General features: G+C 36.9%; 2 protein-coding genes across 3 annotated transcripts; one reads left to right on the top strand and one right to left on the bottom strand.

Moving 5' to 3' along the window:
• Positions 1-38,878: 38,878 nt before the first annotated feature.
• On the top strand, positions 38,879-39,899 carry LOC129246856 (uncharacterized). Its single transcript, XM_054885522.1, has 2 exons — positions 38,879-39,645; positions 39,791-39,899. The coding sequence occupies exons 1-2, from the start codon at positions 38,879-38,881 to the stop codon at positions 39,897-39,899; spliced, it is 876 nt and encodes a 291-aa protein (XP_054741497.1).
• Positions 39,900-49,223: 9,324 nt separating this feature from the next.
• On the bottom strand, positions 49,224-57,072 carry LOC129248471 (basic-leucine zipper transcription factor A). Of its 2 annotated transcripts, XM_054888024.1 has the most exons (4): positions 56,807-57,072; positions 56,379-56,470; positions 51,086-51,184; positions 49,224-50,956 (listed from the first exon to the last, which is right to left on the bottom strand). In XM_054888024.1, the coding sequence occupies exons 1-4, from the start codon at positions 56,822-56,824 to the stop codon at positions 50,059-50,061; spliced, it is 1,107 nt and encodes a 368-aa protein (XP_054743999.1). In that variant the 5' UTR covers positions 56,825-57,072; the 3' UTR covers positions 49,224-50,058. The 2 variants fall into 2 exon arrangements, with proteins under 2 accessions (XP_054743999.1, XP_054744000.1); XM_054888025.1 differs by lacking the exon at positions 51,086-51,184.
• Positions 57,073-72,089: the final 15,017 nt, after the last annotated feature.

A 72,089-nucleotide genomic window follows, 5' to 3' on the forward strand; every position in this document is an offset into this window, starting at 1 on the left:
CATCGCATCCTACGCATGGTTAAAATATCTTGGAGTCCACATCCACATCAAATAGCATCTAAAAATAATCAATCAAGGCAATGGGAGTGAATAAAGCACTCATGCGGATGCTATCAAGCGTTGGAATACTTCAAGAAGATAGAAGCAAGATGTTTTCAATTGTTACTAAATCTATTCTCTTACACGCCATCCCAATACGGTCAGCAGGGCGAACGAGATGTTCAAAAGAGGTACTGCAAACTAACAGACTTATCGCGCTCAAAGTAGCATGTGCATACAGAACAGTATCTGGTGATGCAATCTGCGTTATGGCGAGTAAAGTTCACTCACATGGACACAAACCGAAACCTGAAGACAAAATAACCGGGCGAGCGAACGCCAATAGCAAAGTGGGAAAATAGATGGGATCACTCCTCCAAAGGCCGATGGGCATATAAGTTGATCCCTAAACTAGATGAACGAGTAAGCAGAAAGCACAGCAATACACATTACTATCTAACCCAGATTCTCAGGGGGCATGGTGGCTTTCATGCGTACCTCCACCGTTTTAATCTAGTAGATAATTCAACCTGCCCTGAGTGCCACAGCGAAGATGAGAGTGCAGAATAAGTGACTTTTCACTGCGCCAGATTTGATGGAGCGCGCTTCGAGCTCGCAAATGTTCTCGGCGTCGTCCCCACACCAGATAACTTTGTAACTCAAATGTTGAATTCGAAAGAGGAATGAGAAGCAGTAAAAAATTTTGAGCAAGGATAGTAATAAAATTCCGAAACTAAGAGTGGTAGTGCAAAGCGAATGCGACTGATCTAAAATACTCCACAGATACGTCATCCAAAGAAGCCATCGATAGCGTATAACCCCAATACACAATTAAGAGTGGAACCTGGACGCAGGTACCTGCTGTGTCTAAAAGGCATAATCACAGATCCACCTTGATGAAATGATTTTAGCAGTCCCATGGTGGAATCAGCAGAGAGGGGAGGAATGTTGTGGGGTTAGTGGGAGCATGTTTCTGACATTTTCGATTTTAACCACCTCAGAAAAAAGGTAACCGTGGCGCGTTCCTACACTGGTGATCATATGATTAGTAGTCAAGTGATACCTTAGTGTTCTCCGGGTAAAGTATTGAACAGCATTTTGTAAGCCTTAGTAATATCTCTTGTTCTTCGTTCGTCGAATATAGGGTTAAGTGGCTTAGCTAAGTGAACGCAACACTTTTTATATTTCCATATGAATTTATCAGCTATTGATGAGTACTTGAATGACTTCAATCCTCGAAGCTGAAAATAAAATACTCTGAATTTTAAATGAATTCCTTGGCTCACGGCATGTCCAGGAACCAATGCACCCACATGGCAACCACCGTACCCTAGCCTAGTTTAACCAGGTATCTTTCACCAATATGCAAGAATTAGAGAATCACTTCTTATTTTTGTTTTTCTTTTTTACTTTTTGTAGGGTGTATAATTTTCTTGACTATACATTTGAATCACATATAAATAACTTCTAAATTTTCTACTCTTCTGCACACTGTTGTGCATCACTGTATATTTGGTATCTGTGCTAAATTTTGACAGTCTTGATTGGGCAGTGAATTTTGCTGTGATGACGAACCCAAACACCACAACTCGTAATCATACAGCTAATTAAAGCAATCATTGTTGTCAAATGTCATAATTAAATATGCACACACATACATACAAACACACCAATTTGCAACGCACCATTTTTGCTTTGTCTTTCAAAATTATATTTCCAGTTGGTGCTTTGAAACAATTTGATTGAAAGCCTTAAATTAAAACTGCTATTATCGCATAAAATATTTTGTGTCTGCAGAAAAGATGCTGGTGGATAATTTTCCGCGAATTGTGTGTGTTTGTAGTCTAGACAGAATGCGCCAGTTGGTTAATAATTGGAATTTGACACTCCTTCTTTAAAGTTTTGCGCTTCTACTTTTAAGCAACCGTTACTTGGATAATATATGTTAAGACTTTAGTAAAAATATAAAATCATGGATTGTAACTCCGCTAAGATCTATTATTTTGGGTGTGCAATTGAACTACGCGGACCATAAGACAAACACCTCTCCCCAGCTGGTTGTTATACCTGAGTAAAATCACATTACTTGCTACGTTAAGTAAGCTAATTGGCAGTCATTCGATCCTCCAAAACCCATTCACTGTTTGCTGCGAGAGCTAAAACTGTAGGTTACTCTATTTGTAGAACAACATCAAGGCGTAAACTACTAATAAGCGAAGCTAAACAAAACATAAAAAAAATAATTGGCACGTACACTTCTGTTTGGTGTTTGGCGGAGCTCCTTCTACTATTTTTGGCGTGCGTCTAGATGTAGTGCCACAAATGGAGGGACCTACAGTTTGTAAGCCGACTCCGAACGGCAGATATTTTTTATGAGGAGCTTTTTCATGGCAGAAAAACACTCGGAGGTTTGCCGAGGGCCCACAGCTATTAAAAAAATCAAACAGTGTTTTTCATGCACGGAGATTCGAATTTACGCACGCACCAACGCATCCGACTACGACGGCCGCGAAGCTCTTAAGAGTAAAAAAATCTTCTTCCGAGCGCGAATTAATTCCTGCTTGGTGCTGTAAAATAATATTTCGTTTTCCATTAATTTGCCAAATTGTACTTAAATTTTAATGCAATCCTTCTCAATTCCGTTTTCACTAAAAACCAAAATACATTTTTGACACCTTAAAATCGCCGACAGTCCAAATTACGCATAATAAGCGAACTTATCTCACCGCATACACTTGAAATGATTCTGCGGCTCTTAAAAAAATGAGCTTCACCCGCCAAGCCACTAAGTGCGGCTTTATAGTACCTCAAAGCTTTATGATAGTCTGCTTTGCTCACTTGCCGTTCAAATGAATCCACCGGTTTTATCCGCAAACGATATCAAACGCATTTACTAAGCGACGGTTGGGAGTAGCAGAAGCAAAACAAAAATCCAAAAACAAAACATAAAGAAACCAACTACGAACTGACCAACTGACTGACACATCTGCTTGTTTGCCTATATGCACAAGTATGACCAGCAGTTGGACGATCGAAGCAACCAAGCCAACAAGCGAAAAACAGTGACTCGCTTGTATGTGCAAAGGAAGGCAAACGCCATATCAACAAATCGAACTCGCTTCAAGCCTAAGCTTGAGGCCGCCAACAGCATCAGCCTTCTGTGCCACCCGCTCTACGTTCTGATGCTCCCTTCCATTCTAAATGCTACAATAATAAGTTGTGTTGCTGCGATTCGTCTTCGATTGTCGCTGCTGCCGTTGCTCCTGGAGTTTCTTATTACTGAGCGGACAGCAACTCCATCAGAGTTCCTTGTGTACTTTTGTACCTTTCATCGACTTCATTGTTGCTTCTTGTTCTACCGTTCTCGTTGTTGTTGTTGTTGTTGTTTTGTTGTATGCGCTGTTTTTGTGTGATTTATAAGGCTTTTAAGATATTTTATTAAAATGCATATTCGTTGCTCGAATGTCACTTGCCAGCGAATGTTTATGATTTTCATACGCGCATATAACAGAAGGTGTCAGTAGTCGGCCATTGTGTACGGTACTAAGGCACAGGATAAACATTTTACATACGTACATACAGTCATGTCCATATATATATGTATGGACATATACACCGATTATTTCTCAAACTCGTTTTGATTGTTGCTGTTGTAGTTTGTTGTACGTCATAAATTGTCACCGTAGCATAATTGCTTCTTGGCGCTTTTGGACTACAAATACATACATAAATGCGTGGATATTTATCTTAATACATACCATAAAAAAAAATAAAGTATGTAACAAGAAATAAAGACATATAAAAAAAATTTTAAAATATTAAAAAAATTTTAAAAATTATTTCTCATTTGTTAAAGTTCTTAAAACTATTAAGCTTACCATCGATTGAACTCAGTATTTTTGAAAGTATTCTGTGCTTTGGTTATACGCTTTTAGTCAAGTTTGTCGTTGTGCCGCTAGGCGGCGCTGGTACTTGAATGTCTTTTATACTAAGGAATGATAAATGTTGGAAAAGATTTTTATTTCCGTCTGGACCATCAAATTAAATGCAAGAAAATGCATCGGTAGACGAAATTTTAAGGGGGGAGCCTGGTTTATAAGGTCAAAAAAATCAATTTTTTTTTTCGTTTTAAGTGATTCCTAATATATTTCAGAATATTCACACAAAGTTACAGAGCCTAATTCTCAATATTTCCGTAGATACAAAGCCAAAGGTAGGCGAGCGTTAGGTAGTTACGCTGTGACCGGACAGCTATAGTACAAACTTTATCTTCTTTTCTCGACTTTTCATTTTTATGATTTCTTTGAATTGGCGTACATGAATGAAAAAAAAACTAATGAACCTTTTGAAATGAATCATAGCTTGTTCCCTTCAGTATTAAATTCTCTTCTATTTGAACTAACAAAATAGATAAAAAAAAAATTTTTCAAGATTTTTATACCAAGTTGAAGTGAATTTTTTTTTTATAGAAAGGCATTTTTTCTTCAAAACCTCCAAAAAGTTGAAATTTTGGAATTTCTCTCAGTTTTCTTAGTTCATCTAGAATAAAAAATCATGATAATTAGAAATCCATTTGAATTTTTCGCTTTATATAATAATTACGAGCTGTATCTTGTACGCCAGTTGGAAACTCCAGCGTTGCAGCGCTCTACTAATTTCTATGTTAAGCATTTTTTTCAACTTATTTTAACCAGTACAAAAATTTGTTATACTTTTTAAATGTTCATTAAAAGATAGAAAAAACTTTGCAGTGCAAAATTAATTTTTTTCTTAAAAAAAAAATCGCAAAAAGATTCAATTTTTAGACCTCATAAACCAGGCTCCCCCCTTAAGGGAGAAACTAAAGATTGACGAAATTTTACTATGGAATTCAGCAGATACATATAAGAAATGGATGAATTATAGAAAATGGATGGCAGACAAAGATGTATTCACTTCATTTTTTCGCCATTCTTTTGTCCTTTGTCAACACTAAAATCAGCAGACGATACAACAATAGGCTGTACGAGTTTTACAACGACATGGGCATATGTTGGGTGCTTGGCCGAGCTCCTCCTCCTGTGATATTTGTGGTGTGCATCTTGATGTTGTTCCACAAATAGAGATACCTACAGTTTTCAGCCGCCTCCGCAAATGTTTTTTTATAAGAGGTTTTTTATGGCAGAAATACCATCGGAGGTTTGCCATTGCTTGCCAAAGGGCGACTGCTACTAGACCGACATGGGCTTCTTTTTGATTACCGCGATAACAGTGATTAGCGCGCCAGTGGTTTCTTTCTCGTGCTAACTGGCTCCAGATGCACACACCAAGATAACCATCATGGCCATAGTGCAGCGATTAAGTATTCAACTCAGTAGATCATGGCCGTGCGAGCAGCTTCTGCTAGCGGTGTCAGTAAAAATTGGAGATACACCCTGTGCCTCGGAAAGAAGGATCCAGTTCAATGCATCATAGCCATGTGAATAAGTTTTCCTAGTGGTGGCAGTATAAAAGTGGGCTCTATTCCCAATTTTGGAAAAAAATTTAGTAGATAAGAACGTAGCTGAAGAAGAATTTCGCTGATTTTTATTAGCTTGACAACTTGAGATCAAAAGCAGTGAACTTGAGTGTCAATCAAAAATAAAATTAGATTGCGAAAGTTCACATTTTTTCCAACATTGACACAAAGTTGTAACAAAACTATCGAATTTAAAAGAAAAGGTCTATCAAAAGTGTGTCTAAAGCGAATAATTGATAGATAGGTGTCAAAGATAATAAATAATTCGCTAGGTGTCAAAAGCGAATAATTCATAGACGGTAACTTTTTTATATAGGGTGGGCCATGTAAAATTTGCTTTTTAAATCGGCTATAAAAAACAACTGATCAATATTTTTTCAAACTTTTTTTTTGTTTTGAAGATTGAACATTGTCATTTATGAATGAAAAATATTATAATATCGTTCAAATAACTGCCACGACTGGCTTTACAGTAGGCCATTCGATCAACCCATTTTTTAAGCACATTTTCGACTGTATGGGCTCCAATTTCATGAAAGGCAACTTCGATTTCGTGTTTTAAAGCATCAATCGTCTCTGGATGGTTCGCATAGCATTTGTCCTTAACGGCTCCCCACAAAAAATAGTCCAACGGGCATAAATCACAGCTCCGAGGCGGCCAATTGATATCGGAATTTCGGCTTATTATTCGGTTTTCAAAAACGGTAGCCAAAAGTTCGAGTGTAACTTTGGCAGTGTGACAAGTTGCACCGTCCTGTTGAAACCAAATGTCGTCCATGTCATCCTCTTCAATTTTTGGAAACAAAAACTCGTTGAGCATATCACGGTAATAGGTTTTGAATATTTCCCAATTTTGTTCAAGCGTATAGCGTCCCATTTCGTAAATGTCAAACGTTTAAGTAAATTATGAACACATTTGACATGTCATTTTTGTTACCATTCTCAAAAAAATAGGTGGTTCAAAAAGCAAACGCTATATGGCCCACCCTGTACCATCTTTGACATTTGTCAAGTAGACAGATGTACATTTTACACGATAAAACAACGCATTAAAAGTATTGAAATGGTCGATCTTTAAGATCAATATATCGCAAAATTCCTAATTTTTTATGAAAACAATCATCCGAAGGAGTCGACTCTTCGAAAGTTGGTGAAAAAATTTCAAGAAACTGGTTCTGTCGAAGAAAAAAAAGGACCGACTAACCAAAAACTAGACGTCCTTTGGGAATATTGCTGTTATAGCGCAAAGTGTTGATGAACAACCTTCAGTATCGATATCTCGACCTCGACGTTCTCAACAATTAGTCGTTCATGAATCGGCTATTTTACTTGTGGGCGTACTCATTCTAGACATTTAAATGATGTCATTTTTCACATGTAATTGTTAAGAACCGCATTTCGAATAAAAATAGTGAAACGGAAGGAAGTGAAATTTTTAAATGTTTTATTTCAAAACAACATCTAGGCGGGTCTTTTGGAATAACCTCTATTTTTCTTAAAATAACAAGTCTTATTAGAATTCTGTCTGTATATGGGAGCAAACCTTTTGTAAATAAATTAGTATGTTGCAATTAATTTACGTGTATTCTTCCATATACTCTAGGAAAAACATCGGAGGAAAAACATTTGGTTTGTGGCAAGCATCCTCAAAACCTCGCATTTGACAAGATAAGCTCTAAATATATATATGTACATCACACCTTGATCAAAAATTTTTCGGAACAACCGCCAGGTAACGCTGTAAGTCAACTGACTTGAGATCTGTGTTTTTTTTTTTTTGAGATTACCACATCTGTGATTCGTACCAAAATTGTATCGCCATGGTTTGGCATTTGTAAAAGTTGCGCCGTCTTGAATAAATCTACCTCTGCCCGTGTTCTCAATTTTTTACAGTTTTAAAAATGGATTTGAATTTGCAACAACGAGGCAATGAGTTTGTTTGAAATGAGTTTTGCGTTAAAAATTAATGGTGTGAAAACCTGGAAAATGTTAGGAAACTGTTTCGCTAATGAAACTCTAAAGAAAACTGTTGTTTACGAGTGGCAAGAACACTTCAGAAGAGATCGGGAGTCTATGGAGGATGACGAGGGATGACTTAGTGGCAGGCCGCTGATATCGAAAACTGATAAAAACATCAATAAAGTAAAGGAAAAGTTGATCAATAACCCCAAATTTACCATCAGAGGACTTCAACTTTCCTGTCAGATGACTTCAACTTTGCTTATGAATCCGTTCAGGATATTTTAGTTATTGATTGGAGAGTTGCACCGTGTTGCTACAAAGTTGGTCCGAAAGGGCCTGAGTAACATGCAAAAAAGGTACTGCGTTGATATCACCAAAGACATGATTTCCAAGGCTGAATCCGGCCTAACATTCATTAAACGCATCACTACCGGAGACGAGGCGTGGGCTTGTGAGTACAACACGCAATCCAGACATCTGGCGAGTGAGTTGGGAGTTCCGAATGAAACAAGACCAAAAACAACAAATCACTTTCAGTCAAAAAAGAAAGCAATCAGTGGTCACGGTTTTTATGGATTATTCCGGTATTGTACACCACGAATTTTTGCCAGAAGATCACACAGTTAATAAAGGCGTTATGAGACTTTTACGTGAAGTAATTCGCCAAAAAAGAAAATATTTTTGAGAAAAAAGGTCGAGGATTTTGTACCATAGTAACGCACCGTCGCACAATACCAGTCCCACGAATAAGAACGAATCGAATACCATTCAACAGTCACCGAATTCACCTGATATGGCTCCCTGCTATTTTTTTCTGTTTGGTCGAGTCAAAAGACCACTAAGGGAAACGCGCTTTAACAGCCGAATGGAAGTAATGGAAAAATCGAAGACGGCTCTGATTTCTATAGTGAGAAAAGGGAATGTTTTGAGAGCTGGCTCAAACGCCATCAGAAGTGCTTTGCAGTTCATGAGGAGCTCTTTAAAGGCGATAACATCACTTTTAAGGAATAAAATTGTATTTTGAATTTTGAATTGAATTCTGAATATATTCCGGGAACTTTTTGATCAAGGTGGTGCATACATAAGTAAAACTCGTATTACTTTGTCGACTCACCATCACTCCACTCAGTCGCTTAATAAGGTGTCAGTTGACCACTCCGAATGAAGTTTTAACCTGATATGAATTAGACCAGACGAAGTCTGCATATCATAAACCATAAAACCTATAGCAAAGGGGGCTAAGCGGTGGCTCGAAAGGTGCCATATTAGAAAAAAGGCAAAAAATATTATATATCGCAAATGCTGCTGCCATAAACGCTTGCGCCACTATTTACATATGTAATTGTCAACCAAAGCAAATGTGCAAACGCTAAGCGCGCACACGGATCGCTGCCCAGGCAACAATCAGTTTCTCTCTAACCACTTACACTTGCATATTAGTTGGTATATTTTTCCTGCTCCTTTGCTTACTTATTTTATCTCTACCACTTCACTCCAATCAAGGCAGCTCAAGTCAGCACACAATTTTCGCAAATAAATGCCAGACATTGAAAGCGAAAATAATGCAAGCAAAGCAAAAGAATAAACAAATAAATACAAAGTTGGTATTAAAGAGAGATGTTTGTTGTTGGGAAATCTGTGTGCTTTCGAAATCTGCCAACTTACTTTTCCTATCATTTCCACTGTCACTGCCATTGTCCTTGTTCGCAAGTGCCTCCTCGCCACTTTGTAGGATGTTTGCACTGCTGCTTCCGCCAGCCACCGCAGGATGTTGCGTATAAACAATATCAATTTTGATAAACGTAAACTCGATTTTTCTTTCATTTTATGTGAGTTTTTATGCCGCAATGAAGTTCTGTGTAAATAAATGGGTTTACGTTTTGAATATTAAACAGTTCGTTGGAGGAAGTTGTGCGGAATTTGCGGCAGAGTGCGAATGTATTAATATAGACGAGCAAACAAATGCGATTTCGAAAATTTAATAGCAAAGGAAATATTTCGAGAAGGGGTAAGGAACACTTGAACAGGAATCTCATCTCCCTACATGAAAGTAATCTCAGCTTGAACATAAAATTCTGAATTTTTGAAATACAGTAGATTCTGTTTTTATGCGGTATATACGTTCCGCAAGAAACAGCATAAAAAAGCTACCAGTTCTATAGTAAAACTATAGATACGTTCAAAAGTGCTAAGAACCGCATAAATTTGAAATAATGTAATAAAATCGCATAAAAATGGTTACTATTCCCATATTATAACTGTAGATACGTTCCATAGACCGCATGAATCTGAAATAATTAAATAAAATCGCATAAACAAAAAATTGTATTTTTGAAAATTATATCTTTATTTAAGAAACGTCAGAATCGAAAAATAAATTTACATCGTCAGAAATAGAATCAGACAATATCCGCATGTTGCGCATTCCTTTAGGATTTGGCGTAAAATCACTTTCGTCACTTGAGGAAATGTACACGTCTGATCTATTAGATGGTGATGCAGGCGGTTCAATACTTGTAGGGTTATCATTTCTGATGTAATCTGTGATGAGTTTTAGCTTAGGTGGTTTAGAATCTTGTTTATACAACTCCCGATAGGTCGACATGAATTTTTGAATTTTTTTAAAAACCGCACTATTTCAAAACCGCATAAAAACAGAATCTACTGTATACTGCATTGAATTTAGCCTAGGAAATTCAAAGCAAAAATTTTTCCGCCTAAGTATGGCAATTTTCGAACGAGATCAAATATCAAGCATCCCATGACACTAGACGAAAGTTCTTCAGATTAGGGATTAGCATCGGTATTTTGCCTATCTGGGCAGACGTCAGCCCATGTGACTACCAATAATGGGCATTGCATAGTCTTAGGCGCACAATTTCCCTCTTCCAAATAGTTTATGAGGCTTTGCGGAAATTTTAAATTCAATAATAAAGGGTGATCAATTTAGAGGCATCGGATTTTTAATTGAAATAACTTAAAGCAAATTCAAATTGATTGGACAATCTTTTGTTATTTTTGTGTAAAACCATGAGATTTATTTTTTAAAGATAATCCCTTTCAAATGTTGGCCGTAACTACGCAGTAATTCGGCCATCCGTAAACACCAATTTTGAATGACTCTCTGGAGGACTTCGGTCGGTACCTCGTGAAAAACTTTAGTAATTTTGGCTTCCAATGCCTCAATCAAGCTGGTTTATCCCCAAAGTGTTTAAACTTTACATCGCGCCACAAATAAAATTCCACAGGTGTGATACATTGTGTCACGAGCTGTTTAGCAAGTAGCGCCGTTCGCTGTCTTGTTGGACCCAAATGTTGTGGAGGGGCTTCAATTTTCGGATATCCGGCATCAAAAATTCGTTTATCATGGCATGATAACGTTCGCCATTCACTGCTAGGAGTCTATCAGCAAAGGAGTCTATCAGAAGCAATCTTATTCAGCTCGTTCCAGGTCGGCGAGGGTCTACCTCTTCGTTGGTTTTCTCGTGGATTCCAATAAATTGAAGTGCGTGCAATGTCTTTTCTAAAAATATGCCCCAGCCAGCCCGATATCCTTTATAGAAGTTCCAGTTGTATTTGAGTTTGGTTGGTGTTACTCCACAGGCTGCTGTTTGGTAGCGATTTACAAAGACTTGTATATTGGCGTTGCATGTCTGTAATTGCAAAGCTCCAAATTTCGTAGAACTGATTTGATGTTCGAATTGAAAATTTTTATCTTGGTGTTTCGTGTGATTATAGACGAGCTCCAGAAAGGAGTTTATAAGGTAGCCAAAAACCCGTTTGACCTTTTTTGTGCGATTATTCGTAGTATCTTTTTTTGAGCCACCAGTTGAGGGAGGAAGCTTGGACGATGACAGCATCCGATGAAGCGACGCTTGGAGTGTTCGAGAGAAAGTTTCTGCGCAAGATTTTTGGACCTTTGCACGTTGGCAACGGCGAATATCGCAGACGATGGAACGATGAGCTGTATGAGCTTTACGACGACATAGACATAGCGCAGCGAATAAAGATCCAGTGGCTACGTTGGCTGGGTCATGTCGTCCGAATGGATACAAACGTTCCGGCTTTGAAAGTATTCGATGCGGTACCAGCTGGTGGTAGCAGAGGAAGAGGGCGGCCTCCTCTGCGTGGGAAAGATCAGGTGTAGAAGGACTTGGCTTCACTTGGTGTGTCCAACTGGCGCCGGTTAGTACGAGAAAGAAACGACTGGCGCGCTTTGTTAAACTCGGCCAAAATCGCGTAAGCGGTTATAGCGCCAATTAAGAAGAAGAAGAGAGAAGTTGAGGGAGGATATTATGCCGCCAAGAGAACAAAATGAGTTAACTTCTTCAAGCTCAGTGCCGTCAATCTCGAATCTTTGACTTTGATTTACCGATGTTTATCTTCAGGTCTATTTTTGTAGCTGTTTCAGGCACAAACACACTTTTTTTTGGCATCCCAGTGGAGGTGCGCGTAATTAGGGATCATTTGCCTCATCTATCATTAGATGGTTCACATTTTTTTTTTGTTTGGTAGAAATGTCAGTGCCACTAGCCAGACATATGCACCGTTTGTGGGACAACATCCAGAAGCACGCAGCTTTTTGGAGGAGAAGTTTGGAACAAGGCTTAAAAAACTTGTGCCAAAAATACATTCAGTGGTTTTCCGAACTCCAATCTTTAGTAGAAACAAAGTGTTTTCCATCATTAAGTGTTTCATTTCCATAGTGAGCATCGAATTTGGGGCCAACAAAATGGTAGTCAAGGTGCCCATTGAATGCACGCTGAATTTCTTCCCTTTTTCATAACTGGTTTTTGAATGACTTTTTTGCTAAAAAACAAAAATTATTTTTGCTGTCGGAAATCTTTATTTTGACCTTTACGCGCTCCATTTCTTGTCTGTTTGTATACTGCAGCTGTTCTCTCGTTCACAAGTGTCAAATATGATTGACACGAGACGCCATTTGTAAGAATTATAAATCTTCCGAAGGGGTGATTAATTTATCGCCACGTGTAAGTTAAGCAGAAATAACTGCTGGCCACCTACATAAACGGTTGTCTATATGTAACGGCATTCTTAAAATTTCATTGGCTTGCCTTAACCTAGAAAATACTAAATTCACATGTTCCCTCTGACATTACAGTGAACTTTCTAACGGGGGCTATTCGCTCATTCATATGGTTTTGTAAGCATTCGAGTATAGCATTCCTGCAGCGCACTGCACACATTTTAATAAGAGCATGAGGACTCTAACCAAGATAATTTGATATTCCAACAATTACTGCTGTGATTTTCTTTGTGGTTTTGACTTCTTTTGAAATTCAATTTCAAAGAGAGTGCTTATGTTTTTATATACATACACACATGTGTAGGTAAACAGTGGGCCAAACAAGTATTCGTCAAACTTATTAGCAAACACAAACTTAGTTGGGCTAACTGGCAAGGAACCTTAATTTATTTTATTTTATTTATTTAACAAAGAGAAGTTTAAACATTAATTTCTGGAAATTTTGTAATTTTTTTTTTTACATAAATTCAAAACTCTTAAGTTTGCCCTAAGTTCCGGCTGTTTGTCAATAGATGCCGCCAGCAGTATGTGCTAGTCGATTCTAACATAACCTAAACGTCATAAACATATGGTAAACAAACTGCTACGACACATTAGTAATTTTGTTTTGGTATCATACACTTTTGGTTTTGTGAAAATGTCTGATTTTCCGCCGAATAATCGTCATTTGCGGGAAGTGTTGATTTTCCTCTTTCATTCGAAAAAAATGGCGGCTGAAGCGCATCGAGAGCTACGAAAAGTTTGTGGAGATGCTGCTTTAAGTGAAACAACGTACCGAGATTGGTTCCGTCGCTTCAAAGACGGTGTTTCTAATGTTGACGACCGTCCCCGGAAAGGAAGGCCAAAAACTTTCGAAGACGCTCCATTGAAGGCATTACTCAATAAGGATCCGTGTCAAACGCAAGAAGAGCTTACTTCAGTATTAGGTGTTACCTGCCAATCCATTTCCAAGCGGTTGCATGCTTTGGGAATGATTCAGAAACAGGGGACTTGTGTTCCTTATGAGTTAAAACCAAGGGATGTTGATCGTCGTTTTTTCGCCTGTGAACAACTGGCCCAGCGGCAAAAAAGGAAGGGTTTTCTTCATCGCATCGTGACGGATGATGAAAAATGAATTCCTTACAGCAATTCAAAGAAAAGAAAGTCATTGGAGACTGACCGGTCATGCTTCTACGTCATCGCCTCAGCCGAATATTCACGCTGCGAAGGTTGTGCTATATATTTTGTGGGACCAAGTTGGTGTTATTTATTATGAACTGTTAAAACCGAGCGAAACCATCACTGGGGATCGGTATCGACTTCGATTGATGCGATTAAGTCGAGCACTGCGCGAGAAGCGGCCGCAATACGCGGAGAGGCATGAACAAGTAATTCTATAGTATGACAACGTTCGGCCTCACTTTGCCAAACCCGTTAAAACCTACCTAAAAAAAAAACACTAAAATGGAAATCCTACCCCACCCGCCATATTCTCCAGATATTGCGCCGTCCGATTATCTCCTGTTCCGATCGATGGCACATGGTCCAGCTGACCAGCAGTTCCATTCATTTAAGACATCAAAAAATGATTTGATACGTGGATAGCCTCAAAAGGTGAACAGTTTTACGAGATCTACCAGAAAGATGGGAAAAAGTAGTAGCCAGCAATTACCGGGTCATCGAACCTGTGAATTTTCGAATGGTAGACACGCATCAATCCATTCGGCTACGGCGACGGAAATTTCAAAAATGAGCTTTATAGTAAATATGAAATATATAGTAAATATAATTTTTTTCTCGTTCCAACTTAGCTGAAGATTCACCATTTCAATTTCCAGCTGCCTTCTCCAGGTATGAGCTGGTCTTCTTCTACGTCTGCTGCGTTGTTGGTTCCATGTAATGGCTCTCCTAGCGGGTCGTCTGCATATCGTATGATTAATCCAATTCCACTTACGTGTTACAATTTCTGTATTGATCGGTTACTGTTGTATCAAGTGCCACAGGTTGTCAATTGTTATTGTATTGGGCGAGAAGATTTTGATCATTTGGCGAAGACACTTATTGACTTGTAGGCACTTAGCGTGAGGCGTGAGTTTCACACAGGGCGCCGAAAGATTGTCTAGCTTTTGCAAGCCGTTTAACGACATCTGCCGAAGAGCCACCACATTTGTCAAGAGTGGATCCTAAGTAACAAAAACGGTCTACATTTTCCAACACTATCTTACAGTCCCACTTTTTGTACAAAATTAACTTCATATCTGCAGCGGTGCTGTTTAAAAGGCAGATGTCATCAGAGTAGTCTAAATCATCGAGTCTTTCAGTTAGACTCCACAATTAGGATGAAGCAACTGGCATAAATAAAGAAACGAGCTGCTGAAAAAGAGCTGCCAAAAACTGCATTTGCTTCGAGACACTTAATGAGTATTAATAAGACCGCGTTCATAGAGGTAAGCATCTGTGCTTCAACTCGTTACTTGTGATGTGCTCCTTACCCCCATTTGTGTTCTCGTTCTTCTCAAAATTGTTGTTGACTTTAGACTAAAACTAAAAATTGCAAGGTGTGTGCATACGACGAGCAACACCAAAAGAGAATTCGCTATGTTGAAGTAACTAAAGCCTCCCTGTATGAACGCGGTCTAATGAAAGCTTTCTAATACCAGAAGAGACTTTTAGCAACATGAAAGTACTCGCTAGCAGAGAATCTTGCTCGTTTACTTTGTTGTAGTTGGTTTTTTCACACCACTGGATTCCAATATTCTCAAAATATCTACCCATCGCGGATTCTAGATGGAGAGATCGGACGACATGCAGTTAGCCGAACGTTATGGCCCCCCTACAACCACAAACAAACGCCCATTTTGACAAACATGAAACGAAGGCATGCCTGCGGACTCACGATGGTAATAACTGGTTTCTGGTCTATAGGTATTCACTCCAAATTTATGCTGTCATATTTGTAATCTACCGAAGGCAAAGAAAACTATCTTCCACTTTCTCTGTGTACGCCCTGCCCTCTGGAAGGCGGGTGGTTAACCCTTGTCAAACCGCTTTTTGAAAACCTCAAAGAGCTGGCCGGTATAGACGCAAACAACTTTCTAAGGTTTCTCAATCATACAGGGATATAGTCGTGAAGGAACTTGTTGGTAGCAAGGATGTGGCAACAAAATGACGCGGAAGCGCTTATTGGATTCTAGGTGAATCACCACTTCAATCAGCCAACCAACTTCATTGTAGCCTTCACAAGAAAATTTTCCGTCTTCAGAGATAGCAGAGATGGCAAGGCATTGGTTCGATCTCAGCTTCCAGAAAGTGCAACATAAAATTTGGAAACAAAAAATATCTTTTTCTAAAGCGATCTTCAACGTCAGCCAAGCGGAAAGCTTCGAGCACATTTTTGACACGAAACCTCTTTTGGTAACAACATAAAATTATTAAGTCATTAATTTGTGCGAAAATTTTCTGTAAGAAGTTCGGCCTAAACTTGTCAATGCCAAACACGACTTGCTGTATTAAATATGTGCATTCTTGCGTTCTATCATCCCGCATGTTTCAAAAAATGAAATAAAAAATAGAATTAAATAAAACGATTTGCAGAATTTTCCAGGTGGAAGCAATTTACCACAGACATATTCTGAAATGAGCAAATACTTGCGTATGTATGCACATATATGTATATATGTATACGTGCATGTGTGCATTCCGTAATGCCCTATTAAATCAAATTTACTTTTAGTGTCAGTCACGCGCAAAAGGAAGAGAAAAAAACTGCCAAGACTAAACTCGATACAACTTTTCAAATTGCTAGATGAAACTTTAAAGAAAGTGGTACAAAGCAAATATTCCGTTACAATCTAATAGTGGGCATTAACTGTCGGATAGCGGTATATGGGCAGCCACGCAGTAAACTAGCTCTTTTGGGGTTGATGCCGGTCCTCACTGCTTACTCACTGCAATTATTTTAACTGTGTTCAAATGCCTTATACTAGGTTGTTCAATAAGTTTTGCGGTTCGATAAACAAAAATTTTGAAATGCGCTGTATTTTTCAGTATAGTTTCCCTGAACATCAATACTTTCCACAAATGAAGTTATTTAGGTCTGCAAACAGAGGAAAGTAGGCAAGGGCCAAATCTGGTTAATACGTTGTATGCTCCACAAATTCGAAATTTAATTCACAGATTTTAGCCAATGCTTAAGATGGTTACACGCTGCATTGTCCTGATGAAAAATAAGAATAAGAAAGGAATTTTATATTGCTTGCAAAGTTTCCGTTATTTCCATCGCAGCTCAAAGTGCAATCAGGTTAAAGGAGATTGGGCTCTGGAGGCAATCTCTCAAGGGGCATGGTAGCATTTTCGGGCAGTTAACACCGTATTTCTCCGAACTTCGAACAGATCTCTCTATCCGCAAACTAGAGTTTGAGGGTCGTGCTAAGGCAATCTTTCCAAACAGGCAGGATTGGATACAGGGGAAAATCTGTACCGAAACTTGCACCTCTATCTTCACTGACGGTTTCAAGATGGAATCGGGAGTCGGAGCAGGGGTCTTCTCTAACTCAGCCATCCTTTAAACTGCCGAATACTGCTAGTGTTTTTCAAGCAGAAGTCTTTGCGATCCTGCAGGTATGCAAAATGCTTAGAGAACGCGGGAGCGATGGAGATATTAACATTTTCTCCGATAGTCAAGCCGCGATTAAGGCTCTGACGACGCCATGATGCAGAACGAAATTACTAAACTCCTGTAAGGAGGAGATCAAATATCTTGGTATTTCGAAAACCCTTTGGTCTCTGTACAAAGGATTCAGAAAGTCCTTTGGACTTCTCGCCATTCAATTTCCAAACTCGTAGCTGTGTTTACCGGTCACTGGACGGTCGCCACACACGCGGTAAAGCTAGGGTTACATTTAACCTACATTGCAGAAGCTGTGGAGAACTTTCAAACAAGGAGACTGTAGACCACTTTCTCTGTAAATGTCCGGGTTTGACAGCTAGGTCACTAGCGCTCCTTTCCTCGACAGCCTGGGGCAGTGCGCCAACCTAAATCCCATCAATCTTCTCCATTATATCAACAGCTGTGACTGGCTGCAGATATCTGCCTGTTGGAGGTCTCATAATGGTATCAAAACGTCGCTTTAGTGCTACTTAAGGAGTGCCAGACCGGCACTTCAACCATTTCACCTACCTACCTATGTAGCTACTTGCAAACTGGTAAAACGATAAATTCTGAATATTATTATAACCTTTTAGGTCTAAAAACTTATGTAAATATCTTCTTGGTCGATTTCTGTACACGGATTCGTTTCGGAGCCGAAGAACTACATAGGTTCGCACCACTCTTTAGCCTCTTGTTTTGGTTTAAGATCTTGGTGATAGTCCCAAGTCTCACACATTGTGATGAATCGACACAGAAAATCCACTTTATTCTTTCAAAAAACGCTCCAAATGTAGCTGAGACTGTCTCATTCGAATGTGTTTTTGTTCTATTGTTAGCTAATGCCTCACACAGCTTTCTGAAACCCAATACTTCTATCAAAATATTGCTTACACTGAAAAACATCAGCATCTTTCCATAACTCGATTCAGTAGGTTACTGCAGCTGAAACTGTAGTCAGCGACTGTCGCCACGAGGAAAATTGTCTTGTGCCAAAACGCATTAAACAAATTGCAGCAGTGGAACAACAAAAGCAATGTATTTTGGTTGTACTTTTGGCTCCTAGAATTTCAAACTCTATCAAGAAGAATTAACAGTATAGAGTAACTCCAGCAAAATTTGACAATTCAGAGACCAAATGTATATGTAGAAAAAAAATCTTGCAACCCCACTACAGGTACCTGTTTAATGTGCCTTGCCCTTTGCCCCTCATTTTTCGTCACCAAATTTTCATACCCCTGAAGAACAGTCTCGACACTTATTATACCTCTAAGTGACCTCTAACCCTTCAACTTCACCAGCTTTTCAGGCCCTTATAACAAACTCGGAAGCTCATTAAATATTTAGAATGAACCAGCTTCTTTATGAGGTTACCCTATTTTTTTACTTGAAGGAAAACCAAATATACTCGTATATCAAATTTTATTGAATTACCTGAAAATATTCCGCCATTTTATCATTTTATTATTGGGGTTGTTGATGGCTCCACCCACGCAATTCTGTCACAATTTATGAAATATGAATATTTTTATGACAACCCTCGTGTAATATTATGAATACAACAATATTTCATGTCACAAATAAGTATGTATGTATATACATAAGTACGAATATGTGGGTTATATAAACTTGACTCAGTTGGGTGGTTTCATCTTCTTCTGGGCGACCAGCGCTGTGGCGCTCTTCTGCGCATGTTTCATAATTTTTGTGGCTATTGCGGTTAATATGGGGTTGCTTAACTCACATACGAAGAACAAAAGGGTGCTTTTTAGAGGTATAGAATTTTTAAATTAAATAAATCACGTACATAAGACGTTAAAGGAATTTATAATTGATTTTTTTGAAAAGTTTATTTTATGTCTCAGGCACGTGAGCACCGCGACTCGCACGAATAAAGGGCAATTTGAAAGTTTAACTTTAGAAGATTTTTTCTAGCAGTAGTGACCATATATCAGCAATCAATAATGCGGCAATTATTTCCCTCCTGATGGTCTAACATCGGATGACACAACAAACAGCGAATTTTTGTGCTGGGATTTTTTTCAGCTTTAAATTCTACAACGTCGGGGAGCGCTGAGAACACATGAAGCAATAATTAAAGGTGTCGTAAGATGTCTAATTTTCGCCCTGTGTTAGCCATCTTGAGCTACTTAATAAATGTCCTCTTGGAAATGCTACTTTTCATTTCAAAGGAAATTCTAAAGAAAGAGTACTCAAGCGCGTAGAAATGAGACCTTTTGCTAAAAAAGTTAGCAAATCATACTTTTTTGCTTAAATTTAAGTTTATTCATGCCCCAAAAGGCAAAATGAAAAGAAAAGTTGGGTAAAATCGTGATCACTTCATTGAAACCAGACGAAAAAGTCTGAGTGTATCTCTTTTCGGCAACGGACTTCGAGTTTGGGTCAAATCGGAAGAGGGCGAAGTTGTCTAGTGTTGATCTTCCGATGCGTTTCGAAGTTTTGCATTGCTGGAATGAACCCAAGACGGAGCATCCTTCGGTTGGATTGACGCTTCAACTCAAACAGAGTAAATCCTTAAACAGAGTCAAAGGTGTAGATCTTTTTAAACGAATTTTGGCTTAGATCATAAACTGATTGCCGTGTGTTTCACCTGAAAAAATAATTGGCCCATCTTAAGGGGGGAGCATGCTTTAGAGGCTTCAAAAAAACGATTTTTTCGTGGATTTTTGAGGGAAGGAAAGAAATATTCGATTGAAACGAAACTTCCAGGTTTTATTATTATATATTTCAGCAGTCTTCTTAAATTGTTTTATTAAAATATATGTCATATTATGCCTGGTACAAGCATTTTGCCGAGGCGCCTCGAGTGTGCATGGGTCGTGCGGAGGGAAAGATGCAGGTCGCAATTTTCATCTGAAACCAAAAACCCCAAAAAAATTTTATTTTAGTATAGTATAGCTTCTAGTTAAACCAAGAAAATTAAACAAAAAGTGAGAAATTCAACAATTTTTCGCTAATTAAAAAAAAAAAATTCATATTTTTGGAAAAACAAATTCACTTTAGATCGTTAAAAAAGTGGGTTAATCATAACTTTCTTAAGGTTTTTTAGGTTCAACTAGAAAAGAATTTAGTTCCGAATACAGTCAATGTTATCTTTTTTAACAGGATGTTTAACTTTTTCCCTATCTTTCCCGCCAATTAGGAAAAATCGTAAAAATTAAAAAACCGAGAAATCGCGCGTCAAAGTTTTTGTATTGTACATAATATATACCGGCCGCTCGTATACCTGCTCGACACTTGCTCATAATTTCTTCTGTAATTCCGAAGACATTTTGAATTTGGTTCTGAAATTTTGAGGACACATTCTTAAATAGTTTCGGAAAACATTTATGCAAAAAAAAAAAAAAATCAGTCAAATATTTTCTCAGGGCAGACTAAAAAGTTGAAATACCCAACCAAAACAATTCATTGGGATGATATGGCTCGGGCAACATCTAAATATCTTGGTGGCCAATGCACTCGTTCGAGACGAGAGTAAATTACTCACCGAAACGATGACGCTGAAAATCTAATGTTTCATGGGCTGTATGGCAAATAGCGCCGTTCGCCGTCTTGTTGGAACCAAATGTTGTGTATTCGGCATTCACTGTTACATTGGCGCCAGCCTCATCTTTGAAGAAATTTGGGCCGATAATTACTTCAGCCCATAGGATGCATCAAACTGTTGCTTTCAATGGATGTAATGGCTGTTCTTGAATGGCCCAAAACAAAATTCGGATCTTAGGCAAGTTTTTCACGAGCCCAACGACTGCAATTATGATGCCTTGGAAGATCGGTTGGCTTCAAATCTTGGACTAGCTTTATTTTATATGCTTTCAAAGATCTTTGCGTAAAATCGCTCAAGTAGTGTCAAGAGATGGGTCAAGTTGTTGATGGCGTAACGAAGCCACTTGCAAAATCGCCTGACAGACGTGTCCGACTCTCAATGCTAAACGCACAGAACTTCTACTAAGAAGAGATAAGCACAGACTTAACACACTGATTTCAGTTATTACGAGGCACTGCCTAATCGGTAGGCAACCTAACCTACCCTAACCTAGGCCAAGTTCGATTCGAATCGATTCTTCCGGGCCTTTGGCAAGGCCGTCATTTACAGCCGCAATAATCTCGTCACTTCAGGCTGCACGTGGTCTAATTGGTCGAGTATCAGCCAATAATGTAAAATTATTCTTAACTTTGCTGATGGTTTGCCGAATACAGCGTTCGGTAAGACGGTTATGTGCACCATAAGTTGACCTGAGCGCGCGATGAACACTTTTCACAGAGCGTCGATTTTCGTAATGCCTTTGTACGATGGGTAAACATTGTTGAGGCATAAATATTTCCATGATGAAATGTCATTGAACATCAAAACGACGCTTCAGTGCTATTTGAGGAGTGCCAGACTGACACTTCAACCATTTCACCTCCATCGAGCTTTTATCATTTTTTTACTGCCTTTTCAGATCATCGCATCAATGGATTATGTAGCATCCAAAATCAGTTATCAAACTCTGCGCCACCTTTTATTATTGAATCATTCTGTGAAATTTGTAGTTTTCAGCCGACATTTTTTCGAAATTTAAAATTTATTTTCCTTTAAATCTGTCTTTTATGTTACAGAAGTAGCGCGCACGTCCGATGATTAGCGTCAGTGGGGGTAACGTAATCGCACACGTCTACACACAAAAAAATTAAATAAAATTTTCATTTAGCTTATGAATACAAATATTTCCTTCCATTCCCAAATACTATTCGTTCTTTTTCAAATGATTAGCAAAATAAATGCAAACCATTCCGTGACTGCAAATGCAACGCAATTTACGTCAAAAGTCTTCAAAACCTTAAAGTAAACATCTTCTTAATTTAGCAATGAAAGTTGTGGTCGATGCTTTATTTATAATACAACAGATAGCAAAACTTCTGCAGCTAAATTAATTTAGTGATACCTAAGAAAAATCTCGTTAAGATCGAACATTAAATATTTACGTACAGATAAGGATATAAGTATGTGTGGATGTGTGTGTGCGTGTATTGAACATGCGGTGGAGTGCAAAGAAAGCCTAATCAAAATCCTATATGCGCAGCAGCTCAGTACTGCTCAAGAGTGTGTAAATAATTTAATACATCAAGCAAATTGGAAATGAAATGAAAGTTTATGTTGTCACCAATAAATAGAAAGTGCGAGTATATATCTGATGGAATATGCAATACTTATACATCTGTGTGCAAAATAATAGCAGTGAGATGTAGATAGTTTATTTTTACAGATAGAAAAATTTAATTTTGGTTGAAAGTCAATTTTATTTAGCTGCGTCGCAATTATTGAACAAAATACTACACACTCAAAAATATAGTTAGATTAAGCTGGATTACGTTGGTTGCCATTCTGCATACGACCGTAGAAAGGGCCCAGTGAGGACTAGAGACCTATTGGTATGCCACTACTTTAGACTCAAGCTCCCCTCTAATTCCCAATGCGGTGAAAGCACTTTGCCGCTCGGTTAACCATAAAAGCTGTGGATGGTTACTATCGAAGCAGCTTAAAGCCAGTTTTTCAGTGCAAGTTTAACTCTGCAAACTCTACCAGGCTAAACCAAATTTAAACTCCGCATTTTGCAGATTAAGCTACAAGGTCCGACACTCGAAGTGTAACCAATTAAAAAGGACATAAATTTAGCTTGCAAAATTTCTTTTGTTCAATTCAAAGTAAAAAATGTGTGAAAATAATACAAAATTAAGAATCAATTTACTTTTGGTCGATATGACCACCTTTTGCCTTGACTATGGCCTTGAGACAGTCCAGAAACTAATCGCAAGCTGCCCGAATGTGACTTGCAGGTATTTTGGCCCACTTGCGGGCAATGGCTTTTTTCAGCGCCTCGAGACTGGTCAATCTTTTAGTTCGGTCCTATCTCTCTAAAATGGCCCGAAGAGAATAATCCATCGAATTCGCGTCTGGTGAATTTGAGAGTCATTCTGTGGACGTTATGAAGTTCGGAACGTTGTTTTTTAGCCGTTCTTGGTTCACTCGAGTTTGTGAGACGGAGACGTCCATGACCTCCCCGACTTCAAAGCAACCTCCAGAATACTCAAATTCTGGTATGAACGGTCGGTCAAATAAACCCTATCGGTCGGTCAGAAAACCCAATGCTTGGAAATTGACTGCTTTCGGCCAAGCGAAGCAACTCCTTCGCTCTCTCAAATCTGACTTGTTGCTGCTTCGGTGTGAGATCATCCGCCTTTTGGATCTTGTAAAGCTTTACTTTGAGATCATTTTTCAGTATGCGGCGGATGCTACTGTCAGATATTTTCAGTTCTTTCGCCATTTGATTGGCACTTCGTCGGGGATTTCGGTCAAGTCGCTTGTTCACTTTTTGAACCATTTCACGTGACGTTGCAGTCTTTTGATGACCACCTCCATGACGCTTCGCGATACTACCAGTATCGAGTAACGAGTAATGGTGCGATAAACAAAATCTTTATTTACTTTAAGGCGCTGGAGCTCCCGAACAATCGCAGATTGTGATTTTCCAACCAAATATAATGCAATCACACTATTACGTTTGATATCCATTACGAGCGGTCTGAAGTTGGTTACACTTCGAGTGCCAGACCCTATAGGACTGAAAAACTGGCCCTTAGCTTCAAACAGAGCTCCAACTAGTACTTGGCCAGATAGTCTTCAACTTTTGAAGCAAAATCGAACTAGTTTTGCGCCAATAAACCATAAAATGTCCACCATTTTTCGTGATCTTGAACAAATTTTATTTTGCCTTACGCCTGTTTTGGCTACACTTTTGGTGACACTTTTATTGGCTTTATGCCAAAATTGTTAGCCTTCTTCCATTTTCTTCTCATCAACTTCATTCGAAGCAAATACTGAGGAAATTCTCGAGCCCCTTTTCTTAGCCCTTGGCTCGAGAGAACTACTTTGCATCCTATTCAATAATCAACAGCTTCAACGAACCTATAAGCTTCCAGTTAGAGTTTATGTTCCGGGCCGTTTTTCCAAAAAGGTCTTGCCTCTTTTTACAGTTCGGCCAGCACTACCTAACTTCACGTATATAAATAAAATTAAAAAAACACATCCATTATTTCAATCACCGCTGTACTGTGTATGTTTATAAATAAGTATGTATGTCTGTTTAAAAATAAAGTAAACACCATTTCGATATGTGGTAGTAAAAGACGACTAAATAATGAACAAATACCTTGCCAAAAATCTGCCATCAACGACAAAAATTTGCTCATTTTGCTGTGTTTTAGTTTCAGGTGCGTACATATGTATGTATGTATTGTATATATATATATCATTAAAGTGCAAACACACATACATACACACCAAGTATTCATATGTATAGTTATCACTATTATCATTGATATTACCAAGACAATACCACCGCCAGCCAATACACACACCGAAACACCTGCACTTCCGTTCACACATACACACACAAATCTACTGCTTTTAATGCTCATCATCTGGGCAAATTTTTGTGCATTTAATTGGAAAATTGTTATTTTCTTTCATTAGTTTTATCTTATGGATACATTTTTGTTAGAAGCTGTTGTAGTGGCCTTTGTTGATTGGATGTTGGTTGGGGCATATGTATGGGGCGATTCCAGAGAAAACAGTTAACTGTGACAGAAAACCAGTCACTAATAGTTAAGGGCGATCAATGAGGGAACAAATTAAAAACGATGAAGTTTTTCAAAATAGTGATTGCATATTTTCAAAGTAATCTTCTCTTATGTAAAGCAAGACTTCTCTTCAAAGAAATCACTCGAATGCCACAAATACCGATTTTAATTATTACTATAAAATTATTTTGCTAAATCAAAGAATAAAGCAGGAAGATGGGTTGTCTACACATGTGTTCAATCTGATCCTCGACTGTGTAATTCAATATGTCGATCCATTAGAGTCTATATTCACCAAAACTTCTCAAATATATGGCTTTGCTGATGATCTGGTCATCCTCGCAAGAAATAAAAGCAAAATTCGTTGGATTAAAGATCAATAAAAGCAAAACGAAATATGTCAACTTACGATCAAATCAAATATCTAGGACTACTCCTCAGTAGAACGAATGATGGAACGATTGCTATCCAAGACTGTGTGCAGGCTGCTGAGACGAATACTGGGCGGAGAATACTGGGAGAAGAACATGATCTCTATAGCATCAGATATAATAACCAGCTAGAGGGATGCCTACAATGCGAAAACGTAGTGCGGTTTGTTAAATCGCAATGCATCGGATAACTAGGACACGATTGCAGAAAACCAGATGAAAGAATACCTCGCAAACTTTCGGATGCGCGCATGTTTGGTGAAAAGCGAAAAGGGTGACCGCTGAAAAGATGGTTAGACGACGCTGAGGACGATCTAAAAAGTATAAGAGCTAGCAACTACCATCGTATGGCTACGGACCGAGATGTATACAGAAAAATTATGGAGAAAGCTAAGGCTCACACCGAGCTTTAGTGGTGCATGGTGATAATGATATTTTTGGTATGCTTTCTCTCTTATCCTATCCTAATGTATTATGTATACAGAGATTGACCAAAGCTAGAGCGCTTCACCTAAAGGTAACATGGGTTTCTGGTCATTGCGACATCTAAGACACTACAGAGCGGGGTAACTAGCGACGCTGTGCATCAAACTAACTGATGAGTACGCAAAATATACAAGACAAGACGTAGACTATACAAAGATGACTCTAAGCGTTCAGGTAAGTAACGAACCCACCTGCAATATCTGTGGGTGATTTTCAATGCGAGATGCCAAGAATTTCTGCTAGCCAAAATGAGCATAATCTAATCTGCTCTCTATTATAACCGCGTACTGTCTAATAGGCAGACAAGGCAGAGGATAGGCATGCAATTACATGACTTCTACAGAAGCCGTCTAGAAGAGGAATATTAAAAGGCGATTCTGCGCCTTCCTTGTCACTGCCATACTCTATCCAGACGCAGATTTTCCATTTCAGGTAGACAATTTTCTAATGAGTTGGAAGAACTCAGCTCGGTGGAAATCAAATACGAGTACCTTGTACACCTTCTAAACGGATTACATAGGTTTTAGCACAGATAAGAACAAGTTCCTCATGTTTACCACGGACCAAGGCAAAGTAAGGCTTTTGACCTCGAAATTTCATCCACAAGAGGGCAAACTAACTAAACCATTAGAAAAAAGTGCACTTCTTCAAAGAGATAAAATATCTGGAAGCTGTCCTATAGCTTTGGTTCTTCTCGTATTTGCAGTGAAATCTCAGGAATTTCAAATTATCGATCTCCACTCAAAAGTTTTGAATACCGCCTTCGCGTTCCTGGAATTACCCCTGTAAATATGTGCGGTTATTCTTTGTTTATTCAATAAAGTTTATTGTACTCTAGCAGAATTTGCCATAATGTCGGCGCTTAAGTTGATAATGACAAAAACAGCTCTATTGATTGATTGATTGCTGAAGTATGTTGGCGTTGATTGGGGAAAACTTTGTGGTCAACACGAGGTCGCAAAGAAACATGAGTATTTATATATTCATAGTATGTAAAGATTGTTCCAAAGTACACCGACCTTTTTTTTTGTAAAATCAATTTATTGTATTCAAAATAGTTTCGTATCTACTGATTGTGAATATAGGAATTCTCATGGTCGAATAGGTGGTTTAGGTCATAGGCCGGGATTTTCGTTTACAGAATACTCGTATGACAACATTAAATGGTTGTTAGAAAAAAAATATATGCGGAGTCAGTGAAAATTTGGCGAGACAAAAGAAAACAAAATTGATGAAGTAGTAGAGGTGTCTAAGTCTCTAGATCGGAAAGGTTCGAACGATATAACTGCACAAAATATTCCCGAAATTCTTGGTGCGGCAGGGCATGACATCTGTAAGCCATTAGATCATAGAGGATGACAGAAGGTCCTTCAAATGAAATGAGCACAGGGTTTTAAATAGAGCTAAAAGTAATTAATATCTATGTTTCTATTCTATTCCTATCTCTTCTCTTTTCCTTTCGTGGTTGACTATCTACCCTTTTACTTTTCAGAGCTTTAAATACAATACGCTTTTTAGCCTGAGTATTTTAGGAGGTGCCAAATTTCTCGCTGCTCCTTGACTCGACTTTTTCAAATTTCAATTTGAAACAATCTAAAATAATATTAAAATTTTTGTCTAACGGTAAATTATGGATCTGAAGGTTACTCAAAGATTAATATTTCGCAAACAAGTCTTATTTAATTTATGTTAATATACATTATTTCTTAAGGAAATTTTATTAAAGGTACGAAAGTCGCTTGAAAAGTTCGGGTAAAAAAACAACTACTTAATTGTTTGGGGTAAAAATTGTTTAACTTTTTAACATAGTCCGCGCTTACGCTTAAGTACTTGGTCCAACGCTGTTCTAGTTTTTTGATTCTTTCTGAATAGGATTTGTCCAAGACTAAAAAATAGTTATTCGTTCCTGCAATAACTTCCTCGTTTGAATAAAACCTTTCTCCCGCCAGCCATTTCTTCGAATTGGAAAATAGATAATAGTCCGTGGCATCCGAGAGAGTCAAGTCTGGAGGGATCCCCCCCTTTCCCTAATTCCATTAATTTTGCGACCACAACCGCTGAGGCGTGAGCTGGTGCGTCGCCGCGATGAAAAATTTCTCGACTTCCTCCATTCAAACAAATGCCAAACACACAAAAATAAACCGATCTGGCTGAAACTTGGTCAAAGAGATGCTACTAACTAAACATAACCTCGATAAGCGAGAGTAGTGCCATCTTTCTGACTTCGTATTTACCTTAATTATAAAAACATACACCAAATTCTTTTTTTGTTTTTGGTTGGAACCTAAGGATATAGATAATAGAATAGGATAATAGAATACCAGGTTGTGCCTTCCGAATTCGTTGTGTCGTCAAAGTTCATGAATAAACAAACAAAAGGAAGTTGCAATTACTTGTTTGTGAAGAGAAAGAGTAGGCGAAAGCAATGGAAACAACCAAGCACAAGAAATTATGCTTACAGATACACACTTTTTCGCCACGGCATCTTCCGCATTAAAACACAAAATAACTCCGATTGGAGACTTTCTATTAATTTTTGCTTTCACAGTTTAACACACAGCATTTCGCTTTCATTTGTTTATTTAGTTTATATCTCACAAACCACAATATTTCCAAGCCATTCACTGAATTATTAGAAACATGCAATTTCTCCTCCTTTGGTTTTTTTGTTCGCTTGTTTTGTATTGGTAAGGGACCTGACGTCAACTTGTGAAAATTCCGAGGTAGCTGTTTTGGAAAGACGCCACCTATAGTACTCAATTCGCCTTAGTTGGTACCTCATCCCTTTTCTCGCACAATACAGTAACTTTTTGAAATGCAACTCTCGCCTTTACCTTTACCTTCCCGGTTTACCTATCTTATTGATTTAATTCCAATAATTATTAGGTGCGCAACTAAGTCCTCGCTATTTTTTTTTTTGATGAAAATACAACTTTATTCTGAAAAAATGGTTACAAGTGAGTCATTGAAGTGAGCCCATCGCTGGCTACTACTTTTCTCCATCTTTCTGGTAGATCTCGTATACCGTCGCTGTAAAACTGTTCACCTTTCGAGGCTATCCCATTCCCTATTAAGCCTAATATTTTTAGACCTTCCTCTAGCTGCATAACGCCTTTTTCTTTATTCTAAACCCTTGTTTTTCTCTGACACAACCCAACTCTGGCGTTATCTGTCTCCGCATGCCATCAGCCAACAACTGCTTAAATTTTGTAGCACACTTTTAAATTCATACGCATAAAACTCATAATTAGAGGTGAGAATATTAAATTACAAGATTAACCTATTATCTACCTACCTTCAATATTTAGTATACCCCTCCTATATCGCTGAAATGTGGCTTATGAATCTTTCCAAAAATGATAGATTGGGCACCCAAAGCAAAATCATAGACGACTTGATAGCACAATTGTAGCCGGTAGTTTCGGATGTATGTATTGTTCAGATGGCAACGAAGTAATATGGACGGAGGTTGCGTTGATTCTTTCGTATAGCACCAACACAATCTCAGTTTTTTGCAATATCAATTGTAAACAAACCGCTCTCATGTCACTTATTACGTCAACAAATCAGCTGATTCCTTGAAATTCACTGAGAACCGATTAACGGTTTGATGTTGGTCCCACCTTCCATTACTTGAGACAGTGTAGTAGTTTTGCTTATGTCAGCTCCTTCCAACTCGTGCCGAGATCTCTTTCGCAACTTCAATGGACTGGCATCTTCTTCAATTTAATACATATTTCTTTTAGGGAACAGACTGAGTTTGCGCGATGTAAGATCTAGCGAACAAAGTCGATGGTCTAACAAACTCTACGGTAAGAGCCGCTGTATTGGTTGTTGGTTTGTTATGTTTGACATTTTTTTACCAAAACAAAGAAACAGACGCGAACAATGACAATTAGCCACAGTCGGATTTGTTTACAGATTTGTTATGATATTTCATAGCCACACCTCGTACATCCATACGAGGGTGAGGTGGAAAAATGACAGCATCTGCACCTTAGTTTTCCTGCTCTCGCGAGGCTAAGATTTAGGTACCTTTTTGCTAGGCCCACCTGAAGGGTTTCATCAGTAGTATGAATCATTTTAAACTCCACACTTCGTAGGCAATCGTAGGCATATGTATGTATATATGCAATTGAAGTTAACGACAACTTCAACCACTTTACAGTCAACTAAAAATATGTCAAGCTGTCAGCACCCAATCAACCACATTTTAAAATTAAGTATTAAAATTTCGCTAAACTCGCAATAAATTTGATTGATGCGCTGAGCTTAATAGATAAGCTATGAGATTAAACTACTACATACATACATGTATATACATATATTTACTACCACACTGCCTTGGCAGGAAGCTGCTTACTGGCTTTCGCACTTGCCCTTTGAGTTGACCCCTTCATTCGGCAATTTGTCGCATTAACTCAATGCAAGTATAGGTCGCCTAGGCAACAATCAACCACCCAGATTCTCAACACCTACTATCAGCTACTGAGAAGAATTACCAACCACCATGCCACAACACTTGTGTCCAAGTTGCTCATTGTTCGCGCTTTATGCGGTGGCGAGTTTTTGAAAATTGACATATTGCACTGGTAAGCGATACTTCCGACGGACTAGCTCCTGGACAATCTTATTACAGTAATACACTGCCGTTGTCGTCAAATGTTGCCATATGTGGCACAAACAAAGCCACAAGCAAACAAGTAAAGGCGCAAAAGAATAGCCGGATAATGACACCCACTAAATTGCCGCACAGCAGGTCGGTGCGCTGGGTTCAGGTTCAATGGCTTGCAGGATATGACGACTGCAGGAGAAACCAACTATCTGTGCGAAAGCGCATTTTTGATTGATTTTTTTTAAGCTCTGACCAAATTTGTTTTTCCTTGTTTCTGTTTCCTCTATACAGTTGGCCTAGCCAAAGCATGTCCACTCGTACTTCCTCGCATTCATGGCACTGAAAGCATTTTCGCTGGTGTGACTCTTTTGTTATGTGTCAAGTTTTTTTCTTAATTTACTAATATTGTTGATATGGTGGTTGTTAGTGGTATTGTTGTTGCTCCCATTACTCATATCTTATTGTATTGAATCAAAGTTCCGCGTTGCATTTTCACGCAGATTGCTTTCATTATGAAATTAAATGGTTAAATTACGCACCGAGCGTCAATTCAGAGGATTATATTGATTTTATTATTCGAATATTTAGATGGGTTTTACCAACATACACAACATACATATATATGTACATAAATATGTACGTATATATAAGACGTCAGGTACAATTTCACACCATTTATGCATATGTGTGAATGTGTGTGCGATGTATGTATGTTGTTTGTCAACTTTGGCATGTTCTTAATACAATAATTTGATGAATTAGCAAAGGATATCTTTTGAGTTGAAATGGCATGCCACCACGTTTTAGTACCTGTCACATGTGACATTTTTTCGATTGGTTTGTTGGGCAGGCTAAGTACAAATTGGTTGTCGTCATTATGATTTAATCATAATTGGATGCAATAATGCAATTTTTATCACTATCACTAAATTTAGACTGATAGTAGATTTTGCATTTTAACTACCACTGAATAGACAGTATATTACATTAGATTTGTAGGAGGTTGGACAGGTCCAAGCACTCAGTCAGGAAAATCATTTTTCTACACCCGGATAGATTTCTGTGGAAGGAATAGAGAGACAGGATAGACACAGTATGGATGGTAAGACTGAAAAATCGGTTTGAGGTCACTCTTCCGCGCATCTTTCGGATTCACTGATGAATCTTAAGGGGTCGGAAGAGGAAAAGTATGAACTTTATCCATACTCAGTACATAGCACTCCAACACCCTAAGTGTGATTCTAGGAACCACGGGAGAGCTACAGAGAAAATGCTCTGCAGTGTCCTCATTCTCACGGCAGGATAGGGATAATGGGTCGCCAATGATTCCCATGGTAGCCATATGCTGTGGACAGGAGTTGTACCCTGTGATTACACCTACCAGTACTCAGGCCAGCAAATCTATGTTCGGTAAAAAATGAGGACTCAAGCCACAGGTCGTGCTGTGGATGTACAATGCAGTGATTTTGCCAATTTTAACGTATGGATGCCTAGTTTGGGGGAAGGGCTATAATAACACTAAACTGGAGAGGGTGAAAAGGACCGCCTGCATTGGCACCACCGGAGCGTGTAAAACTTGCCCCAGTGCTGCCCTAACTGCCCTTTTACGCTTACTTCCCATCGACTTTTACGTTATTTCCATCGCAGCTCAAAGTGCAATCAGGTTAAAGGAGATTGGCCTCTGGAGGCAATCTCTCAAGGGGCATGGTAGCATTTTCGGGCAGTTAATACCGTATTTCTCCGAACTTCGAACAGATCTCTCTACCCGCAAACTAGAGTTTGAGGGTCGTGCTAGTGCAATCTTTCCAAATAGGTCGGATTGGATCGAGGGGAAAATCTGCACTAAACTTGCACTTCTGTCTTGGCTGGCGGTTCCAAGATGGAATTGGGAGTCGAAGCAGGGGTTTTCTCTAAATCAGCCATTTTATCTATCTCCTTTAAACTTCCGAACACTGCTGATGTTTTTCAAGCAGAAGCCTTTGCGATCCTGCAGGCATGCAAAATGCTTAGGCAACGCGGGAGCGAGAATGATATTAACATTTTCTCTGATAGTCAAGCCGCGATTAAGGCTCTGATGACGCCATGGTGCAGAACGAAATTAATAAACTCCTGTAAAGAGGAGATCAAATCTCTTGGGTGTACAGTAACATTTCTCTGATCTGGGACATAGGAACATAGAGGGAAATGAAATTGCTGATGAGCTTGCCAGTAAGGGGACTGAATTATCCTCAGAGACCTCCTAACCGGTCATCGGCATCCCCTTGACAATTGTTAAAGGGGAACTGCACAAATTACATATTTCTTAGGAAAGCGTAGAAAAAGTGGAGCTTCATACCATAGCCATTTGTCCCGTAGCGTAGGAGTACTTACTGTCTTCATCTAAGTACCATCCAGATCTTAGATGATCTACCATCACTAAAATCCCGTTAAAAGGTTATCTGGCGTTGATCTCTAAAGAACCTGATTGTCCAATGGCATCGAGCATAGTGCGCATCGCTCCGACAGCTGGTGGCATATCTAGCAATAACCAGTATTTTTTTCGTTACCCCTGACTCCGTTTAGCTTGAGGCTGTGCCCGCCTTCATCGCTTCCTTTCGAATTTGACGATCTAGAAGTTGCAAGTTCAGGATGGCATTAAGGCCATCACCAGATGTCGTACTCATAGTTTGGTAGTGTAACTTAGTGGTAGTGCAAAAATGGCTACTGGCCCTGGCTACAAAAGGCCACGTGATCGAAGGGCAAACCTCTTTTTTCAATACCCAATCAAAGTATTGATGAGCGTGGATGTTATTCAGTTTTGCTGCACACTTCTCACAAATGGAAACGGATCTCAAATCTCTCACGCTGACTTGTCACTAACAGCTAGAATTTTGCAATCAAGCTTATTCTCAGCTCATTTATAGTGCACACATTTTGAGCCAATAGCCATGATCTTTGTATTATTATTGGTAAAATAGGCATTTAGACTTTTAACTGGTTATTTCATGACTTTTGTGGTTCCTATCATAATTAAATTATGCGAGCCTCTTATAATTGATCCTCATCCTTTTAAGGTCACATAAGTCCCCCTTACATAAAAGTATGTAAACATTTCGCACTTAATTTTCGTCACTTCAGTGCACAAATTCGTCTATTAATTTATGGAATTACTAAAGTTTTTATTCAACTAAGTAACATTGCATTGAAAGTGTCTTTAACACGCTTGGTAGTAAAATATTTTTCGTATTACCTTTAAGTATTAAATGCTCCACAGAAAGTCTACCCCACCCCGTCAAAAGCAATTAAGTTTACAAGCATTGGAAGTTTTTTCGAACGGTCTTAATTCGCTCACACAAAAGACTTTCAAGCGCACGCAAGCACTCAAGCGCAATGCACCAAGAAATTAATGCGATCGCGCAACAAAAGCGATCTGAATTGCTGCAATGAGATCTGCTCTACGAGTACAAGTGTAAATTCTAACATACACAGAAACTTCACATGCACATACACATAAAAATCGCGATTGGCATGAAAACAAAATTATAACTGCATTTAATTCGATTTCGCCAACTATGCTAGTGGACCAAATGTGCAAAATAGCATTTAACTCTGATAGAAGATAAAACTCCCTATCATAGAGATCGAGCTACATATGACTGATTTTCAGTAAGGCATTAATCCGCCTAAGACATGACAGAAAATCCAGTGAAGAAAAGTGGGAAAGCGTCAGCAGATGCTTGCCGTAAAGTGGCTTCAAAATAAACGGAGCTTCTAGTTGGGGGGAGTTTTTGTTCCTTACAAGTTGGGCATACCATTGCTACGATGGCAACTTTGAAGAAGGACGGGGCAGTTGAAACCCCTCTCCTTCTTGGCACGATAACCGCTTAAGCGATTTTAGTCGAGTTTGGCCAGATGGACACACCAAATAAAGCCAAGTCCTTCTACACCTGATCTTTCCAACGCAGAGGAGGCCTCACCCTTCCTCTGCCACCAGCTGCTGGTACTGGATCGAATACTTTCAGAGCCGGATCGTTTGTATCCATTCGGACGACCTGGCCCAGCCAGCGTAGCCGCTAGATCTTTATTCGCTGCACTATGCTTATGTCGTCGTAAAGCTTATGAGCTCATTGTTCTATCTCCTACACAAAAAAACTCATTAGTTACATAGATCTGACAAGACAGTCCTTCATATCCAATTTAATTAATTAAGTCAAGAATTCGATTAAGGGTTCTTTCGAGTAACTTTCCAGAAAATTGACGAATGAATATTGGGAAATAAGTGAAACAAACTAATCATAAACTCTCCAGCTAACGCTTCTGGTTACAATATCAAAAAAGCATTAACGAAAACTTCGTTAAAATTTTGAGAATATTTCTTCTAATATTTAGCACTCTTCTTCAGCTTTGTAATCGGCGGTATTACCGATATAATCTCATTACCGATAATCTCACCACATAACCGGCGTATTGTTCATTCGACTCTCATTCCGTAAGGATCAAGAACATTCCAAAAAATTACAACAGACTGCAATTGACTTCTAGACCAGTAATAGTGGCCTGATAACTAATTTTTCAAATATTCCCAATTAATGAAGAAAATATTTTTCCTTGTTCCTTAGCATAACAGTCCTGGATGAACCACTGCTTCCAAAACCATTTTCCTGCAGATGTCTCGATCCCCTATTAAGCGCCACCACGTTCATCTCTTTGAGGTCGCCTATAACTGCATCTAACCATCTTCTCTTTTGTCCCCTTAGTTCGCTTCCCATAAGGGTGTTTCTTGAAGGCTCGTTTTGGAGCTCTTTGTTCTGGCATTCTTTCTACATGTCTAATTGCAGAGCTCCTTAAATATGACGGTACTGACCAGACTATAAAGACACTACTCGGTTCTAAGTGAATATAACAAACTCATTTGTTCTGAGTAGACGTTATTTTAGAAGTTTGCTTACATTTTTTTGCTGTTAACTAACGATAATTGTCTCTCTTTTATATCCCTCACCTTTGAATTTACTTAACTGAACTTTTCGTTTCTGCTTACGAAAATTCACTATTTTGTCACCTCCGCGTAACTGCAAACTTCCACTCACATCTGAGTAATCATTCACGACTTTCAGTACTCCGGACATGTTTGAAAGATTTTTAAAATACATAGATTGGTCCTAGTGCATTGGTCTCTATTGTAAGAGGTTTTTTTGAGCTTCAGAGCGTCAAAGCAGAAAATGGAGTTCCAAGAATACACCTAATCTGGCATGTAGTCGGTCTTATCATCGGCGGTTTTTATAATATTTGAGGAAGAAGCCGCCGCCGTAGTCCAGTGAGATTATGTGGAGCTACCATTTGGTGCCTCCACGCTTCGATCCTCACTATGGACAAGCAGCGTCAAGTGATAGAGAACATTTTTGTAATAGCGGCCGCCCTTCGAATGTATTTCTGCTATGAAACAGCTTCTCATAGAAACCAACCAAAAAACTGGCAAGAAAAAGGTTAACATAATCCACTGAGCACAATCCATGGGTACCATATATAAATACCATAGGTCTGTGAGAGAAGGTCAATATAAGCATCGCTCAGTTTTTCAATAGCCAAAAATGGCGTTAGCTGTGTATAAAAATTGCTTGCGTGGTTTCATGCTGGGCAGTCTCTTCAATCAACTCAAATATTGGAGAATATTTAGTTTGAGCATTCTTGGCTTCTAGAAATGTAAAGTCGTCTCAAATTAAAACTCTCATTCAAGCACTTTGTAGCAAATGTTTAAGAAAAATAAAGTAAAAACAGATAGAAACGAATGTTCAATGAAATTTCGACGCCGAATGCAGTCAAAGATAGCTGGTTAGTTAATTAAGTTCAATTAACTTGGATTAATTGAAAACTTGTGCCACAAATATAAGCATTATTCAGGTAATGGAGAGTACATATACGAGGTGCTACTAATACATAACGAGACTGACGCTGCTGTATAATAAATACGAATGCGCTAAGCTCCGGTTCCAGTTTGCTGTGTAGTGTGATGCTTTCTCATTCGAATGCAGTGTCTCTCGTGAAGTGCCTCTCCTGCAGCGCGTTACCTTTCGAGAGGTTTCTAAACAGGTACAGAATTCCAGGATCAGACCATCCGCCTTATTCGCCAGATCTTGCCGTGAGACTTCTATCTGTTTTTTTTTTTTTTAAGAGAATCCAACCAGATTTGATCCATTGAAGTTATGAAAGCGAAACCAGCGCTCGTACTGAGGGAACTAACGGAAACGTATTTACGTACAATGAAACATTTGCATTGAGCATTTTTACTAATAAAGATGGGTTGTATATTTTGAAGGTATTGAAGGTACATATATCTGGCTGATCTGAATAGGTTGCAGACAAAGAGCATCGAAGCTCATCGCTTAATGAATGGCACCGAAGATGGGACTCATCCTACATTAATCGCTGGACACACAAGCTCACCCCAAACGTCGAGACATGGTTGCAATGTAGACTTGGAGTGGCTGACTTTGACCTAACACAGTTGCTGACTGGGCATGGATGCTTTCAACATTATCTGCACAGATCTGGGTTGGCAGCTTCCCCATATTACGGTACCAGCCCTGAAGAGCTGGAAGGCGCAAAACGTGTTCTATTCCACTGTCTCCGGTTCGCAAGAAGGCGCGAAGAGTTAACCCTGGCGTGTGGCATACAACCGAGTGTGTCTGACCTAATAAACATCATGTGCAGCTCAAAACACCGCTGGGATGCGGCGTGCAGATTTGCTAAGCTGGTGATGCGGCCGCTGAGTGAGCTCGATGAAGAAAGACGTAGAAGAGAATGGTATCAACAGCAGCACGTAGAAGCTGATAGCTATGGCGCCTGAGCCTGTATTCATCTATAAGCAGAGTTCCAGTGGAGGTCGAATAGAGACGAACTGCCGACAATTACAGACGGCTGAGTATATCGCTCACGACGTCATACGAAATTATACAGTGACAAGATTGGCATTTTCAGTGTTTCTTTTGATCTCAGCTACAGTGGAAGCAATTGGAGACTAACTTCAGGCAGGAAGAGTGTCTGGACGCAGGTTCCTATCGTGGTCAATAGACACAATCACAGCTCCACCTCGTTTTAATGCAAACATGCAGTCCCGGGTGGAAGTCGGCCGAAGAGGGGAGGTTTGCGTAATGGGAGCATACCCCACATATCATAGGGGGAACTGTACCAATTGAATGTTTCTGATATTTTTATTCATTTTATCAAACAAAAAAAATAGATTTCACATAGGCCAGAAGGATGCGTAGTACTACCAGTGTGGTTGAAGTCGTATTAATAGTTCGTGATACATTTCTTGGCACATTTTAATAAACAGTTTACACTGTATATTCTTCAGATATAAAAAGTATACCGATTCCAGGCAGTTGCACCAAGTTCTGCTTAGAGCAGGGCAATGGCAAAGGAGGTGTTCTAACCTACTCCTTTCCTCTGCGCATAAATTACACGCGTCGTTCTGAACCAATCCCATTTTAGCTGCGTGATAAGGAGGGATACAATGGCCCGTCAGTACTCCAAACACTATTTTACATTCTTTCCTTGGGAGTGATAAAATAAAGTTGGTTTTTTTTGTGTTGCGAGTTCGTAGCATTAGTTTGGCAATCCTGTGGGAGGTCGAGGCTTCCCATATAGACTGTGCTTCCAGAGTTCGTTTATCGTCTAGTTCCGCCTCCAAAACCGAGAGTGAGTGATATATTTTCCACGTACTCATCCTAGGCAAGCGGGTAGAATAGTAAAGAATCTAAGTTAAATTGTTTACGATTCCCATCTCGTTATTTAACAGGCGCACCTCGTATGTGGTTATTATATTTTATGAGATTTCGACTCGCCAAAGAAAAAGTGCAAGCAACTCAAGTGTGACGACTGCATACATCTACAAATCACAAAACAAAACTTAATGCCAATCTTTTAATTTCTTTTTACTTGCGTGAATTATTTTACTATTTATTCGCGATTGCTTTTATGATTTTTAATGAATTGCATCGAAGAAAACAAAATGTGTTTGTTTGCACCGTTGAATAACAAAAACATGTCAGCGAGCTTGAAAACGCGCACTCACACATGCGCACACCCAAGTTGAAGCATCAGAGTATCCACAGGCAAAACTGTTGAAGCTGAAGAACTGTGGAGTGGCTGAGCGACTCTTGTTGCAATTAATAGAGCCAATTATTAGTGAGATGAGGGCGATCTTGAAGCATGTTCACTTGCTATGCTGGCTGCGGCTGTGGCTGTGCAGATTCCAAATCCACTAAATATCTTCGTTGCACGCGAACTCTTCACAAGCGAGTGCGTCGATGGCTAAGCCATCAAAACACCAAAACACAATTTATAAAAGCAAGAAACGTACAGAAAGTGGACTTCAGTTGCATTTAGAATTTGATGTTGCGCTGAAACTGTGTTGAGCTGCCGAAACTGCGCGCTTCACACGGAGAAGGATTACTTGAACTAATCGCTGAAACGCCGAAAAGGATACAAATCGCGCTACTACTCAGACTACTTCACACACAAAGGATTACACACTGCGCATCTACGCAGCATGCGACTCAGCAATACATTCGAGTGGCTGCTCATTGCCATCATGATCAGTTTAATACTCGAAACAACAACAGCACGCCATCACCACCACCTCGCCCACCAACGACACCAACAACGCACCCAAGCGCACTCAAACCACCATTCACACATTACGAAGCGCCAGGGTCGAGCAGCCACCACCTCCAGTTGGTTTGGTCCAGAATTCATGATTGCGCGTCGCGTCTACGAAGATTGTCAGGAGAAGAATGATTTTATTGGTTGCCTCAAGCAGAAGGCGATACATGCACTTTCACGTGCACTGGAACAGGACTCCATCAAAGTGGTGGATGGTCTTGTTTTGGAGAAGCAGAATAGCACCGAAAAGGAGAGTATTATCAATTCCATGGCGGATGCACGTACGCTCAGCTCGCTGAGTCCCGTCGATCGTGTACTACTTGCCAAAATTGATAAATTAACACGCACGCATGCGCTAAAAATCGATATGGGTCAGGGGCGTGGCCATGGCGATGATGACGACGATGATGGTGGACACAAGAAGAAGAAGGATAAGGGTGGCGGTCATATAAAGTATGTCATTGCGGCATTGCTCACCGCCATGGGCATTGCTGGGCCCATTGGGCTGAAAGCGTTGGCGGCGATCGCGACCAAGGCGTTGGTCATTAGCAAAGTGGCGTTAACGATTGCCGGTATCATAGCGCTGAAGAAGTTATTCTCGCAAGATCATCACGAAGAGTCAAGTTTTCAGGTGCACGCAGGCGATCATAATCGGTGAGTTTGAGGGATTTACAAGAAAATATAGGGAAATGTGTAGCGATTAGGGTGTGCAACGTTGCATTTATATAAAAGACTATTTCTTCTTCATTTCGTCTAATTTCTTCTTATGTTTCGTTTTTTTTTTTCTTTCTTCAAACAGACGCAGCACCTACGTAATACGCCCGGTGAATAAATCGAATCAGCCGACAACAGGCGGTGGTGTAAGTCAGTACTCGGATCCATATCGCTACTATTATGAATATCATTAATTAAAAGTGTACAACTCCTTACCATTTGTTAATTCTAGGTTTTTATCTGAAAAAAAAACACAACAATACACAAAAACAGCTAAAATACCAAAGAAATTAACTTTTAATTGGTAGAAATTCGTTAAATAGAAAATATTTCAGTAGAAATAGAATGGCTTTCCAGTTTTGGGAAGCGAATTCTGAAAACCATCCACAGAAAACCAAAAGCGTGGCTTTAGAAACGCTCAAGTCTGACAAATAATAAATAGGAAATTTACAAATATTAAATTTTTTGTTTTGTTGTACATAAAATAGATTCCATCACACTTTACGTTATTGTAATTGCATTTTTAAGAAAATAAATATCAAATCGCAGAATTTCATAAATATAATAAATTTGTTTAGCTTAGGAGCAGGGGAGCACGTTATAGAGTGAAGTGGGGGGGTCAATGTGAACTGCGTTAGGTGGCAAGCGGACCCTCTGCCTTTAAAAGAGCTACTAAGGCTCTGTACTAAGGCATCCAAAACACCGACAGCCTTCAGGCAGTGCAAAGGTGTTTTTGGAAAAACGTGGGATTTTTCTCCTAGCAAGGTTCTATGGATCTCCACGTCTATGATAAGACCTATTATTACCAATGCATCAGTGGGTTGGATGAGTAGACTCCCTCTCGTGGGAGTCAGGAGGACCTTATCGAGACTACAACGCACTGTGACCATCTGTTGCGTCGGAGCTTTTCTGACTACTTCAGGGCCGGCATTAGATGCTCTGGTTAGTCTATCACCACTTAATGTTTTCATCCAAGGAGAGGCCTTGAAAGCTATCTGCAGGCTGAAACACAAAGGGAATCGGTACCGTCCCTGTCCGGCATTGGACAACAGAGTAAGCATGGACTTCGATCCAACGATCCTCGCCATGCTTCTTGACTCCATGTCATCCAGAGTCGTGCTTGATAAGAGATACAGTGTGGTGCTGCCGGAGACTCAACTGTGTTCAAACTCAGAAAATGAGCCCGGCAAACACTGTTTTCGCACTTTCACGGATGGCTCCAGAACCGAGCATGGCTCCGGCTCTGGGGAATCCAGCGGGGCAAAACTGCACTTTGCTCTTGGAATGCATGCATCTGTGTTTCAAGCGGAGGTGTACAAGTATGCTGATGCGATGTACAAGAAGCGATGAACTTTGTTGTGGAAAACAGATGGAGAGGCAGATCTGTATGCATCTGCAGCGACAGCCAAGCTGCACTCATGGCCTTAGACAGCCCCCCAACCACTTCAAGGCTAGTCGAGTCTTATAAATCCAGGCTGACGTACTATCCTGATGATAACATGGATCCCGGGACACGTGGGTATCGCGGGTAACGACATCTCTGAATCTCTAGCCAGAATGGGCTCTGAGGCCAACTTTCTTGGCCAGTAGATCGTTCTGCCACTCTCTTCTGCAGCCATCAACGCCACGATTAGCAAACAGATTACTCTAAAACATAAGCGAGCTTGGCAGGCTGAGAGTGGCTGCAGATGGACAAAACTGAGGTTACCTGACATGTCCGATCGACTGTCGCAAACCCTTCTGTCATTAAGCAGAGGGGAGTGCAGACGGCTGGTTGGACTGATGACGGGCCACTTTCTATGGGCAAAGCACACGGAAAAGGTGGGCATCTCAGACAGTGCACTCTGTCCAGCATTTAGAAAGGAGGATGAGACGGCGGACCATTTCCTGTGCGTCTGGCATCACAAAATCTACTTAGATTTCTTGGGAGGTCGAGTAGATTTAAAGAAAATTAGAAAGGGAATCCGGAATGGATTTAATAGTGCCTGAGTGCTGTACTTGCTAGTCAGTCCCAACAAAAAAAAAGACTCTGTATGATGAAAATATGACTACTGAACAGTACGTTTTTGAGAGAGTAGAGAGTTTCACTCTTCTGCATCCAAGATCGATTGTTGCAGCATACAGAGCTTTCTACGCCAACCTGAAACTACATACTAAAATCCAGACTACTCTCGCGCTGCTGTAAATACAGTATTTACAAAAGAATAATAAGACCACTTTGGAGGAAGGCTATGAGTCATGGATTACCCATTAAGGATGAAGAAAATCTCCGAACTTTCAAAAGAGGAGTCTTACGAAGAGCGTATGGTCCAATCCGGGTTCAGGAATGATGGTATAGAATCAGATCAACGAGGAGCTACTGCGGATTTCCAAAGAAAGAAGATGTCGTTAATTTCGTAATATCGCAATGACTCCAATAGTTCGATCATATAAAGTGCAGATGTAAGGAACTTTCCCCAAAAATCCATCTTCAATTACAATGTGATGGCCTACTAGATGCAAAGGAGGACCTGGGAAATGCAGGTTCGTCGACTTCAATGAAAATATTAAGAAACGGAAAATATATAATTGGTGATCCTCTGCATTGAATCGTGTAACTTGGAGAAGACTGCATAGTTGATGAAGCTGAAGCCCATCCCGAACTGTCGCGCACACTGATGATGCTGAGGTCTCTGTAGAAGTCTTTGTAAGGCAAATGAAATAATAAGATAAGTTGACTCTTAACCTAATTAATGGATGAGCATTCAGATAGGAGAGTACGTCAGCAAGTCCCTGAAAATTAGAAAAATTGTTTTTTCTATATGAAATGAAACACTTTGCCCATCAAGAAGTATGTTGGCCGATCTACCAAAGATTTTTCTTGGGACAACTACTTGAAATAGGCGCACACAAAAATAAATCTCGTATGCTCAATTTAACACCATTTTTCTGGTATGCGAACCACCAAATGCTTTAAATGACTTGTGAAGATCCTGATTATCGATTAACTTGGTGTCAAGCGTAGACTCTGTAGCTTATACGATGTTGGTTCCACCTGAGTTTTCGGACTGCTAATGCTTGGTTAACCATTTACTTCATGAATTAATATAATATAATAAATTATATACAGTTAAAAGACCGAAAAATAAAACAAATTTTCCAGAATTCTTTCTGAGAAAACTTTTGAATTTATTGATCTAAAAATTTGTTTACATATTATTTTATCTTTTAACTGTATTTTAAGACTTAGTATTATACAAATATTTATTCGGAAAGGAGCTACAGCTGATCTCCGGGAGCATCTCTCAAAAAAGACGTCTTGCGGTGACCATTATATCTCTTAACTGGATCCTCTCAAATTAAAAACTCAAACAGATTTCGTTAAAGTAATGTTAAATCTAGTAATTAGCCAAATGAATAATTTAGTAATTTTTTTTTGACAAAATGGCGGTTTTTCAAAAAAAAAAAATCGATTTTTTACCAAAATTGCGGCCTTAAATTGCTTATAAAAAATATTTATCGGTGAGAAAAAATCTTCTATTAATTACTAAAAACTATATTTTAGAAGACCGTGTTAAAAATTGAGACTAATCGGTTTAGCCATTTTCGAGTAATGTTGGTCACGGACTTTGAAAACACCATTTTGAGAAAAACGCGTTTATAGTTTGAAAAGCAATTTGAAGCGCCTTTTCAAATTTGCGTGTAATTTCGATCATCAACAACGTCGTGTCTTTGCTGATTGGGTCGTTGAAATGCATGAAAATGATCTGGAATTCCATCGAAAAATCATATTTAGTGATGAGGCACATTTCCACCTCGGTGGCTTCGTCAACAAGCAAAATTGTCGGATCTGGGGCTCAGAAAATTCATGAGTTATTGTTGAAAAGCCTCTCCATCCTCGACGTGTGACTGTTTGGTGCGGTTTTTGGTCCGACGGAGTCATTGGACCTTACTTTTTCGAAAATGAAGCTGGCGTAACAGTTACGGTGGATGGATTGCGCTATCGAGAGATGATTTTGAATGATGATGCCGGAATTGGATGGTTTTGATCTGGACAATGTTTATTTAAATAGAATAAAAAAAATTGATTTCTTCAAAATTCTAACTGTATATACCCCCTTAATAAAGCGTTGAAAATTAGAAATTGAAAAATTATTTCACGGTGTAAAAGGCTTTATTTAATTACGAATAAAATATTTTTTTCCTTGTTCACTCCACTCGGGAGCATAGGACCTCGACAAGACTTTGTCTTGCGTTAGTTTCGTTAGTCTATTTTTTTGCTTTCTGGCCTGCCCCGCTACCAGTCCTAAATAGTGGCCATCTGTGTTTCACATTTTTTTGTCCGAAGGATCACACAGATGGTTGAGAACTTCGCTAAATTTTTGTGTGTCTGTGCTATTACCGCGATTGCCCACTTGCTGACGCCACTGATGCAATGTGTAACTGTGTCTTTTTCTTTGTTTTTTTGCTTGTTTTAGCTTGTTTTAGCCACAATGCAAGTAATGCACTGACTTTTGCGCGGGAGTAAGGATTGGAAGGATAAGGTTTTTGGGGTTGAGGAATGATTTTTGTTTTTTTTTTTTTTTTTTTTTTTAGAAACTAGGATAGTAGGTAAGTTTGGAAAAGTGCGAAGACCGTGCTTTACGTGGGATATATTAAAAGAAAAATAATGAAAACGTTTTATATTTTGGTTTTTTCACCGGAACCATATATAACAACTAGTTGGAAAGAAAAGAAAAGAAAAGAAAAGAAAAGAAAAGAAAAGAAAAGAAAAGAAAAGAAAAGAAAAGAAAAGAAAAGAAAAGAAAAGAAAAGAAAAGAAAAGAAAAGAAAAGAAAAGAAAAGAAAAGAAAAGAAAAGAAAAGAAAAGAAAAGAAAAGAAAAGAAAAGAAAAGAAAAGAAAAGAAAAGAAGAGAAAGGAAAAGAAAAGAAAAGAAAAGAAAAGAAAAGAAAAGAAGAGAAAAGAAAGGAAAAGAAAAGAAAAGAAAAGAAAAGAAAATTTATTATCCGCCGAGAAAGATTAGTATATCAAATCCATAAAATGTTGTTTATTTTGTTATCAAAAAGATCCTACGTTTTTGAAAATAAATCACTCGCACTTCAATTCTGCTTTTTCACCCACTTGCACAAAAGCGGGGTTATTTCCATATATCATAAAATCAATTTTTTTGCCTTTTATATTTGCTACGGGCGGCCGCCGTAGTCGAATATTAAAAATTCAGTACAATTTCTCTGGAAGCAACTTGCAATCACTTCAGGAATTGAAGAATCTTGGCATTATTTTTGATATTACATTTTCATTCATCAGTCATATAAATTTTGTTGTTTCAAAGGCATGCGCTATGCTTGGTTTTGCACGACGAAATAGCATTGAGTTTACCGATCCGTTGTCCTTTGAAGATCTCTAAGGTTACTCACAATCCCAACCTAATATACGAACAATAAGACGCGTACGAGAATTTACCCACCAAGTCTAAGCGTTTCTACTGCATCTAAATCGCTATGAAGTCAAAATTTTGCTAAAACCAGTTATTTAATCAAATATTTGGTAGCCAAAATCCTATTACGTTTTGCTATTGTTGTAGTAGCAGGCAGTCATTTCTCAGAGCTACAGAAACCGGTAGCTTGCTTTAGCATGATTTTAGGCGCTTCCAATTTTAGATGCATAAAGAAAGCTCGCTACGCGCCAATTACGTGGAGTCACAGCTATATTCTTTACTCATCAGATCGTAGTGGTGACGGTTAATTTTTGGGCATCCTAACAAAAGCAGTCTGGACTGAAGCATGTTGGGCTCCTGCATCAGGTGGTTTTAAGGTTTTTTTATGAAAGTTTTTCTGGCAACTTATAGGTGCTCAGTAACAGCATGGAGAACGGCGCAATACTTCGTGTTGATGGTACAAACGATCCACGATGTGGTGATAGTTAAGCTGGAAGGTGATGAGCGAGATTTCTTTGTTTTCGCGCCCAAGTACTGTAGGCGAGTGACTTGAGGAGCTCATGTTTCTTATGTTGCAGTAAATTTGAGATTCTTATAATTTCTATCTGATTGATTCTAATTGATTTATTAAATATCAATCATTAACGAATGTGGAAGACACAAGTTTTGCAAAAAAAAAAAAATTCTTACACAAATCTTTCCTCTTATCAACTTAAATTAACAAAAACATTTTCGTAAGCACATTTTTTAAACACCCCAGTTGTTTTTAGCCGCATTAAATGAATGAAAATTATACTATTTGAAGTAATCAGTGCATTTTGGAATAGTTTTTCTGGTTTTATATTAGTTAGAAGTACTCTAATGACTATCTCATTTTGGTATACATTCTGTCAAAAAAATATCGGGAATTGTTCCTTCAAAAAACGCGCGTTACACATACATATGTCTAAATTGTTTTTACTAGAATGTTGGTACAACTGTCCTCTATAGTGTCGCAGAGTTTGATGTTATGATTGCCTCGATCTGGTCGCCCATCAACGTCTTCAACGGATGAAAACGTCGACAAATGCCAGGAAATAGTGCTGGAAAACCATCAATTAAGTCTGAGGGAGGTAGCTCGTGACCTTAGCATGCCTCACGAATCAATTTGCAAGATTTTACACCATCAATTGGGTATGGGACACGTGGCTGCTCGACTCGTTCCAAGAAAGTTGAATTTATTTCTAAAAAAATTCATCGGAAGAAGGTGGCTGAAAACATGCTTGAGCAAGTGAATTCATACCCAACGTTTATCCAGCGCATTAAAACAGGTGATGAGACGTGGATATATGAGTTTGACATGCAAACCAGTCAACAGGCGGCTAAATGACGCTATCCACATGAACCGAAACCCAAAAAACCATGTCAAAGTCGGACAAAAGTGAAAGTCATCTTACTCGTTTTCTTTGATTATCAAGGTGTTGTGCACTCGGAATTCATTCCAAATGGATCTACGGTAAATAAAGAATATTATTTGGAAGTTTGAGAGTTGACGTTTGAGAGAGAATGTGCGTAGGAAACAGCACAATTTATGGAAAGAAAACCCATGGATCTTGCCCCATGATAACGCGCCGTCTCACAAGGCTCATATTGTGAACACTTTTTTCACCAAAAACTCGACAAATATCATCGAACAACCACCGTATTTACCGGATTTAGCCCCTGTTACTTTTTCCTTGAATTGCTACTCCGCGGACGCCGGTTTGAGTCTATAGAGGCCATCAAGCAGAATTCGCTGAAGGAGCTAAAGAAGAAGATCTCTTCAAACGCGTTTAAAAGGTGCTTTGATGACTAGGCTAATCATTGGTATATGTGTATTGCTCCGAATGGAGCCTATTTTGTAGGTGACAAAATAAATTTTAATGATTAAATTTTAATGATGAAAGTAAGTTGTTTTAAGTGATTTTCAATGCATGTATGATTAGGGCGTCATCAACTTCAGTTGCACGACCAGAGCGTTTTTCATCTTTGAGTGAAAAATCACCAGAACGAAATTTGGGAAACCAATTTTGCCGCTGCCGTTCTTTTAATGCCTCGTCACCACAAACAGCCCTTAACTTTGTATGAGCTTGCGATGCGGTTTTCCCTTTGCGGAAATAAAAAAGCAAAATATGACGAAAATGTTACTTTTGATTTGATTTTCAACGAGCGCCAAGCGAAAACTACGCACCCGATCAAAAAACTTTTTTTACTGATTGACAGCTGAATTGCCAACTAATGGGTGGGCTATATAGCGTTTGCTTTTTGAACCACCAATTTTTTTGAGAATTGTAACGTGACATGTCAAATGTGTTCATAATTTACTTAAAGGTTTGACATTTACGAAATGGGACGCTATACGCTTGAACAAAATTGGGAAATATTGAAAACCTATTTCCAAAGTGGTGAGTCTTCTTCTTCTTCCGCGGTTACAGTAAATGGCGAGCGTTATCGTGACATGCTCAACGAGTTTTTGTTTCCAAAAATTGAAGAGGATGACATGGACGACATTTGGTTTCAACAGGACGGTGCAACTTGTCACACTGCCAAAGTTACACTCGAACTTTTGGCTACCGTTTTTGAAAACCGAATAATCAGCCGAAATCCCGATATCAATTGGCCGCCTCGGAGCTGTGATTTAAGCCCGTTAGACTATTTTTTGTGGGGTGGGGAGCCGTTAAGGACAAATGCTATGCGAACCATCCAGAGACGATTGATGCTTTAAAACACGAAATCGAAGTTGCCATTCATGAAATTGGAGCCCAAACAATCGAAAATGTGCTTAAAAATTGGGTTGAGCGAATGGCCTACTGTAAAGCCAGTCGTGGCAGTCATTTGAACGATATTATTTTTCATTCATAAATGACAATGTTCAATCTTCAAAATAAAAAAAAAAAAAATTTGAAAAAATATTGATTATTTTTTTATAGCCGATTCAAAAAGCAAATTTTACATGGCCCACCCTATACCAAGTAACAAAATGTGTTTTACATTTGTACTACGCACACTGGGGATTTAGCGGAAGAAAGTCAAATTTGCAACATACCACAACAATAAAATCAAAAAGAATTACTAAACTCCGACTTACAGTTTTTTTTTATAGATATGTCAAAAGTATAATTTTTTTATAGTATTGAACTGACTAAGAAAAAACTTCAAAGCCCAAGGTGGTTTTTTTTTCCTTTTGCTTGAGCCGACTTCCAATTTTTTATTTTTCATTTAGGGTACGATATTTTTATATATTTTAGCCGGAAGAACAAAGGCTGTGAAACATTTGATTATCTATTTATAATTAATTTTACGAAAAAAAAAAAATCATATTCCTTCATATTCTTGGATCTCCAAATTGAGCTACATTTATGAATTATAAAAAATATTGTTTTTTAAAATTTTTTTAAAAAATAGTTTTTAAACATGTTCTTTTCATACACAAATGTATACAACTTCGTTAGTAGTAAAAATGTAAATATTTTTTGGGATGTATACTTTTTTCCGCATCTCTGTACAAAAATCCCCAGTGTGCTACGTCTGCAAACCTAAAAATTCAACTGAAGCCATCTATGAGTGAAATCAGCAATTACTTAGTTGCCAACCCAAACATGTAAATGTTGCTATTGTTCTACTGACTTCATTTTGTACAGATTCACCTTGAGTGGGATTTCACTTTAGTTTCTAACAGATGCAAAGAATTTCTATTTTCATCATCAGCTATCAACAACCCAGTTGACACTGCTTTGACCCAGTTGACACTCCTTGGACCCAGTTGACACTCCTTAGACTCAGTTGACACTCCTTGGACTCAGTTGACACTCCTTGGACCCAGTTGACACTCCTTGGACCCAGTTGACACTACTTTCCCACGACAGTCTGTTCTACGTAACCGGAACGAACCGAATTTATGTTCGGCCAAGAACTGTCACTTCAGCTGCATTTCCCGATACCATACATATGCTAAATGTTTATGCTGCTACAACAACAACAGCACTCCCCTTGAATTTTTAGAAATTCTGCTTTAAATACTTCAGTATTTAGTAATGTATTTTCTATTTAGTCTTTTATTTCGCAAAATAAATTTGACTCAACTTTGATTTATTTAAACATAATCAGTTTTAATGATTTATTGTTTGTTTTATACAAAATTAATGAGTTTAAATTTAAGTAAAATAGTTTAAAATGTAGTACCTTCAACAATCCCATTTTTAAGTTTTCGTTTTTTTACCTCCTATAAATTTTTTACATACGTGGTGAGTGTGTATTACGACTTTCATTCACTTCATTTAGCCTATTTATTTCGTTCAATTTGTACATTTTATACGCATAGTTGCCGTTGCCAATGAAGGTTAGAAAAAAGAACAGATGATAACAATACTCGAAGGTGCTTAGATGTGTCGAGGAAGATGAAAGAAATAGAGCATGAAGAATAAATGTGCAAGAATGGAATTTAGCTAAGGTGCAAAAGAAAATGAGTTATGCATATTAAGTAATATTTTGAGAATTAAAATTTTCTATAAACTTGGCACAGCTCGTGATATATGGAGTTCGTGTTTGTTTGTTTTCTGAAACGTTCACTAATCAACATAATCAATAATTTTACAATAAGAAAACTAACTTTAAATGTATATCAAACTGTAAGTGTATATATAATATTCAAAAACTGAAAATCGCGTTTCAGTTTCTACAAGGTGCCGCAATCAACTTTGTAGCAAATACTTTTGCCATTCTTCAATTTAAATTATATTTAAATCAAGTTTTGCAAACCTAATTTGATTTTTTAATTTTAATAAACTCAATTTTTTCTAAGCAGAAATGTTTAATTCTTTGCATTGAAAAAATAATAATCATCATCCTCGACCGCCACACATTCCACGCTATCGGCACCGCCTACACCACCATCGCTAACCGCCGCATTCTCCAGACTTCATCCGGTTACCTCTTCGCTCGCGAAATCCAGTTTAACCACATCAGCAGGAAGGCATTCCTCTTCGTGCTCCTGCGTGTTGATACGATTTAAAGTCATCATCACATCTGGCCCTGATTTCAGAGCTATGGAGGTGGTTGTTTGAGGTGCTGTAGTTGTCGCTGTTACACCACTGGCCACCGCCGTCTGTACTACGCCTGCAGCAGGAACCATCACTGTCGTTGGCGCAATAGCGGTTATGGCAGTCGCGCTGCTGCCCACAACTAAAGCTTGCTGGGTCGTTGTTTGTTGATGATGCTGCTGCTGCTGTTGCTGCGACGACTGTTGTTGCTGTATCGATTGCACCACCGGCTGTGTTGCCGCTTGCAAGACGACATTCTCTGTGACCGTGGCCATGGTAGGCGCTGCCGATACGGCTAGCAACGCTTTTTGTTGCTGTTGTAGTTGTTGAAATTGCTGCAGCGTCACTGTGGTCGTCTGTGGTTGTTGTATGATTTGTGTTGCGGCGCTGGTTTGTTGTATGATAATTTGTTTCGGTGATGTTTGCAACGATTGTGGCACGGTAAGTGTCGGTTGTGAATGCTGCTGCTGTGACACTTGTGTCGCTTGCACCGGCAGTATGCGTTGCACGTGTTGTATGTGCACCGTTTGCGGTGTGGTTGCTTGTGTTTGTGGCTGATGGTGTTGCTGTTGTTGTTGCTGTGTTATTACATTCACAGTTTGGTGTTGCTGTTGTATTGCATTCAATTGTATTGTTTGCTGCTTGACATGTGTCTGTTGCGTGGGCACTTGTTGCACCGTTTGTATGACATGTTGCACTTGCTGCACAGGCACCTGTTTCGCTGGTATGCCAGCATCTTCGAAAGCTTTCTTCTTAAGCGCTTGTCGTATTTGAGAGCTGTCGAATAAAGAAGAACAAGAGATTGATTTATTTCTTTGCACTCGTAGATGTCCTCTCGCTACATCTGTACAGCCCAAAAGGCTTTTTGCAAAATGATTATTTTAATATTTTTTCTTTCAAACTTACACCGTCCGATTCTTAATGCTCAAACTTATTTTATTCAGATCGTCCGAAAAACGTATTATTGACGAATGTAGCATATTTATCTCCTCATCAGTCCACTTCCTTCTCGAAGTGACAAAGTGAAAATAAAAAGTCCGTGCGTTGCGTTATTGGTGGCAATGGAAGAGGGACATGGAATATAGCGAGAGAACAAATTTAATGTTGAAAAATTAAAATTAGTATAAACGACAGAATGTGTTTGCTTTTAAATTAAATTTATAAAACTCTAATACATTGAAGGGCAAAATACTAATTTGGCTCTAGTATCGGGTGTTTTTTAAGAGCTTGAGAACTTAAAATGCGAATACAAAACAGAATAATCGTTGGAATGATTTTTTTTTATTACAATCTGGTAGATAATTTGATGACATTACTTTTTTAATTATGGCATCCGGCAAGTGTCCGCCGAGGCTACGAGTTAGATGGTCCATTCGAACGGTCTAATTTTTGACTACTTTTTCCAATAAATCTGGCCGTATGGCGTCAATGGTGGCTGGAATATGGTGAATGGAATATCTCAGTTGTTAAGCGCGCTATATGGCAAGTTGGGTCGCCTTATTGGAGCCAAATGTCGTCGAAGTTTGGCTGATTGTGTTTCTGAAACAAAAATGCTATGCTGACTGGCTCGATAGCAGGATGGTTTGAACAAATAAGGACCATTTATATGGCAGTTACTGCAATGACTCAGGTTTTTTACGACCAAGGGCAGCCGCCCCAGTAAATTAGCCCTTTCTTACGCACAGTACCTTAGAAATAAGACCCGAAGATGCCGCCCGTGCTCTATAAGCTTCGCGATCAGTTTTTTTCCAAAGTAATATTCTAGAATTTGGAAGCGTTGTTTTCTCGTTAAACTATTCATTTCGAAACACAAATGTCAACACAGTTAGCCATTCTCCGCTGTCAAACCATAGTTATCGACATCGACAGTCGGTCCTACGTTACCTTCATAACCCGAGCTTACATCTGGTCAAGGACTTGTCACTCCAGCACCAGTCCCCGTACATATATGGCTCATATGTCCGGTATGTAAAGTCGCCCCGCACAACGCTAACCACCCAGTCACATGTCCCTTAAAACCGACTCACATACCACTCCTCTCCATCTAGACCCAGCCTGTCGAAACAGTGTGTTTCCTGAGCCTACCTTTAGATGAGCCAGACGAAGACGACCGATGATATATCCTACACTGACGGGGCTTGTATTACTGCTACAACAACAACAACAGGAGATAACAGAACGTTTGCACTACAGTCGGAATGGCACAGATGGCTCGTCTAAAGACACGTAGCATAATTGATTTATCGGGTACTTTTTCCCCCGGGCCCGGAGTTTTCAGAGGGGCCCGGACTCGAGGGTAATTCCAAGAAATTTCCTGCTTGAAAAAATATAGTAAATAATACTTCTACCAGAGTTCCGTCACTGACTTTTGAAGTGAAAACTTCTTTAGAATCGTTGGGAGTGATTTGAGAAAAAGTGAAACGAAAAAAGCGACCTTCTTGGCTACGAATATTACATATAAACGTAGCGACGAACTAAATAACTTTTAGGCCAGCGCCTACAGCATGGCGCGATAGCCGAGCGGCTAGCAATGTGAGCTTCCGATCCAAAATTCTTGGTTCGAATCTCAAGAAAAAAAATTTTTTTTTTGAAATTTGCATTGTAGGACATTTCTGATTATTTATTGAAAACGGTTTTTTGGCTTTTCTATTTTTGGTTTAGATACTGAAAGTCAGTTTAAGTGAATCGGTATAAATATTTCGTACATTAATTTTTGTGAGCGTTTAATTCTCAAAAGGTTTATTAGAAAATGTATTGACACGGTAGTTTGTTGGTTGTGTATGGTTATCGCTTCTCGGCCTTATGGCTGTGTGTATTATACGCGTTACGACGCTCATAATAGTTTTTGGTTTAGATACTGAAAGTCAGTTTAAGTGAATCGGTATAAATATTTCGTACATTAATTTTTGTGAGCGTGTAATTCTCAAAAGGTTTATTAGAAAATGTATTGACAAGGTAGTTTGTTGGTTGTGTATGGTTATCGCTTCTCGGCCTTATGGCTAAGATCAAAGTGTGATATCTGTGTGTATTATACGCGTTACGACGCTCATAATAGCAACCGCGTGTGCTGTATTGCGTCCGTATTTTTATATTCGTAAATATTTTCATTTTTAAATATTTACCGCAATTATGCCGAAAAATAATGCAGAAAAGTGTCGTGAATTTCGACAGAAAAAAAAAACAAAAAGAAAAAAAAGAAAATAAAACTAAAAAAACCGCAAAGACTTCAACAGAACGTGTCCGTGAATTTCGTGCACGCCGAAAAACATTACGAAACCTAGTATTTCTATTGTGCATAACAATGCATCCACTGTGCAAAATAGTGAAAACGATCATCGTAAGTACTTAAATATTTTCAAATCAACAAATTTTTGTGTTTATGCTCATAGATTAAATGCATAACCTACATGCACCATGTGTATAACCTTATTTGTCATTGTCTTCAGACGATTTCCAAGTGGATGTATCACATGTGCAAGGCAAGGCTCCAAATGAACATGATATTGAAAATGATCATTGTAAGTACTCAAATATTTTTGCATATGTAAAACTTTACTTCTCAATTGGACCTTATTACTTAACGCATAATATAAATTGCTTTTCAGGGGACCCTCAGACAGATGTTCAACCTGAGATTCCATACTTTGTTTTACGGAAGGTTTCACTTCTATCGCGTCTAACCGTTAGACTGGTATTTTTTTTTTTTTGGTGTCACCATATCAAATGTTATGATCACGATTACGAAGAATAAATATAATATGGTGATACAAAAGTGTATATTATTGAGCTCTTATTAAAATGGAACATTTTATGCTACTGATTTATAAGGTAATTAATAATTATAGTGATGATTAGATTAAATTTAGATAGTTGTATTTTAAATGAAGACCAATTTTGAAACGTAGTTATTCTTTAAAGCAATTTGTCCTTACGTTGATAAAGAATTAAATGTAGAGATAGCAATAATACTTTTTATAGACTAGAAATTTTTGATTTTTCACTGGGTATGTTATTGTATAAATAATTTTTTAAATGCGTTTCCCCAGTCAATTTCACACTTTTATTTTATTTTTTAATGTTTCGGCAAGTAATGCGTGGCCCCTTTCAAGAAAAGTTTGCTGTGTGAAATAACGTTACATTCTGGTAATCTTGTCAATTATTTTGAGTTTAAAACATATACCTACGCATTTTAGATTCTTCATAAAACAAGTTATTTTGAATATTTATGACAATCCAGTGTACAGAGTCGATGCCGCTGAATGCTGCCCTAACGCAATTACTTTTTTTGGAGTCGTTCAGAAATGTTTCAACATATTCAGTAGTAGTACGATACGATGGGATATTTTGAAAGAATGTGTACCAACTTCACTTCACCGCTTATCGGATACAAGATGGTCTGCTCGAATTGATGCTGTCAAAGCGTTTGCTCATAATCTACCTGGACTGAGAAAGCTCTTACGTCGATGGAATTATTAAGTACATAAGTAAATTTGAATGTGTCTTAATGTCTTCCATATGACTCAAGATTCTCACAGCAATAAACTACGTCAGTTTGATTTTACAAAGAAAAGAAGCAACGATTGACGTCGAGGTAAAGAATCTTGAATGCCTAGTAGCAGATCTACTATTGTTACGCAGCCAATGGGGATCGATTTTAAAAGAATGTCAAACTGTTGCAAAAGGTTTGCAAAACACTTCGTCAACATTGCCAGCAAGCCGAAAGAAGAAACGTAATGATGAAGAACCTGAGAATTCAGCGGAAAATATGACCGCCGAAGAAATTGATTTCAAGAGGAACACATTTCTCGTCATCATGGACTCAGTTATCACTGGTATTGAAAATCGGTTTACTGCAATTAAAAACATAAACAACATCTCTCATTCCTGTGGATATTTCCTAAAATTGAAAAAGCAGAACTTCAGACAGCAGCTCTTAATTTTGTTAAAAAGTACCCTTCGGATGTGCCGGAAGAAATCTCAATTGAGATGTGTCACTTGAAGAGTGTGTACAAGGCGAATTTTACTGGAAATTCGGAATGTTGTATGCCTCCGTTCGACTTGTTGAATGGCATCACAGCTAAAAACTTGGATACTCTGTTCCCGAACATCTGCATTGCTTTGCGAATATTCTGCACCCTGCCAGTATCGGTTACCGAAGATCGTTCAGCGCTTTATCAAGGATCAAAGACTACCATCGTTCTTGTTCAACTCAGAGTCGAGTAACAGGTTTGGCAACTTTGTATTTGGAATCTGAGTTAGCAAGGAAACTCGACTTCAATGATATTATAAGAGCTTTTGCCTCAGCAAAAGCAAGAAAAGCAAAATTCTAAGCATCGTGGCAGTCATTTTCAAATATTTGTAAGGCTCACAAAATGAATAAAAAATTTAAACTTTTTTCAGCTGCGTTTTTTATTTCAGATCTGCTGAAGAGTTTTCTAAAATTCATTTTAATCAATATTTCATAATTAATTCTATCAAAAATTTTATCAATGAGTTGTTCAATGTTTAAATGTTATATCACTATAATATAATACGCATTTTGATAAATAAAAAAAAAATTGAAAGGGCCCTCATCTCAAGCTTCCCCCGGGGCCCGAATACTCTCTCCACGGCCCTGAGTACGACAAACACTTTCCGTGCTAGCTCTACGTAGCCTCCGTAATGAATTGATGGTCAAAACCTTAGATATCGATCAGCAAAATAATTAAGCACCTCATTTTGTTTAAACCTGCGTTCATCATTTACCTAAATATAAGACCGTTAGCAGAACTATTTAGCCAATAGGGCCGAAGCGACCAGTATTACTGCGGCATTTATTTCCCTAGCATAATTGCCGCAAAGTTTTTAATTTTTCTGTTTTGTTTTGTAAATTGGCGTGAAAAAACGTTAAAGCGGTTAATTCCTACAAAACCCAACGAACAAGTGAATTAAATTTACTTTGCGTTTCAATCACAAAAACTTGATCAAACTGTGGTTTACCAGAACCGCTACCTTTTTTAATTTTTCTCATAAGGAATTATATATAAACCGAAATGTGTGCATATTTCTCTATTCACTTAAAAAAAATTTTATATAAATTACATTCCATTATTACATTATTGGCACTCTTTTTACACACTCGTAGATAACTTTTTACTCCTTCTCAATGAAAAACTTAATAAAATTTAATGACATTTTATGCACTACAGATTTCACTTACCCTGATGGTGATTCTGCATTCGGATGTAGTTGCATTGTTAAATCACCTAAACGACTAAACGCTTGTCCAGCGGCGGTAAAAATTTCGCCAACCTGCAAGACATTACCCAATATTAATACTCCAAACAATAGAGCCGACCCACAAATGGATTCCCAGCGTTGAGGTGCGGCGTCGAGTGTAATTGTTTAGAAATACACTTCAAAACAAAAACCGAAATAAATGTTGTCCGTCCCCAAAAACACCTCTGCACACCCCGGCCCGAAACGAATGATTTTAGCAGCTCATGAGCAAAATACGCGCGCCGAAAGCCAACCAAAAGGAAACAAGGCCGACAAACTGTGCCACAAAATTGATAGACGCCACAATTAGGGCAATGAAAGCCGACCACCAACGCTGGAAATAAATGCCTAATGGGCAATTTTACTCACTTTCGTCGCCGAATTCATGGCGTATCCTTAACTTTACTCCTAAGTATATTTTGTGAAAACAAAAAAGTCCGCTTAAAAATTTTTTTACAATGCAGTCGCTGTCAAAATCTGGCTATAGCAAACGTCAAATGTAATGGAGTCACGTAAGCTATTCAGCGCATCGCGGTACAGCGACATCTATCAGTTTGAAGTTGTAATGGCTAAATAATTTAGTAATAGTTTATCAAAAACGAAAATGTGTTCGGAAAATATTAATGGTTTTAACACATTACAAGTGATGATTAAAAAAACATGTTGAGTGGAATCGTCAATTATCTGGAACCGTTAAATTTAGTAAAAAGTTTGTGTGCCAATCAGCTGCACGGCAGTGGTGCCAAGTTTGATATATTTCTCATTCGCATCGTTGCCATATCTGATTATTGCCGTCATTTTAATAAAATTTCGGAATGTTTTTCCATACAGGTTATTAACGCTTCTGAAACGTTCTTTTAAAAATTTGTGGAGGTAACTATTTTTAAGTGCTCAAGCTTGGTGGGTGTGTAATGGTTCTTCGTTCTGTTAATAATCGCTTAATTTTTTTTTAATTTTGTGTTACAAATATTAGCAAATATTGTAATTAGCGGATCCTATAGCATGGGAAACTAGCAATTGTGAAGTTCAAGACAAATGTTTTGTCCAATTTGACTACAATGTTCAAAGAAAGTTTGCATTTAATGTTCGATCAAGCATAACTGAATTGGACTCGTAGTGTTTTATCATCAATTTTAGCTGGGAAAAATAAGGACATAAATGATATAAATGTAGCTATTTTGGATCAAATACCTGGTGACATAGTTGCATATAAGTAAGTCAATGGCCACTATTTACTGATCAAGATGATGTCCTAAATTATGCAACTGAATTCTTAAACTCACTCGATTTGTCAGGCCTACTACCTCATAATTTACGATTAAAAATTGGAGCACCGATTATATGCTGCGCAACATTAATGTGCCACGACTTTGCAACGGTACCAGACTCGCTGTGAAGAAGCTAATGGGTAACGTTATCGAAGCAACAATTTTGAAAGGGAAGTACAAAGGAGAAGACGTTTTGATAACCAGAATTCCACTGATTCCAACGGATTTACCATTCGATTTCAAACGTTTGCAGTTCACATTCGCCTTGCCTTCGCTATGACAATTAATAATTTTTTCTCATGGACAATTGTATGTAGCTTGCTCACGAGTAGGCAAACCATCGTCATTATTCATTTACGCGAAAACGTTGTCTACCAAAAAGTGTTACAACCTAAATGAAATATCTTCTTTGTTAATAGTTGAAAATGAAATGTTTTGAAAAACTATAAAATTTTTTTCTAATATATTTTTGTACACATAAAATGAATGTCGATTCGAAACTTACTATAATCTAAGAATCGAGCAAGTTTTGTTTTGTACAATATTTTGATTTTTTCTTTTTTTTATATGAAGAAAATATTGAAAAGAATTTTTTTTTGCTAAAAACCTTCCCCTACTGGATCCCTATAATATGAAAAAAGAACGAATAAAATTGGCCTCGTATCGGCCCAAAAAAATGCGTACAAACGAACATCATTTCATTTTTATATAATATATATAGATATATTTTTAAACATATATAATATTTTTAATTTACAAATTATTTATTTTTTACGAATGATTGTTTTGAAACCATGCGCATAGTATTTTCAAATGGATTTTTGGCAAACGTTGTTTTTAATTAATCAATTTTATTAAAAACAAAATTAATAATGAGAGGAGTTTACTAAAGTTCTGAGAACTCGTTTTGAGAGAGAAAAACCCAAAATTGAGATGACATTCTACTTTTCTCAGAAACCCTTATCCCAAGAATAATATAGAAGTATCAGCCATAACTGACGGAACGATCCCGATACCATTTGCAAAAGTTATCGACTCTTGCTGTTACCTTAACCCCACTATTATTAAATATAGTCAAAACTTCGCCAATAGCAACTAGCCAAAGGAGAGGCAAAAGAACACGACCCTGCGGCGCACACTGGGGATTTAGCGGAAAAAAGTCAAATTTGCAACATACCACCTACGCAATGTTTAATGGTATTTCTAAATTCCAGAATAGAACCAACAATAAAATCAAAAAGAATTACTAAACTCCCACTTACAGTTTTTTTTTTATAGATATGCAAAAGTATAATTTTTTTATAGTATTGAACTGACTAAGAAAAAACTTCAAAGGCCAAGGTGGTTTTTTTCTTTTTGCTTGAGCCGACTTCCAATTTTTTATTTTTCATTTAGGGTACGATATTTTTATATATTTTAGCCGGAAGAACAAAGGCTGTAAAGCATTTGATTATCTATTTATAATTAATTTTACGAAAAAAAAAAAAAAATCATATTCCTTCATATTCTTGGATCTGCAAGTTGAGCTACATTTACCTACGGTCAGAAACTAGTATCAACGTGTTGCTTAATAGCGTCTCTTTCAGTTTTAATCAATTGCAGGTGCCACCAGGCGCCACTGATTATTTTTTGGCAATGATAATAACTAAACGGTTTCTAGTGTGTGCATAATGATAACGAAACACTTTTAATTTTGTTTTGACATTTTGAGGGTAATTCAGAATTATGAACTTACATGTATCCTGTGCGTAAATATTTGCTGGCTTATATTAATAAAAAAAGAAAAAAAAATTAAAATTTATGAATTAAAAAAAAAAAAATTTTTTTTAATTAAAAAAAAAAATAGTTTTTAGACATGTTCTTTTCATACACAAATATATACAACTTCGTTAGTAGTAAAAATGTAAATATTTTTTGGGATGTATACTTTTTTCCGCATCTCTGTACAAAAATCCCCAGTGTGCGGCGCCCCCTGTGCAGAAATCTAGTGACTTTCGCCCCTGTTGTCACCGCATTAGGTTAGGTTAGGTTAGGTTGAAGCGATTGCCCACTGTAGGACACACTCAGGATCATGGCCCTTATCCCTCCTGAGACCAATGTGTACTTTTCAAAAATTTCGTAAGATCCTTAATCGAGATCTTCTAATTCATTAAAGAATTATCCGCCCAAAATGGCGAGTCTACGTTTGGATAAAGCAGGACAGTAACACAGAGGGTGCGGTATCGTCTCTTCCTCGTCTAGATAACTTCTGCAGAAGTCATGTGTTTGCACACTCATTCTCTGGGTGTGCCTACCGATTAGGCACGGTCCCGTAATAACTGAAATCAGTGTGTTAAGACTTATCTCTTCTTAGTAGAAGTTCCGTGCGTTTAGCATTGAGAGTCGGCCACAGCTGTCGGGCGATTTTGCAAGTGGCTTCATTACGCCATCTTTCATTCGCTACTCTTACAATTTCCTCGCAGATACATAGTTTACATATTTGCAAGGGTATACCTTAAGCCGGGTCGATTTATGGGGAGGCAAAAAAATCGCCCATTGCTCTGTGAAAATCATATTCTAGGGATCAAAATAAGAAACTTTGCCGAAGGAACCATACCTCTAAAACGAATTCTGATGTCCCCCAATTTGGGTCGAACTTTTTAGTTTCTTTTCTCATGCAAAGGCCAAAAATGGTGATATTTTGAAATGATTGTATCGGGAACCCCCAGGGGAGTTCCAGGGGGTGTGCCACTGGCATGGGTGGATCGGCCGTCCAAAGTTAGTGGGGGGCTGGTGATACATTTGGACTCGATTGGAGCACTCTAAATGGGTCAAAGTGGGATTTTTCGTTCAACCCAAATTGGGGGACATCAGAATTCGTTTTAGAGGTATGGTGCCTTCGGCAAAGTTTCTTATTTTGATCCCTAGAATATGATTTTCACAGAGCAATGGGCGATTTTTTTGTAGATATCATCTCCAGGTATCGTATCCAACTGTACCAATGTCACGGCTTTCATTATTGCCATCAGTTCAGCCTGAAAGGCACTACAGTAGTTGGGAAGCCGAAATGCCACCACATTAACTTCCCTAGCAGAGACGCGATCCAGGCATTGGTTTTTCCACCTCTAATCTATCTAACGCAGTGACAATTGAGGATTTGAGTGCAAGTCGAATCGCATGAGAAATAAAGTTTGAACACTTAGCACTACCTTTGCCATACTTACTCACCACTTAAATCTTTAAGAGTAGATAAACAAATTAATTTTTTTTTAGCAACAAATTTATTGAATTCTGCATTCATTACTGCTAGTAAGTGAGTACTTCCATTTATCATATTTTCCATTACCTTTACATTAATCATACTTTTATCATACTCTTCAACGTCATTTATTTTTGTTGTAAGTATTGTATATTAAACTTTCACAAATACATACAGTATAATGTGAATGTGTGTATGCGCATCTGTTTGTGTGTGTGTGCCTTTTAACTAAACTTAAGTATGTACTTTTTGAAAAGTGCATTTCTATAGAATTTAATACAGACTTAGTTTTTTTTCTCGCAGCACGTAACTTCATTTTGTTTGTTTCGCATATTTTTTCCAAGAAAATTAAGAAATTAAAAAAAAATATATAATTTTTGAAAACTGTGCTCCATGAATTCTTTGCATTCAATCGAGCATAAGTTCTTGTTTGTAAAATATTTTTAATGAGTTTTCAAATTATTTTAATGGTTCTTAGCTTAAATAAAATACTCCGCCAGTTATCCACAATGATTTTCGTATATTTCTATATTATATTTTATTTTTTGCATAACGTAATTTTTTTATATCAAATGTTTCCCATCAGTTCAAAGCATAGAGTTAAAATGTAAATACAAATGTTTTAATGTAAATGTAAATTTAAGTACTTATTATCGAACCGCATACATGAGACGGGACTTTATATTTTTTATTTTCTCAACTTTTTTAATTTATATCAGACTTTAATGTTGAACGAAAGTGCACTAATAAAATAAGTTTTACAAATTTATTTGAGGGCCGAAAGTTGTATGCATGTTATTGTATGTATGTATTAATAATTTGTTTTGCTTTAATTAAATATTAATATTTGCTGTATTTTTAATAATAATAAGCCAAAATTCTGCATATTTTGGTAGTGAAATACTGAATTATTTTTTTTTTTTTTAATTTTGCATGACTCTGCAATTGCTGTTATGATAGTTTCTCAAACAAAAACAAAAAAATATTGCACAATATTTTTTATACTCAATCCTTTTCCATTCTCATCCTTCTTTTACTGCATCTCAACTTCTTTTCCAGCTTGCGATGTTCATGTATTTACATATTTTCATGCGTAATTGTTTTGTGGCTTATTTTGTTTTTTTTTTTTTTGTTTTTTGTAATTAAGCATGGTTCAATTTATTTATAAATAAATTTTTAATTACATAATATAATTCATAATTTATTTAACATACTTTCGCATAATTTTTCTTTATTTCTTTAGATAATGCAATCACAGTTTTAATATTTCTTTTTCTTTATTTCATTTAACTATTATTGGTTTTGCTTGTGTGTGTTTTGTGTGTATGTATGTTTGTATGTATATGGATTTTTATTTTCCATGCATTAAGTAATTGTGAGTAATTTAAGTTTTCTTTTATCCTGTATATTTTTTAGTAAACAAAGTGGAAAAAAATTATATAAAAATTGTGTTCTAAAATAATTTAATTTATCTGCCTTAATTTAATCTTTATTACACATTTAAATGTCAAATTTCAAACATGTTTCTTGATCTCACGCAAGCAACCCTACATCACATACATATCTGCTTGTGATCCATAGTGTTTTGCTGAACTCCCAACTAATTTTTAGCTTCCACCTCAATCAATCATATTCTACACACTTTATCGCTTTCTTTTTGTAAGCCAACCAAAATCGAGTCTAGCGTTAACACCAACTTCACCAACACACTTGTCAAAATAGTGCTAAGGTATTGAAAAAGCCGTCTGCGTATTTGATGAATATGAAATCATCTTCATAACTTTGCTTTTGTTGGGCTTTTTAGCAGCCCCTTTTCCCATAAATACACACCCTAGACGTCATCTCACCACAAACCCTTACCTACCTCTCTTCGTGTACCTGTTTTGTTTACAAACTTTTGACGCTTTCACTTTAATGCAAGCACCTTTCTGCACTCTTCTTTCTGGTATCATAATCTATTACGTATTTTCAACCACTTGGCAACTCTTGTTTCTCACTCGCAGTAGCAATCAGTCTACGCCCGTTATTGTTAAAACTACAACGCTACAAATCTATTTGCTCTTGCCAAAACGCTACAGTGTGGGTGAAACTACTTCTGAGCATCCAAAAACAAATTAAAATAGCGGAGCACGAGCTTGGCAAATCACGAATTGTTGTTTCTATTTCAAAACAAAAGTACCGCATGTGAGTGTGAGAGATTCTCTCATTCACTCATACAGAGCGTTCATGTGTTCATCTATGACTCTATATAAACTTTGCCCAAAATAATTACACTTTGGTGTTGCCTATTTTTAAGCGCTAATACACACAGCTAATGACTTATGCGCTGAAGTTTTAACGATAACATTATGGTAGTGTCGCACTGTTACTTGTTATTTCGTTTAGTTTTCTTGAATAGCATTACACGCGAATTCAATAATTATTTTTGAGCTGTTGTTTTTTTTTTGTAGATTTTTTACAGAAAATTCTTAAACTGTCTTTTTACGTCTAATTACTTGTTTAATTCCTGAGAAGATCGTATTCGTATGCTTAATGTTTAATCTAATTTTGCTCATTTACTGCTGATACACTGTTTAATTACATACATAAATACTTTTATCTTAGCAATTACTTTCGAACTACAGATTTATTATTGGGTGTTCCAGGAGGTTTGGTATAAAATTTAATGCTCGCAAACATTTTGAAACATGAATTTAGTATTGAGTGCTTAATTGAATTCGGTTCATATGAAATTTTCAAACTCCGATGCTTTAAAATGAAATGTAGTTTTGTGTGTGCATCTTTGTATGTGTTTAATTTCGTATACAAATGTAAGTAGCCAGTACCGGTTGTACATAGATGGAAGAATATGTAATTATTTTACGTCACATTAAAGTTAGGTAATTAGTTTTAAATATTAATTGGAAGATGGCAAATAAAGGTTGTTAATATTGAGCAGATTACAAAATTTGATTTTACTCAAGAAATTATTAAGCTCTTTTTACTGTTACTACATAATTTTACATATAAAGAATTTCGGTTAGAAGTCTGAAAAACGTTTTGATGCCGCTTTCAATCCGAAAAAATTAGCATTTAATGAAAACTAATAACAAATATGAACGGCGTAAATGCGTATGTATGTAAGAATTTGAGCTGTGAACTGAGTAGCCAGTCGTTTATTCCTCACTCTGATAAAAAAATGTACAGTTATTATTTTAGGCACAAAAAAGCATGGTTTTACCTTCACGGTAAATTTTAAAGCAGCAATTTTCACCATAAAATAATTCTGAAAATTAACTAAATCAACTTTCCACCGGCTACTCGCTTCGCTCAATTGCCACCGTTTCCATGCGGTACAAACTGCAAAATGAATGCAACGGAGTGCTTTGTTTAAATATTAATGACAATTTTGCGTTGAAAATCGAGTAATCGACCTTCATTTCGCATTCAACGGAAGTATTTGATTTATAACAAACAATTAAAGTTTTTAAGACCTTACGAAAGCATTAGTTTTTAAGAAAAAATATATTTTTTAAAGAAAAGAATTGAGAATTGTGTGTGTGAAAAATAGTAAAATTTTGCGCTTGAAGCGTAATAAATTTAAAATTTACCTTTTCCATTTTTTTATTTTTTGTAATATTATATTTTCTTCCCAGTGCGTATGTATGTATGTATTACAAAAAAATGTTTGTGTATATGTTAAAAAAAATGTTTGCCATTACCTAATCCATTTTTTTCGTATTTTATTATACACTGTAAATGCAATGTGTTGTTGCTTCGTCTTGCAGTGAGTCTCTTCGAATGCCCTGAGTTTGTGGTATATTTATTTTCATATATATTTTTTCGCTTATAACAGTAGTTTTATGATTAGAAACTGATGTATGTGCATATCTCCGAATGAATGTATGTATGTGTGAATGCATGTGTTAGCTTTTATTTTACAATGAAAAAAATTATATAATAATTATTTTTACAATTTGCTCCTCAGTATTTAATTTTTCATTTTTCTTCTTTTCGAGAAATATATACGAAAACTTTTCAGCTATACTGTACAATCCCGTTTTTTACATGCAAATTTTGTGATTTTCGCAGCAGTTCAGAACTTTCGATTTATTACATTTAAAAATTTATCATTCAGCCATGTGTAACTCAAGTGCAAAAAAGTAAACGGAAATATAAAATAATTAGAAAAAATACTTTTTATGCTAAACTGTCAAATCAACTCGAACTAAAGTCAACTCAATTCAAATATGCTTAAATTTAACTTATGTTTTTCTTTATCTAATATTAATTTATTCAAAATCTCACACTAACGTCACACTGTTTGCAATTTATTAAAAAAAATTTCATTATTTTATTTTAGCCAAAAAATTTGTACAATTTTGTCTTAGATGCGCTTACGCAAAATTTTACTTATTTCGTAATTATTTTAATTTATATTCCGCTATTTTTTGTTTATGTTTTTTTGTTTTTATTCTTTTGTTGTTGTTTTTTTTTTTTGTTTTTTGCTATAAGCAAATATTACCTGAAATTTTGTACTTGTCATATTCCAAAAAGTTTTTGTGTTCAATATTTTTCTCTCACTATTTTGTAGCGGTTCTTTCTGCCATCTCATAATTTTTACCGTGTGACTTTAGCGCTCAACTCAAAATTCTCTCCTCTCTCTCTCTCTCTGATTTTTCTTTCAATTAGAAAGACGAAAAAAATGCTACTTTGTTTTGTTGTTTTTGAAAAATTCAAATGCCGTTACTTATTCCGTTATTTTGTACTATTTTAATTATAATAATGCTTACTTTGTTTTTGTTGTATTTTTTATTTACTCAATTTTTACCACTTGACTTACACATACTGTTTCCCTTATTTTTCATCGTTTTGTTTTTGTTTTTTAATAGTATTTAAAACACCGAATATTTTTGCATGTTCTTAATTTTATTTGTAACTTAAACGTAGACTCAATTACAACACTTGGCGTATTTCACTAATTATGTTCTGAACTGTTTGTGAAAAATTGCTAGGCCTAAACTTTTGTTTCAGAATTGGGTTTTTTAGTATACAATATTTAGTTATGCCATGTATTTCCGAGTAGAAAATTTTTTAAGTAAAAATATTTTGTTTTATATACAAAAGTCTCTTAAGATTTACAGTATACGTTCAGAGTGAAGGAATTCAAAAAAAAATTTTTTTATGTTTATGTGGCAGCAATCAATTACTTGTATAGCTGCAGAGTTGAAGAGAAGAAATGCGCACACAGGTGATTAGGCAGTAAATTTTCTATTTCATTACCTTTGGCTGTCGCCTTGAGTTCGAATTTGTGTAATTGTTTGTAAAAAATTGCAAACAAATTTAAATTTTCTACCTGAATTCAATCTCAGTTCTTCGCTTTTGCTATTCGTCTTTGGTACGCTCTGCCACAACAGATCAAAACCAGCCGAAGGCATTCCGCTTTAAAAACGAACTCTTACATTATTTTGCTCAACAAAGTTGCTAGTACGCACGTATACATATCGCACCCTAAATACAAAAGGATCACAACTCAAAATTTTCCACACTCCAGCTTGACTTGTTTACAGTAGCACAGAAAACAAACTATGTGACATATCACGGTGAAATTTGCCATGTAAGCTTATAACAGTCCTACCCAAAAACAAAAAAATTATTTTTGCCATATGTCATCAACGGACCGTTTTATTGATAACGTCTCGTTCATATTTGAGCAGAAGTACATTTTGAGTTGTGACCCTTTTGTATTTAGGGTGCGATATGTATGTATGTACGCGTACTCTCCTAATACTTTCTTGCTCTTCTCCTTATACTTTCACTTTTTTACAGCCTACTATTTCTCTTTGTCAAATATTTCTCCCTCCTCTACAACATCTCTATTTTTAATGTTATTATTAAGCTTTTAGAATTAAGTTCAAACACTGTAAAATAATTTAATAAAATATATAAAATATACTAATATACGTAAGCGAAAGTATATTTAGAAATTAGCTTCATAAATTTTAAAATTGAAAAACTCTTAAATTACCATATAAAGCACATAAAAGATGCAATGTGGAATCGGCAAATTGTTCGTGTATGAACAGCGTATTAATTCATTATTAATAGAGTTGCATATTTTTGAGAGCACTATTTCATGATTTACAAGATTTAAATAGTGAGGTGAATTCAAATATAAATAAGGCTGTTAAACCATAAATGATGAAAAATGTAAAATAAAATGACAAAATGAAATAAGTCCAACCATAACTATTTGTTAGTTAGCTCCTTGCACTCTAGAGCTGAGTCTCGTTCACGACACAATTTAATACCGCAACTCGAGAGCTGAATCTCGCTCACCACACAATTTAATACCACAACTCGGGAGCTGAGTCTCGTTCACCACACAATTTAGTGCCGCAACTCGAGAGCTGAGTCTCGCTCTCACCCCTTTGTATGGTGCGGAAATTCCATGGGCATGCATCTCGGCAGTTGTTACATTAAATATCAGACAAAGACTAATGTTTAAGAAAGTATCTTCGTAAAAATGTCAAGATACATTACATTTTAAAATATAAAAGTTTTATGTGTCACTTTATGTGTTTAATCATTTTAAGTTAGAGGTAAGAAATTCACCAAAAGCGCTACGAAACGTTTCGAGTTGCTGGTTGGTTCGCGCGAAAACAGCCTCGAATGAAAAGGGTTAACAGCACTGAGGTTTTCTGAAAATTTTAGCCTGATAACTAACTTTTAAACATTTCCTAAATTTTAGAGGCAGCTGATATCTTTACATATAAAAGTTAACCAAAAATATTATTTGCCTATTAGGAATAAGGCTGGATTAAACAGAAATCACACATAAAATATTAATATTTTTTCTTTGAATAATCAATCGTTAATTACTTAATCAGAAAGCAAGGTTTTTCAATAATTGTCAAAAAATTTCAAAAAGTTAATAAAAAGTAATTAAAAATATAATAACATAAAAAAAGCTATATAATAAAATTTATAAAATTATTTTCGCACTAGTTTTTACGAGTTCAAGAAAATTTTGTTAAAAGAGTCACAATATTTTTGAAATAATAAAAATAATATTTTCTTGTTTTTGTTTTGTCTTGCCAGATCTGTGATGGCTGGGCTAAAATACCGCTATAACACCAGTTATTAATACAACTTTAGTGCTGGTCTCTCAGCTCTAAGTATTGAGCTATGGAAATTCCTTGCACAAATTTACACTAAACAGTTGATGAAAGCATAACATAGCATACGCTTAAAAGTATGCAACAAAGTGTGACATAAGCGCGCTAAAAAACGATGTTTCAAGTGGCATTTGCTTAGAGCCAGTTTTTCAGTGCTCCTCCAGCATTGCTCTCCAGTTAAACTAAGTTTAAAAGCCAAATATTGCAGGTGGCAAGACCGTCTCAGCATGGCCTCTTTATTTTAGCTTCTTTTGGGTGAAAGGAGTAACAGAAATTCGAGATTCAATGTAGTTATTTCTCTATTGTTCTAAATATAGTAGCCTTGCAGATTGTGAAATACAATGAAACCTCACTTGAGCGGACATTCACGGACAGTCAGTTATGGTCCGTCCAAGAGGGGTGTCCACTCAAAAGAGGGTAAATTCTCTCGATATATAAGATTTGGTATAGAAAAAAATTTCCGCGGTGTACGGCTAATAGAGAATTTGTATGTTAAAGATATTCTCAAAGATATTTCGCCGAGCGATTTTTTCTTCTTTAATAAAATTGAGTATTTTAATTGAAATTAAAATTTTTGTAACTAAAATGTTTTAATATAATGTGTACAGTCAGGGACTAACATTTAAATACACCATTTAAATTTTGAAATGGTTATGCACCTTTATAGTCTACTAAATTCTGATATAATAAAGGGCAAGTTTGAAGTCACTCGAAGCTTTTGCTTATTTTTGTTAATTTTTTTCCCCGATGGTGTTGCGTATTTGCTCCATATAAAAAAAGGTCCTGGATTTGTTATATGCGCAACAGCGTCAAGGGAGAACAAATAATAAAAAATCAACGGGATTTCTAAATTTTTATGCTAAAATGTAATGAACTCTAAAACTGCGTACCCAATGTTTTTTCTTTATTCTGATTAAAAAGTTTGAAATTTGGATTCAAATGGTTTTTTGTTAAGCCATGAGCTAAACTTTTCTAAAACAAATAACTAATTAAAACAAGAGGAAAATAGCGAAAAAAAATATTCAGGTGTTATATTTTTTCGCAGGCTGCATATATACAGCCAACGTCAAAAGAAAGTGTACACCACATCTTGATCACTTAAGATTATTTATTTATTTACCTCTTAATTTCAATTATTCTTTTGTAAAAACACATTTTATACTACAACAAAAACCATTTAAAGCAAAGGTTAAACTTTGTACAAATATTGTAAGAATTCGACAAATTTTCAACAAAATTTTAAATTTTTACTCAGCATTTTTAGAACAATTTCGGGTATGTAGTTTTACAGCACAATGAATTTTAGTGTATAATAAAGCGCAAGTTGCGATTTCCAATTTTGTCTGCTGTAGATGTTGGCTGTGTTTTTCCATATAAAAAATGTACAGTAGCCGTTAAATGGAGAAGATGCACAAAAGCGCGCTTGAAATAAATTTAAAAAAATCTGCGCGAGTTTTTAACTATTAGAGAATGGCACTTTTATTATTCCAGAATTCAGTGAGTTATAAACTTGCAGACTTGAAATTTTTTCAAAAATTCTGAGTAAAAAATTTTAAATTTTGATGAGAATTTGCGCAATTTTTAATTGTCAAAAATCAGCACGATTTTTGAACCACTTGAAACTTGCACTTTATTACACCAAAATTCAATGGTCAATGGAAATTTTTGCGGAATAATTGCCGAAGATTACAAATTTTATAAAAAGTTCCAAACTTTTCTTTATATGGTTCTTTTTATAAAAAAATAATTGGAACTACAAAATAAATAAATAAATAGTCAAAACTTATCAACACTTTCTTTGACGCTGACTGTGTATATATTTTTATAATTATTTGTATTCTGTATATTTTTTATAAATTTTTTTAAATAAATATCCTGGAAAATATAACCAACCTCATTTATGTGGTTTAATTTATAGTCGAGTGATAGTATACGCAATTTCTCGAATAAGCATCAGGTTATAAGAAAATTTTTGTTGCTTCTGAAATTTACTCGATCTATCAAATTGCCCATAATACAGCCTATAAATTGCCATACGTATACATAAATTTTTTTTAATATTTTTAGTTTTTGATATTTCTCGCTTTTAAAACGTGTAAATTCACTATCTCAACTTGATTTGTTTAGACACGGCTCGGTTTTTATTAGCAGACGAAAATTTCAAAAATCGAATTAAGATTCGTCCATAGACTAATTCTAAATTTAATTTAATTGAGTAACTTCTTTTCGAATCCTTTTTTCCTTTGAAATATATCGGTTAATTTTATTACCGTTACATAATTTCGGAACATTTTCTGTGCTGGCAACTCTAAAAAGAAATTCCTTTTCACTCAATCGGATGCTGCGAAAAGTTGTAAGTTAAAGATTTGAAATTAAAAAGAAAAAAAAAATTACTAAAAATATCAGGTTTTAAAATTTGTTAAAGATTTGTTTGGCATTTTTGAAATTTCAAAAGGCAAGTCAAGAATTTTGAGGATTTACAATACATTGGGTCGTATCGCTTACAATTTTCCGTTTATTGTATTCAACTTTGTGTTTTATCCAATTTTTTTTTAAGAGGTTTGCGCATTTCATTCTCTTCAACTCTTCATCGATTCATTACTACATTCGCCAAATTTTGCCCATTTTTTTGCTATTTCTACATGTCAAGAACGAGTTTACATGCAGCGCTCTGTGGTGGTCGTGTCATGAAATATTACTGTTCAGTATAGAGTAGAAAAATTGAGATTAATTTACATATATAGTCAAAAATACTTCGGCCTCCAATGGGGAATCTCAACAATGTTCTGTTGCTGTTAAAGTGCATTTAGCTTGATGGAATATGACCTGAGTCTATGTAAACTCGCCTTTACTCTACTCAGATATTTTCATTACCCCTTTTTTTTGCTGAAATTTTCACACAAATGCATTTCAGTTCTGCTCCGATTTAGCTTTGTGTTTCTTCGTTACTTCTCACTACTTCGCATCGCCAAACTACAGTGTGTTTTGTTCATATTTTTCATTTTATTTCCAAAGTTCTCGTTTTTCTGCTCGTTATACACATGCATTAGTTTATGTTTTTTTTTATATATTTTTTTATTTGTTTTGTAAATTTAAAATTTAAATTTAAGATTTAGTACAATTTTTACATTTTACATTGGTAACATAGCATTTTGTGTTTCTTAGTTTATTGTTTACCTTTTGTTTTACGGTATGTTTATGTGTTTTTTGTGTGTGTGTGTGGGTGTGTATACAGTGGTTTTAGGGGTAAAGGGGGGAACGGTTTACAAATTTTGAGAGGAATATTTACAAAAACCTATCTAAAACATATTTTTTGCTGCGTTTTTTCTTACTTGGCTGCTTACATTTTTACATATCGCTGCTATGCATTAGCATATTTTGGATTTTTTCTTAAGTTTTTTCAACTTACTACAAATTTTCATTTCCTATCATTTGCCTTAAAACTCGTGTTTAATTTTAATTTTGTTTAATTTTAGTATTCAGCCAAACATTTTTTTTCTTTTTGCTTTGTTTTGTTACATTTGCATTTCTACTGCTTTGAAATAAATTTAAGTTCATATTTTTAATATTTAATTTGGTTTTAATTTAAATTTACATCCAAAGGGTTCACGTATGTTAATTTAGTTTTATATAATTTTGCCATAAGTGTAGTCATGTAACTATATTTATGCTTACAAATAAATTTTCCATGAAATATTTACGTACTTACTGTTTGCCATTTTTTCCATACAATTTTTCTTAATTTTTTTTTTTATATTTAAATTATTAGTATGCAACTTACATAATTTCTTTTATAAATTTTTTTCCTCGAAAAGTTTGCTGATTTTACAAATGTATTTTACTTTCTCACTTAAATGGTATTTTTTTCGTATGCCTAAAAGTTTTTCGTATAACCAGAAATTGTTTTTATTTTTATTACATATATTTTCACTCATAACTCCATTAAAATTTATTTTTGTTTTTTTATTTCTTAAAAATGTTTATTTCTA

The sequence above is a fragment of the Anastrepha obliqua genome, chromosome 5 (assembly GCF_027943255.1).
Source record: "Anastrepha obliqua isolate idAnaObli1 chromosome 5, idAnaObli1_1.0, whole genome shotgun sequence".
Classification (NCBI taxonomy): domain Eukaryota; kingdom Metazoa; phylum Arthropoda; class Insecta; order Diptera; family Tephritidae; genus Anastrepha; species Anastrepha obliqua.

What these genes read in the sequence shown, in the direction of transcription:
- LOC129246856 (XM_054885522.1), top strand. Translation starts at nt 38,879, where the DNA reads ATGCGACTCAGCAATACATTCGAGTGGCTGCTCATTGCCATCATGATC. An exon ending in CACGCAGGCGATCATAATCG is followed by an intron (nt 39,646 to 39,790) that starts GTGAGTTTGAGG and finishes TTCTTCAAACAG; the next exon opens with ACGCAGCACCTACGTAATAC.
- LOC129248471 (XM_054888024.1), bottom strand. An exon ending in AATGCAGAATCACCATCAGG is followed by an intron (nt 51,185 to 56,378) that starts GTAAGTGAAATC and finishes CACTTCGAGAAG; the next exon opens with GAAGTGGACTGATGAGGAGA. An exon ending in AGCATTAAGAATCGGACGGT is followed by an intron (nt 50,957 to 51,085) that starts GTAAGTTTGAAA and finishes TTTATTCGACAG; the next exon opens with CTCTCAAATACGACAAGCGC.